General features: G+C 41.5%; 1 protein-coding gene across 2 annotated transcripts; it reads left to right on the top strand.

Moving 5' to 3' along the window:
• Positions 1-16,530: 16,530 nt before the first annotated feature.
• tinagl1 (tubulointerstitial nephritis antigen-like 1) lies at positions 16,531-52,474 on the top strand. Of its 2 annotated transcripts, XM_054764059.1 has the most exons (12): positions 16,531-16,642; positions 21,834-22,144; positions 27,139-27,205; positions 29,035-29,127; positions 29,200-29,314; positions 36,906-37,032; positions 37,110-37,260; positions 37,349-37,535; positions 42,024-42,069; positions 44,601-44,724; positions 47,903-47,948; positions 49,326-52,474. In XM_054764059.1, the coding sequence occupies exons 2-12, from the start codon at positions 21,841-21,843 to the stop codon at positions 49,485-49,487; spliced, it is 1,422 nt and encodes a 473-aa protein (XP_054620034.1). In that variant the 5' UTR covers positions 16,531-16,642; positions 21,834-21,840; the 3' UTR covers positions 49,488-52,474. The 2 variants fall into 2 exon arrangements, with proteins under 2 accessions (XP_054620034.1, XP_054620035.1); XM_054764060.1 differs by lacking the exon at positions 47,903-47,948.
• Positions 52,475-53,743: the final 1,269 nt, after the last annotated feature.

The following is a 53,743-nucleotide window of genomic DNA, read 5'->3' as shown; positions in this document are numbered from 1 at the left end:
GCCAATCAGGACGCAGAACACAATGCATGTTCATTCCCCCCCAAAAAAGAATGCAAAATTGCAGTTAAAAAAATCAGCGGAAGCCACAAAAGGTGAACTGCGATGTAGAGAGGGACGACTGTGCTTTTATCGCAACCTGCGTCTCCGCTAAAGTTGAATTTCCGAGCCCGCTGGCGGTGGTCTCTCAGATGTCGCTCAAAACAATCGGGAAGGGTGGGGTGACACGAGCCTTTATTTACAGTCTTGTGTTGAAGACCCTGAAGCATTCACGCTAATGCTAACTCTAGACACGTGATTGACACGTGATGATGTAAACGCCCTGAAAAGGGGAATTATTGACAAACGGACACAATCTTTCCTCAAGCCACGTTTGTAATGACTCAAAACTCACTATTTTCTCACTGAACTGCAGTGGTGCCTTGGTTAACATCATTAATCTGTTCCAGAAGGTCCGACTCAAACCAAATCAGACTCTAACCAAAGCAAATTTTCCAATAGAAAATAATGTTCTTTCACCTCATATTTTGTCCCAAATGCTGATACTATGTGAAAATGTATGAAGGTAAGATTTGATGAGTGCTAATGTGTATATTTGGTGGATGGTGGCTCTGTTTTCATTTAGTGCTTTTAATTTGATGTTGCTCCTGTCTTAGTTTTACATACATAAGAAATAAGATCAACTAAATGGCTATAATGTACGTATGTTTCGCTAATGTGTTGAAAATCTTTCCCGGTGACTAGCTAGCATGCTGCTATTGCTATTTACGTCCATTCTTGTCTTCAGCAGTGGTCACATTGACGCAAGGCCCCAAATAGCTGTCCTCGTGTCTGCCTGCCAGTAAATAGCAGCTCCTAACCCATATTTTTTTTTTAAATCAGCGGAGGGACGGCTCACATCTAAAAAACACTCGTTAGTTGAGACACTCGTATGCCAAGGTACCACTGTATAAATGACAATAAGAAATACCGGTTGTTCTCCGGTAACTTCTCACTTCTCTCTGGCAGGCGACGTACTCTGTGACAACTCAGCTCACAGCGACAGTAGATACAGAACTTTGGTGAGAGAGCCATCTGCCAGGGCTTTGAAGCTAAATTTACCACTTAAAATACCCTTTTCATTCTCAATTTCTGCTCAATATTTGTACATACGTATTTATATACACTTTTTGACATGTCGAGTGCTTGAAAATCTTTGAAAATTTGCCTTAACTTATTCAGTCCCAGCCATTTTTCAAAAGGCAACCCCTTCAGTATCGGCCATTTTAGCCGATTTTGACTGATCTTTCCAGGCACACAGAATATTGTGTTCTATGGCGATATAAACACGGAACCTACCGAAAGAAAGATTAGACTCCCGCCTTGCATCAGAAAAAAACAGCTTCTTTCTACCTTTTTCCGTTCTTTAGTAATCAGCAGTAGAACGTAGGTAAGTTTCAGGAAAATATCAGTTCCCAACTAGAAAAGGGGGAAAACCAGCTTTTTGTGAAAAGATACATTTCAAGCATAACTTTCACTTTGACACAAATATTTTTTGCTTTTGTGACAGCTCAAATATCCAAACATACATACAGCATACATAAACACCACAAAAAGGAGTTGTTTTACATCGAAATAACAACTTATTTACAAATATAACACCATGAAATTTTCACATTTGGAACTGAACTGTGTGTGTGCATGTGTGTGTGCACGCTACACTCCTCCACGCTCTCCCACTTCCTCCTTCCTGTCATGTGTGTTTTTCCCATCTACACGATCCCTGCCGAGCTCGTCTGCCACCTTGTGGTCGTTTTTATGGCTTAAAATTGCTCTGACGTGAAATGCATTGGTGGAGAGTCGTGCCATCGCCTCCTTTTGCCTCTCGCGCAAAAAAAACGTAAAAGACGTATGAATAGGGTGTTGGCGTTTGCGTTTATAACAGGTTTGTTCGTTCTCTTGGAGGCAAAGACAAGCTGCAGGTACTTGCTATTTACGCTGTGACGGCGCTGCTGAGGGTTCCCGTCCAGTCCAGGTGTGCATAACAACACACAGGAAACAGCTTTGCCAGATGTGAGTGGATTACATTCAGCAATTGGAGAAACAGAAGCTATTTAAACATCTGAAGAATGCGCTTGCTTTTGTTGTGTCTGCTTCCCAGCGCTACAATCTTTGTTTATTTTGCGGTGTCCACAGATAGCGATAGTCTATCTGAAGTATGCCGGGAATCCTGCAGGAGCCGTGCGGGGACACGCCGAGGACGGTGAAGACGACACCCAGAAAGCGCAGGTGGAGTGTACGGCCGGAGATTAGGGGGCCGCTTGTTTGGTTGTGGTAGCGGCGAGTGGGAGCTGCTGGCTCATTTTTGGGCGGAAAACATGCCAGACAAACGCGTTTTATTGACATTCGGGATTGGACTGTTTGTCCTCGGTCTCCGTGGCGACGCTCTGGGTCACATGACACGGTTGCATGACGCCGGATGTTCCGCTGCCTGTCCAAGAATGCAATGAAATTCTTCCAAACTGGCAAACATGCTCTCAGAGCGCAGCCTGCGTGTTTTTATACTGAAAGCAAATTAAACAGATGATAAAGGACACAAATGGAGTATAAAAACGCTTCCTTTCCTGGAAAATTCCAAAAATATCTCATAAAAAATGAGTCGTGCAGCTGCTTGTTGCGTTCACAGGCACACCAAAAACAAGTTTTAAAGACATTTTACCCCTCCCCCTTTTGTTGATTGCTTGTTTTCGATGACAGATGACCAAGCTTTTAGCCTGGAAGCCTCGAGCTCACCAAATATTTCTCCTTTAAATGTTACATTTCTTGCTCTTTCTTTGCTTTTTGTTCTTTGTCAACCCGTGAGTCACTGAAACTCTAGTCTGTATCGTGTTCACACGAGTCAGTGAAACTTAAGTCTCTGTCATGTACCTGTGAGTCACTGAAACTCTAGTCTTTATAGCATACCCGTGAGTTAGTGAAACTTGAGTCTGTGTCATGTACCTGTGAGTCACTGAAACTCTAGTCTTTATCGTGTACCCGTGAGTCAGGGAAACTCGAGTCTGTGTCATGTACCTGTGAGTCACTGAAACTCTAGTCTGTGTTGTGTTCTCATAAGTCAGTGAAACTTGAGTCTGTGTCATGTACCTGTGAGTCACTGAAACTCTAGTCTTCATAGCGTACCCGTGAAGTGGTGAAACTCGAGTCTCTGTCATGTACCTGTGAGTCACTGAAACTCTAGTCTGTATTGTGTTCCCATGAGTCAGTGAAACTTGAGTCTGTGTTGTGTACCTGTGAATCACTGGAACGCTCGTCTTTATAGTGTACTCGTGAGTCGGTGAAACTTGAGTCTGTGTCATGTACCTGTGAGTCATTGAAACTCTAGTCTGTATTGTGTACCCATGAGTCAGTGAAACTCTAGTCTGTATCGTGTAGCTGTGAGTCAGTGAAACTCTAGTCTGTATCGTGTAGCTGTGAGTCAGTGAAACTTGAGTCTATGTTGTGTAGCTGTGAGTCAGTGAGACTCGAGTCTTTGCCCAGTACCCGTGAGTCAGTGAAACTTGGGTCTTTGTTGAGCACCGTGAGTCAGTGAAACTGAAGTTGTCATCAACTCGTGAGTCAGTAAAACACAAGTGTTCGTTGAGCACCCGTGAGTCAGTGAAACTCGAGTTTTTGTCATGCACCCATGGGTCAGTGCAATTGAAGTCATTGTCACCCCGTGAGTCAGTGAATCTTGAGTCTTCAACAAGCACACGTGAGTCGACAAAACTTGAGTCTTTGTCAAATACTCGTGATTCAATGAAACTTGTGTATTTGCCAAGCACCCATGGTTCAGTGAAACTCGAGCCTTTGTCGAGTACTAGTGAGTCAGTGCAACTCGAGTCTTTGTCGAGTACTCGTGAACAGGTGAAACCTGAGTCCTGGACAAGTACTCGTCAGTTGGTGAAACTGAAGTATTTGCCAAGCATCCGTGAGTCAGTGAAACAGGAGTCATCATCGAGCACCCATGAGTCAGTGGAATTGAAGTAGGCCTGGGCAATAAACCAAAAATATACCGTTACCGAAATTTAATGCGATAACCAACGTCATTTTGCCTATGTCGATAAATTTAGTGTTTTAATAAAAAAGAAAAGACCTTTTTTTTTTGTCTGTTTTGACCGTGCCCCTTTAAAAGGAGGTACAGCGTGTGTAGTCACGTGACTCCACCCATCCAGCCTGAACAAGAAGGGAAACAGACGACGAGGGAAGATGGGCTGATGGGTCAAAAGAAGAAGCGGCTGTACAGTGCCAGCATTTCACTCGCTTATGCGCCTAGAAATAGACTACGAGTAGAAAAAATAAAAAGGGAGCACACGTGCGACTACGTTTTTCAACCCTTTCATTCTGTATAAAAATCTACAAGGCTCCAACAACTTTTCTTGGTTCACATCGGCAACTCCCGCTGACGCGCGATGACATCTCAGCCGTACAAGCTGCACTCGCTGACGTAGCTAACTAGCTAACTAGCTAACTAGCTAACGAGCTATGTTGTCAGTTGGAGACTGGAGCGCTGTGGGAAAGATGACTGCTCTCTGTGACGTACTATCGGGATTTCCCACTCATGCGCTAAAAATGCTTTTTTTTTGTTTGTACGCATCGTAATGCTGCTCCGAATGATACTAAAAACTAATAACATAAATACTTGACTTGAAATATAAGCATTTTAAAGCCTTTAAAAAATAAAAACATGTACATCATGGCCAATTATGCTCTCTATAGGAAACCATGATTAGTTTGCTGTTGGTAGCAGTTTGTAAGGATTCCATGCTTTATTTGATGTCACTAATAGACGGCACGAACATGTGAAATTCTCTTTTCGTTGTGTAAATGATCATTTTGATGATGGTTATCCATCCAGTTTCACACATACAGGCCCAGAACATGACAATGGAATGTCTGGGATTGAATAGAATTGTTAGAAAAATGATAAAGTCAGTCTTTTTATAAATGGTATTATTATTAGCACACGTGTGTACAGGATGTCGTATGCCAGGGTGGGTACCGTACGTTCATAGTTGTGGGCCACAGTCCCAGGGGGATTTATTTGGGGTTCCACAAAGATGATGTTGAGCAAAAGAACACAAAATGCAAAGTGAGTATGAAAACTGTCGTGAGCACCCAAAGCACATTATGTCAATGGAGCGTTGTTGACGCTTTTTGGAGGTTTTTTCAGAAGGCTTTTCGGCGGAATGGGTGCGTCCCATTACGTGCATGTGTGCCAGTTGGTCAATAAATCAACGAAACACAGTTCATTTGCATTTCCTGCAATTATTTTCAGACGGCAAAGATGTTCGTAGAGTTATCGTGCATTTATCGTTATCGAGGTAAAACTGCCCAATTTATTGTGATATTGATCTGAGGTCATATCGCCCAGCCGTAAATTGAAGCCATTGTCAGCGAAACTTGAGTCTCCTTCGAGCAGACGTGAGTCTGTGAAACTCGAGTCTTCGTCAAGCATCCCTGAGTCAGCAAAACTCAAGTCTTTGTCAAATACTCACGAGTCAGTAAAACCCGTGCATTTGCTGAGCACCCGTGGGTCAGTGAAACTTGAGCAAGTGAAACCTGAGCCTTCGACGAGTACTCGTCAGTCAGTGAAACTCCAGCTTTTTTCGATTTTTGTGACGTTGATATTTGTGAGCCAGTAAAACTTGAGTCTGGCTGAAATTCTGCTAAAGAATGACCGGTCGGCGCCGTGCAGCAACAACATCTGGACTCCACACTACAAATGGTGGAGTCCTGTCGGTCTGTTTTTGATCAGGAAGTAGAAAAAGAAGTAGCTAGAAAAACGGAAGGACACAAGCTTTATATGTTTTTTAATTGAGCAAATGGGGCGGGGGTGGCCTATCCAGAATGAAAAATTGTACAATCTTGTTGTCTTATTCATCTTCCATGAACCAGGAAGACAGAGAACTTGCTTGGATCAAACTTTCACTTATTTTTGAATACGGTAATTTATTTTCTCCTTTTGACATTTGAGTCACGATAGAAGTGCCCCCCCCCAACCTCCCAGAATCCAAATGGTCCAGTCCTTTAGCATCCTCCATGAACCAGGAAGTAGCCTGCTGGCGAACAAGCGATGGACTAAACCCAAAAATGGCTCTCCGCATTGTTTTTAGAGGCATTTATTTTCTCTTTTTGACATTTGAGTGACAGTAGAAGTGTTCCTGCCTGGTTGATTGCAAACAAGGAAGTAGCTTTTAGAGTTTTTTAGAACCAGGAAGTAGCTGGCTAACAACCAACCCCAAAGAGCTTTAGCAAACGTTAACAGCGTTCAGGTTTAATATGTCATCTTTTGCAACATCAAGCTGTGACCTCTGTTTGTCATTCATAACGGGACGTAACTTTGCTGAGCGGAGCGGAATTTAGACATGTCTTTTCCTTTTTTTAAGAATTAAAATTTTGATGACGAGACTGTGGCGTCTTAATGTCAGCAGGGACGATTGGGAAAGTTTGCGCTTTCCCAATCGTTCTGAATCAAACGTGACAGAAAGGAACCAAAGGTGAAATTAAATAGCACTCTTTTTGTCTTACTCCGTGCTGCTTAAATACATTTGGCCACAAATCAACCAACTTCGAAGAACAACTTGCATTTTTGGGGGTTGAAACGTGTATGAAAATAATGGCCGACAAGGAGGAAATGAGTTTTTTTCTTAATCAATATGAGGCCAACCAGATGATTATGAAGAGAATAGTTAGCGCTTACACCGACGTGACAGCTTGAATTCATCCTCATCTGGGTCTCTGTGGAGGCTGGAGCCTATCCCAGAGACGCTGTATTTGTCCCGGGACAATCCCGGTCTCTACACCAACAAATTTACCACTTTCCTTCCACGGTACTGGACTTGTACTCGCACAAATCTCATACGCCAATTTCTACACCAAAGTCGTGTTATTGAATTAACGTTGTACTATTTTTTTACCTATTGAAAAATACATTAAAATCATAGTACTAAAATGCATAATTATTTTCAAAAATCTACTTTTTTTTTAAAAGTAGAGAATGATTTGATGAATTCACTGAATAAGTAATATCAAAAAACTTAATAATGACTTGGTTGACAAAATATCGCATATGTATCGTAAAAAAAATGGATTCCTTGTCAACCGCTTCCACACAGTTGTATTATTTTAGATCAGACTCGTGTTTTTGCATTAAATTAACATTATTTTATTAGAACAGACCACTTCAAATATTCATCAAGTACATTTCCAGCATGTAATACTTAAGTGTGTATATTTTTGCAACTATGTATGGCAAAATCCTGTCAAAATATGATGTGTGATATCCTTCATTGTTCAGGTGAAACAGATAATGAAGTAACTGTAACCCTACTTTGGCCCACCCCGCATATCATAAAATACTACATGAAAAGTGGAATAATCACTTATGGAAAATCATTTAATCTGTACACAAAGAATGTTTATTGTAATTAATATTTCGTTGTCATTCAATAATATTATCTTAGGTTGCAATTTCTACAGCAAATCTGATTTATTTTGTTGTTTTTTTATTGTACAAAAATAGTAGCAAAATCCCATTTGTGAGGAATTATATAATACGAATAAGAGTATGATATGCTAATAATTAGCTTAAATAAATATATTTCTTGCAGATGATATTTAAACAGGAATAGTCTTGTAGCTACGTAAATACTGTACTATCAGTATATGACGTGTGATGTCGAGGGTTGGGCAGCGTCCAATGATTCTTGGTTCCCATTCTTTTCAGAGGTGGGGTCATAAAGGTTTGCGTGGTTTAAATGAGGGTGCTAGCCAAAGTTCTTGGATCAATGTCTCCATGATTTTTTAAAATTGATTTTATGAGTTACTTTACTGTCAATTTCTGACGGGGCTACTTTTAAACAGTATATAGATGACAAATTAGAAGTCCCTTTACATAGGAGTACACGGTCACAAATGATTTTAATTTTGGAAAACCTCATGAAAAAGCAATGACACATACAGTATCCTGTTGCTCATGTGTCTTATGATGCAGAATAGACAAAGTGTAACTTAACTACGAGTTCCTACTAACCTGCGTGCAGAGAGTTGATGGTTTGATTTAGAATATATTGCTTTTTTTTTTAATAAACTCTCTTCAACGAAATAGTAATGTATTGAAGGTCCCTAGTATAAACAACCAGCGATTAGAGCGACACTTCCCGTGTGAGCTCCCCGCACCATTACAGAGCAGTCCGGGCACAGTGAGGGGGAACTACCGCTGTTGCTACGGAGACAGATATCCAACTGCCAACATGAACCTAACTTCACCACGGTAAACAACCACAGTGAATGGGGGGCCTGGTAAACTTCCTGGCTAAAGCTAGCGTTAACGTCAGTTCCGTCAGTGAAAAAGTACACAGCCTTACGTTAGCTGGATATTTGAGTTGGCCGCCGTATTGGCAGTAAAAAAATATGATTTGTTTGCTGCTTCAATGTTGGCATAAGATTGACGTAATTTATTGTTTTACTTACCGGACTGGTTAGAAGACGTCCAGCGTAGCGCATCAAAGACAGGGCACTCCGCTTCTTCTTTGTTGGCGTTATGTTGCCATTTTTGCCTGGTCAGCGGGCTGGTCGATCACCGAACATAGGTGTCGAATTTTTTTTTTAAATAACGATTCCGGGAGAATCGGAATGTCAGTCCCGGTTCCCTCGATCCTCGATGCCCAACCCTTGGACGTATCAAAAATATGACATTCAAATGAAATACACTAATTACTTAATAATAGTATCATAATAATAGATTTTATTTGTTGTGCGCTTTTGGAGTCTCAAAGTACTACAGTAAAAAAAAAACAAGATTTTAAAAACAATCAAAGACTTAGTGATCAAATACTACAAATGAAAAGAATGTTGAAAATACTGGCAAAATATTACCTGTGATATATATAAAAAATACTCTATTAAAAATGGAGCAATTACATAGTAAACACAAAAAAATGTTCATTGTAATTAATATTTCCTTCAACCGGTTCCACGCAATTATAGTAGATTCAAATCAGATTATAGTAGTAGGCAGAAGGTCGCTAGAAGGCCTCGGGGAAGACCCAGGACATGTTGGAGAGACTATGTTTCCCAACTGGCTTGGGAACGCCCCGGGATCCGCCGGGAGGAGCTGGACAAAGTGGCCGGGGAGAGGAAAATCTGGGCCTCCCCGCTTAGGCTGCTGCCCCCGCGACCCCATCTTGGATAAGCGGTAGAAGATGGATGGATAAAATCAGATATTATTTTTTCATTGCTCAGATGTACAAAAACATGATGAAAGCGATGCATGTGAGGAATTATAACAACAAACTTCATAATTATCTTTAAAAAAATTTAACCAATTAGTTAAAATATGAATGAAAAAATTGTCATTTTCAAGCCTGGATAGTTTTGTAATCATGCATAGCAAAATAATAATAGAAAAATACGATCCAAATCATGTGTGTGAGGAATTCAAATAATAAAGTTCATCAATGTTTTTAAAAATCTACAACAAATCAACTACATTTCCAACATGTAATATTTCAGAGTGTATATTTTTGTGATTATGTATAGCAAAATACTATCAACATATTATGTGTGATATTATTTAAAAAAATATATATGATAGCTGTACTAGCTATACTATACTACCATAAAAAAAGCATTTATTGAATTGATATGTCAAGTGGTGGCGCACTATTGGATTATGTTCAATGAGACTCATATTTTTGCATCTAACCAACATTATTTTATTATTTGTGTGTGTCTGAAATAGTTTCGGACAATTAAAAGGGACTTTTGGGGTGTCCCATGCTGGAAAAGCTGAGTGTAAAAAAAAAAAAAAAAAAGGTGCAGGCATGTGAAAGGTCTGCAATTCCCATCAACACCAGGAACACGTGGGAGTTTGTTTACCATCACAATGTCCTTGGAATAAACAGCGACTGCACTGAAAATGGGAGGAGAACTCTTTGGAAGTGTGCGCTGAAGCTGCTGGGACGTCCCAAAGCATGATGGGAGGACAGAGAGAAAGACACGATTGTTCCACAGTGAGCTGGTGTGCTGGTGCTGCCCACGCAGCGCCGCTGCAGGGCCTCATAGATACACAAGTACATAAGTACATATAAGTACATACCGTAGATACTTTTACAGGTACAGTATTTGTCTTCCTTTGTAAGTTAGCACGCTACTTCCTGCTTGTGGGTGGGGAAAATATGTCTAATGAATATGAATAAAAGATAGTATTGGGATGCACGTTTAGATTTGAAGGTGGACAAAAAAACACAAATGACTTCCTTGAAATGAGGGATGCCCGATAATATCGGCCACCGATAATTATTGGCCCGATATTGGCATGAAAATGTGATATGGGCCAACATCGGGATCGGGTTGTTCCTTACTACGAAAGCCAATATAGAGCTTTTAGCGCCAACGTCGCAAAATTGCAACATTGCTGACTGGCATAGTTAACACAGTTAGGCACTAAAAACAATGTATGTGATCTTCTCAGATGGCTAAGATAACAACTTTATGGATCCAACACAAATCTTTCCAAAAATAACAAGAAACACAAATGTTTTCTTATATAAAAGACGTAATACATGAATGATCTACAGCACACGTGTCAAACTCGTGCCCTGGAGGGCCGAGACGCTGCAGGTTTTCTCACCAACCAGTTTCTCCAGCAGGTGGTTTAATTGTTGATCATTAAAATCACCTGCTTTAGTGACTGGCTGGAAAGAAAACCTGCAGCGTCTCGGCCCTCCATGGCACCAGTTTGCCACCCCTGCTCTACACGGAGATGGGTGGAGTAGCCAACAAAACAACTGGACTCATTTAACAGTATTGTTACTTTACAACAATTTGACTCGAGAAAAAGATATACTGATGTTAGACATATCGGTATCGGCTCATATCAGAGTCGGAAATTGAGAGTTGGACAATATCGGCGTGTCGGTTATGGGCAAAAAAGCCAATATCGAGCATCCCTACTTGAAATGCTTCTTTATCCAGATCTGCGCCAAAATGTGAACACACAGTACGCGCGATTTCAATTCAGTTGGTGTCATCCGACAAAACAAACTAACAAACCCAGCTCATGCATGTTGCCTTGGTGGAGGTAACACAAACAAATCCACCTAAAGAGTGAAATGGAGACGCTTTTTCACACTTTATAGGAATATGAAGCAAAAGTATTGCAGTACATTACCACATTTTTATATACTCTTTTTTTACTTTACCAACTTAGCAATTTTAGTACATTTTTTGGTTGTTTTATTGATGAATGTATTTGCGAGAATATGATTTCTTTCTCTTTTTTTCCTCAAAATGATGTACTTCCTGGCAAGTTGCCCATTTTAGTCTTTATACCAAAACATTTTTAAAAACTTATACAAACCTTTTTTTATGAAGTGCTTCCTGGCAAATTAGCCATCTTATGTGTTATACAAAAATAGAAAATACAAATAGAAAAAACAATGAACTTCCTGAGAAATTGCCCACTTAATTTTTTTATGCCAAAAATAGAAAATAAAAAGTTGGAAAAAATGTCTATAAAAAATGTATACAATAAATAAATATAAAAAATAAAATATACTGTATATTCCCCCTCAAAAAAATATATATGCGCAAATGCATTCAATAAATACGCATACAATAGTGCAATAATCTTAATTTAATTTTAGTACATTTTTTTCATTCATTCATTCATTTTATTTATGAATGTATTTGCGAGAATATGACTTCTTTCTTTTTATTTTTTTTCTCAAAAATAATGTACTTTTTATATAAAAAATGAAATATACATTACATATATATTATATAATATAAAATATGTATTTTATTCTTATACAGAAAATAGAAAATATATATATATATATACATATATATGTATGTATATATATACAGTATATATATATATATACTGTACATATATATATGTATATATACACACACACATACATATATACAGTGTGTGTGGTTTGTGTGTATAGAGATACATATGTGTGTATGTTTGTATATATATATATATATATATATATATATATACACTGTATATATATTAGGGATGTCCGAAAAATTTGAGAGTTGGACAATATCGGTTTTCGGCAAAAAGGCCAATATCAGCATTGTCCAGCTCTCCAAATTTCAGATTCCAATTGCGCAAGTCTCCATCAAATGTGGGATATCCCAAGGAGATGCTCTGTCCCCGCTGCTGTTCTACATAGGCCTGAACCCCCTCAGCCAATTCATCAACAAGACGGGCAATGGATACCGACTCAAGAATGGGGCCACCGTCAGTCACCTCCTCTACATGGATGACATCAAGCTGTACGCTAAGAGCGAGCGAGATAATGACTCACTGATCCACACCACCAGGATCTGCAGCGGGGACATCGGAATGTCATACGGACTGGAGAAATGTGGCCGAATGGTAACAAAGAGAGGGAAGGTAGTCTATACAGAGGGCGTTGCACTCCCAGAGGCCAGAATAGTAGATGTTGAGGAGAGCTACAAGTACCTTGGAATACCACAGGCAAATGGTAACCATGAAGAGGCCACAAGCAAAGCTGCAACGGTCAAGTATCTGCAACGTGTGAGGCAAGTCCTGAGAAGTCAGCTCAATGGCAAGAACAAGATCCAGGCAATTAACAGCTATGCCCTGCGAGTGATCAGATACCCTGCTGGGATAATAAGCTGGCCAAAGGAGGAAGTTCAGACCACAGATGTTGAAAGCATGCACGGAGGGTTCCACCCCAAAATCCAGTATCCAGAGGCTATATGCTCAGCGCAAAGAGGGAGGCCGAGGATTAGTGAGCGTCAGGACCACTATCCAAGATGAAACATCCAAGCTCCACGAATACATCAGGAAGATGGCCCCAAGAGATGAAGTACTTAGTGAATGTCAGGCAGTGGAAACTGGAAAAGAAGGAGTTGGAGGAACCATCATGGGAGGAAAAACCCCTGCATGGGATGTACCACCGACAGATAACTGAAGTGGCGGATATGAACAAGTCCTACCAATGGCTAGAGAGGACTGGACTGAAGGACAGCACAGAGGCGCTAATCATGGCAGCACAGGAGCAGGCCTTGAGCACCAGAGCAATAGAGGCCCAGATCTACCACACCAGGCAGGATCCCAGGTGCAGGCTGTGCAAAGAGGCCCCTGAAACAGTCCAGCACCTAATAGCAGGGTGTAAGATACTGGCAGGAAAAGAATACATGGAACGCCATAACCAAGTACCCGCGATAGTGTACAGAATATGGACTGGAGACCCCTAGATCGCAATGGGAAACACCTCCCAAGGTGGTGGGAAATGAGAGGGCTAAGATCCTGTGGGACCTCCGAATACAGACCGATAAGATGGTTGTGGCTGAAATGAGTTTTCTTCGTAGGGTAGCTGGACTCACCCTAAGAGACAGGGTGAGGATCTCGGTCATCCGGGAGGAGCTCAGAGTAGAGCCGCTGCTCCTTCACATTGAGAGCCAGCTAAGGTGGCTCGGGCATCTAGTTTGGATGCCTCCCGGACGCCTCCCAGGTGAGGTGTTTCAGGCATGCCCAGCCGGGAGAAGGCCCCGGGGAAGACCTAGGACACACTGGAGGGATTATGTCTCACAGCTGGCCTGGGAACGCCTTGGTGTCCTCCCGGTGGAGCTGGAGGAGGTGGTCGGGTACCGGGAAGTCTGGGCTTCCCTACTAAGACTGCTGCCCCCGCAACCCGGACCCGGTAAGCGGAGGAAAATGGATGGATGGATGGAAGATGGTTGTGGCCAACCAACCGGACATCATGATCATGGATGAGCAGCAGAGGACAGCCATTGTGATGGATGTAGCCATCCCTAATGATGGCAATATCAGGAAAAAGGAACACGAGAAACTGGAGGAAGAGCTGGAGCGAGCCTGGAAGGTGAACGCAACAGTGGTGCCCGTGGCCATAGGGAAGTGGGGAAATGATAAAGAGTCATTGCAGTGTGATGTTTCGTGTTGTGCGTGTGCATGTGTGTGTGCGTGTGTGTGTGTGTGAGTCAGCGTGCCTTGCCAACGCGTGCGTATGGAATGTACACCATACGCTTACGACACTCCTACACTTCCCGTCGAACTGTCTGATGATTCACTTGCAATTGCTGGATGAGTCAAGCTGTCATTAGACACAGAAGGGGCGACAAAGGGCGAGGGTGGAGGTCTCACCCGAGGCTCCTTTGTCACCCCCGTCGTCACAGACGCTTGCGCAATCACCCGTCAGTCAAGACTCGCCACATGCGTCCTAAACAGTGACGGTCATTATCCTCAACGAAATCCAAACCCGAGACCCCGAAGGCCATTTTTACAAAGCGTCCTTAAAGTGGACACGCCTACACCTTCTAACCTCCTCCATAGCTAACCTTGTTACCTTTTTCTTTGTGCTTCTTCTAGACGTTAATGCTTTCTTTTGTCCCAAGCAACACATTTGGAAGCCCTTGTCCAGCCCCCCCCCAAATGACTCCCTGCTGTGCCCCAATTATTGATCGGTGGCGACACAACAGCTGCTGCTTTTTCCCTGCTGTCACTCAAGCGGCGCAATGTACGACTTAAGCTACAGTTTGTTAAGTTACATTTGGAAACGATCGCTGGTGCAACGGGGCCCATTTTTGCACGTCGTTCAACATAACTTTATTGACACAACCCCCTCTGATCACTGAAACATATTAGAAGTTTACAATATATGAAGATACACTTTTTAAAAACTCACGTGAAGGTGGCCATTTGTGTCATTCATTGTAACTTTATTGAAAAAAAAACGCCCCGTTGACGTCAGCTGACGATGCATGCTAACCTGCTAGCCAGACAGCTAACGTTGCTAACGTTTTCTCGTGACAACGTTCATCGTCAAAAACAGTCTTGCTATGATAAAAATGACACATGAATGTTGTTGTGATGGCCTTATAGATAATTCAACACAACTTTATTGACTAAAACAACAAGAGTACAAATGGAAAAATCAGCATGATTTTTACAAGCATAAAGTTAAAATATTAAGAGAAAAAAAGTTGTAATCTAACAAAAAAACGTCTAAATTTTCCTAGAATAAACTTTTAATATTATGGTAAAAATTATATCGTTTTAGTCACATAAAATACACAATTTTTTTAAGTCGTAATATGAGAAATAAACAAAACAAAAATAATGTTGTCATTTTTGGAAAATTAGGTTGGGGAAAAAGTTTGAATATTATAGGAACAAAGTCATAATTACAAGAAGAAAATGTACAGAAAGAAAGTTTAAATAGTTGCCAAAAAACAGCAGAAATGGAAAACATTTTACAAGAGTAAAGTCAAAATATTAAGAGAATGAAGTTGCAATTTTAAGAGAGTAAACTCTAATTATTATGAGGAAAAATAATGTCATTTTAGTTGCATAGTGTAAATATTAAAGGAAAAATGTATTATGTATGATAATACATGTGTATTTAATGTATAATATAAATGTATTTAATGTCATAACATTCTGAAAAACAAACAAAAAACTATTATTTAAAATTTAAATAATATAATTTTTTTTAAGTTATATTGTGGAAAAATTATAATATTAGGGAAATAAAGTCAAAATATTATGGGAATAAAGTCATAAAATTACGTCAAGAACGTGTACGAAGATTATTTAAGAAGTATAAGAAATATTTGGAAAAATATATTTTTTTTTAAACAGGAAAAATGGTGGAAAAAAAACAGCAAAAAGCAGAGTTGATACTAATAATAGGCTTTTTTTTTAAACATATGTAACTTCTTAGCATATTTACATGTGTTGCTTTACAAAATATCAAGATGGCAAAGTTGCACATTTCATTTTTCACTTTAAGGCCCTCGCTGAAAAAGCCTTTAGACACCCCTGTTTTACATGTTGACTCTTTTTATTTCTCTCTAAAGCTAACCTGCTAGCCACACAGCTAACACTCCTAAAGGTATGTTTTCTAGTGACAACGTTCATCTTTAAGGGTGGAAAAACAGACTTACTGAGACTGAAATGACTGTAATGCCCTTACAAATAATTCACCATGACTTTATTATGTAATAAATATGGCTACCCCTGTGAGCTAACATGGCATTAGCATAGCGTGATAGTGGCTAGCCATGTAGCTTCGCACATCAGCTTGAATTTAACCACACAACTTAACAAAATCTATTGCTTTTAGATAGTATGTTGTTAAGATAGATGCTCACTCTTTTTTTTTCGTTTTTCTTGAAGCATTTGGACAATATTAGCATTTTCTGGAAGCTTCCTTGTGGCGTCATACGTTAGACGGCCACTAGATGGAGCTGTGTAGCGCGTGTCACTATTTCCAGTCAGTGACATCACCAGACTGTAGAAGAGACCGTTTCTTTTTATTCCTGGTGTTTGTGTACGTGTGCGTTGTAGGAAGATGAGAGTAAAGTTTGTGGGATTTCAGAGAAAGAGGAAGGGGTTGATGTCAGCAGATTAGAGGAGAGCAGGGCCGCGGCGGTGGTGGTGGGTGCTGGGGGGGGGTCAAGGGGGCGTGGTTATCCCGCCTGTATAAAAAGACGGCTCAAGTCAGACGGAGCAGATCCTTTTACACACACAAAGACCAAAAGACCTTTTTGCACACTCGCTGCTGTAAAGGACAACTTTCACTTTTGGATTACGCTCAAAGGTGGATTCTCTCACCAGGTAAACTTGACCTGACTTGACTTGACTACACATGACTTGGCGACATATGACTTGACTACGCAGGCAGGTGCAGGATGAACGTCGCATCCTTGCATGCTTGTGCTCGTGTTACACTCTTGTATGGCTTGTGGAAGGTTAGACTCACGTCCGCACTTGTGGACGTGGAATTTCATGTTCCATGTTGACGATGAAGTGCTTACAAGTAAGATGTCCTTACTCAGTGCTGTGCTGTACTCAGTACTTAGTACTGTAGTCAGTACTGTACTGTACTCAGTCCTGCACCTGAGCACATCAGTAGAAATACAGTAATAGAAAATATGTGCATTATAAGCCCGGATGTCAAATTGGAATCATTTAATGTGTACTTAATAATAGAAATAAAAAGTAAGTTTATGTTAAATGAATAAATGATACATTTAATTGAATATTAAGTATATTATGAATTAAAAACAAAGTCTGTCTTTATTTGCACAAATAAAAAATAAAAAGTTGTATATTTTTGTAATTACGTGCGGCAAAAATCCTCATAATATGTGTCATACATTCAAAATAAAACTTAACACGCTTTTTGAAATTAATTCAAGCACAAATAAATATAGAATTGTCATTTTAAGCGTGTCATGTTTAAGTGTATATTTCTAGAGTTATTCATGGCAAAAATCGAAATATGGTGGATTACAAAATAAAGCACACAATATTATACACTATTTAAAGCACATTAAGTAACATTTAGAATTACATAAATAAAAAATAAGTTTGCGTTAAATGACTCAATTATACATTTAACTTAATCTAAATTAATATTGCAAGCATGTCATGATTCAGTGTGTATTTTTGTAACTATTTGTGGCAAAAATCCAAACAATACGCGTCATACATTCAAAATAAAACACAAAATTGAAGACGCCATTTAAAATTCATGAAAGCACATTGCCATGTTGAAGTGTATGTTTTTGTAATTAAAAATAATAATAATAAAATTAAAAAACGTGTTTTTGTATGGCAAAATGGTGGATTAAAAATAAAACACAAAATTTGTTATATTATTTAAGTGCATTAAATTAAATGTATTATTATATAAATAAAAAATTGGTTTATGTTAAAAGCACCAATTAGGTGTAATTGGGTGTGGCAAAAATCTAAATAATATGTGGTGGATTAAATATAAAACACAAAATTGTATATATTATTTAAAGTACATTCAATTAAATGTATAATTATATCAATAAAAATAGGTTTATGCTAAATGAATCAATTGTACATTTAATTCAATACAAATTCAATACATTATCAATTAAAAACAAAATAAAAAATCTGTTAAAATATGTATTTACTTGCAAAAATAAAACTCATTTCAAGCATTTTTCAGTGCGTATTTTTGTAACAGTGTGTGGCCCAAGTCCAAATAATATGTGTCGTACGTTAAAAGTAACACACGAGCTTGGACACGCCATTTAAAATGAATTCAAGCACATTGTCAGAGAAATATAGTTGTGTATTTAAGTGTATTTTATTTAATTGTTTTTGTAATTATGTGTGCCAGAAATCTAAATATGTGGTAAAAAAAAATAAAATAAAATAAAACACCACATTTTATATAAAATGGAAAGTACATTAAATTAAATTTAGAATTATTTAAATTGGAAAAATAATTGATGTTAAATGAATGAATTCTACATGTCATTTTGTATAAATTAAGTATTATAAATACAATTATTTATCTCCAGAAAAAAACACATTTTAAGCATCTCATGTTTCACTCTGTATATTTTTTAATGCATTTGGTGGATTAAAAGTAAACCAAACATGTACTACATTATTTAAAGGTGTCATTGTAAGCACGTAATGTGTAAATACGTGCACAAATAAAACCCTTTATTTGATTTAGTATTTGCTTGCCGCACACTTCCAACCCTCTTTGGATTTTTTCATTTAACCAACATTTTGTTTTATTATTTATTTACTTTGCTTTGTGTGTGCGTGTGTGTGTGCGTGTGTAAGTTGCCACAAGTGTCAGGTGCCGGAGAAGCGCGACTTCACCTTGACAGTGCTTGAATCTTGCGACCGTCCGTCATTTTGTGTTGGAACATGTTTGCTTTGCAGGCGTGGGGGTGGCATGGAACCATGATTTTTAATAATGCGGGTGCTTTTTTCCCAAGAGGTTACTGAGTGCACTGAGTGAGTGTGTGTGTGTGTGTGTGTGTGTGTGTGTGTGTGTGTGTGCGTGAGAGCGGCTGCTCTTTGTGCCTGATAACAATACAGTATAAAGCACCTGTGCTGTTATAAAGTCCTGGCGAGTGTGACCTTTATTAGAAATAATATACCTAGCGAGCATGTGTGTGATAGTAAATGATTATCAATGTGTCAGATGACGCACGTAAGCTGTAGCTGCTATAAAATGTGCTCTTTACTCCAGCGTAGCGTCCAGCTAAATACACCGGAGGGTTAAAGTCATGCAATATGTGCTATCATATTTAATATTCCATCTGGCTGTAGCGTAGCGCTTTATTTCTTATGATGATGTGACGTGAAGGGATCGCTCTGTGTTTTATTGCACCGCAGCTCGCAGCAACAAAACATTTGTGTAAAAAAACAAGACAAAACAAAACAAAAAAAGCGATCAGCAGCAGCGGCGGCCCTGCCCATCCCATAAAGCCATATGCTAGCTAACAAAAGGCACAGTCATGCAGAAAACGGAGCAGCAAAGATCTTTTCCGGAGCTTCACTTCATGTGCCGGAGGTCCCATTGTGTTGCGGGATCTGATTGGATAATTAATGATGCTATTTATGTTAGCCACCCGCACACAGTGCCCAAATTGAAGGGGCAGAGGATGCACGGGAAAGGAACACTTAGCTCAGGCTGCACAATGCCGTCTTCCCTCAAAGGGCTGCAATCTATCTGCGGCGATGGCATTGTCTCATTTGCATAATTAGCACTGCACCCTTGGGTGCTAATGCAGGGCCTGATCGGTTTTAAACCATAAACATTTTTGTTAAATGAACATTTGGGAGACAATGAGCATGACTACGATATCCAAAGTGCGGGGGCCATTTGCGTCTCATGGTTGTATTTTTTAAATTTTAATTTAACAAGAAAACTATCAAATAAAATAAAAAAACAGCAAAAATTGAAAAATAAGACATTTACAGTTGGAATAATAAAATTGAGAAAGAAATGTAAACAAATAAATAAAGTCACAATATTAAGAGAAAAAACTCAGAACAAAGTTTACGGGGAATAAAATATTGTCATTTTAGAATCATACAGTTAAAGTATTAAAGAAAAAATGATGTTGTTTTTTTAAGTTGTAATATCACAAATAAATTTGTCATTTCTGGAAAATTAGGTTGCGGAAAAACTTCATGGGAGTAAAGTCATGATTACAAGATTTTTTCAAATTATTATTTAAAAAAAACAGCAGAAATGGAAAAAGCAGCCACAATTTTATGAGAATAAAGTCCAAATATTACAAGAAAAAAAGTCACAATTTTCCAAGAACAAACTTGTAATATTCTGAGAAAAATAATGTATATTTAGGAGCATGAAGCTGAAATAAATATGAAAAAAATGTCAGTTGTAGTAAATAAAACAATAAATAACAGTGTACATTTTTACATGTAATAAATAAACAAACAAAGTCATGTTGTAATTCCTGGAAAATGAGGTTGGGGAGAAAAGTTACGTATATTATGGGACTAAAATTTAAATATTATGGGAATAAAAAAGTCATAATTACGAGAAGAACGTTTACAAGAAGAAAGTTGAAATAGTTGGAAAATTAAAAAAGAACAAGAGCAGAAATGAGAAAAAAAACAGCGATAATTTTCAAGAATAACTCAAAATATTACAAGAAAAAGTCCAATTTTAATGAGAAATAAAGGCACAATTTTACAAAAATAAACTCACAATCCATCCATCCATCCATCCATTTTTGCGGGGGCATGCTGGCGCCTATCCCAGCTGACTTCGGGCGACAGGGGGGGTACACCCTGGACTGGTGGCCAGCCAATCATAATATTATGAGGAAAAGTAATGTCATTTTAGTAGCACAGAGTTGAAATATTAAATAAAATGTAGCTTATATTTTAAAAGTTGTAATGTTATGAGAAACAAACAAAACAAAATGAAATTGTAATTTTTGGAAAATTAGATTTTGGGTAAAGTTACATAATGATGGGAATAAAGTCCAAATATTACGTGAATAAAGTCGCGATTACGGGAAGACAATTTACAAGAAGAAAACTGAAATAGATGGAAAGTTGAATAAAACAAAAAGAGCAGAAATGGAAATAAAACCAGCTGTCATTTTAAGAAAATAAAATCAAACTATTACAAAAAAAGTCCTATCCCAACGGAAAAAAGTCACAATTTTACGAAAATAAACTCATAATGTCATTTTAGTAGAGTTGCAACATCAAATAAAAAATATGTCATTTTTTTAAGTTGTCGTACTCCGAGAAACAAACTAAATAAAATTGTCATTTTGGGAAAAAAAATTGGTTGGGGAAAAAATGATAATACTACAGGAATAAAGTCAAAATATTATGGGAATAAAGTCATGGTATTCCGAAAAGAAAAATATTTTTTAAGAAGAAAGTTGAAATATTGGAAATTGAAAAAAAAAAAACACTAGCAAAAATGGGAAAAAGAAAATGAAAAGAAAAGAAGAGTGAAGTTGATATTAGTGATAGTCTTTTTCTCCCACGTGACGAAGCTGAGATGCAGTTTTGTCTTGAAATATATGAAACATCTTCGCATAATTTACAAAATATCAAAATGGCAAAGTTGCATCCTTTTTGTTTTCACTATGTGGCCCTCGCCGGTAAAACCTTTGGACACCTCTGCTCCACACCAATAGGGGGCAACAGAGAGCGTTTCAAGTTATTGTCCATCAGTGCTTCCATGCAGTGTTTAGCAATGAATGCAAAACAAAAAATGGCAATTTAGGACATTTGTAAGGTTGAAAAAAATGCATGTTTCCCTGGGAACTAGCCTCCCATCACGCATCACTCCTCCTTCTATCGTCTCCATGTTGAATGGAGCTTCACATTTGGATGCTGTTTGTCTTGAAAACCTGGAATGACAAGGCAGATGATCCCATGATGGGCATCACGCGGTGCTCCTGTTGGATGACCTCTGTCATGTTTGTGTATTAGGCCACATCATCTAACTCCATCCTGTCCCTCCCAGTCGCACCATGAAGCTCCTCCTGTGCAGCACCGTCGTCCTGCTCCTAGTGGCAGCAGAGGGAAGTGCGGACAGAACCTCATTGAGAAGGACCAAGAGGGAGCTGGCCGGGCCGCTTCACACGGGCGGCATCCGCGACCCGTTTGGGTCGTACTGCCAGAGGAGAGGAGGCTGCTGCCCGGGAAGGGACGACCTTTGCACCGTGCCTTACTTGGACACCATCTGCTACTGCGACCTCTTCTGCAACCGCACCGTGTCCGACTGCTGCCCTGACTTCTGGGGTCACTGCCTGGGTGTGGCGCCTCCTTTCATTGGTCAGTATGCACTGTCTGTGTGTGTCTGTGTGTGTTTGTGTCAGCTCAGTCACGATTACTCAGCACATAATGCACCGCAGCATGACACCAGACTGTTGGCGTGATGATAATATCATATTTAGCACACCTGACTACGATATCATAACGCTTCATGTAAGGGACCATCTGAAAATTACTCAGGTGTAGAATTTGTTGACCTTTCAACTATAGGATACCCCACATTGTTCTTAAACCTTTGACTTATGCCTCAGCCCCCTGGAACATTATATTCTCATACCCCCATGAAAGTCATTTCTCATTCCCAAGACGAAGAAGGAACATTCAGTGGTAAATGAGAGGGGAAAATATTTTTATTATTATTATTATTCAGTTTTTGTATTAAAATATATACAAATAAAATTGTGTTAAATATACCTATTTATTTTAAATTCTTGTACATATTTTTGGGATTTGTATTAATTTATACAACATTGGAAAATAAATGAAAATGGAAGCCCTTGTTTAGTGTTTTGGTAAAAGATTTTTTTCCTCTTTTTTAATTTAATTAAATTTTCTCTTTCTACATTTCTTGTACATAAACTAGGGCAGTGGTCCCCAACCTTTTTTGACCCATGAACATAAAACAACGAAAATAAATGGAAATGGAAGCCCTTTAGTGCCTCTGTAAAAAAAAATAAAAAAAAATCCCTTTTTTAAATTTAATTAAAATTTCTTTTTTTTAATTCTTGCTGCAACAAATAGGTTGCCCCACATTTTTTTTAAACATCAACTTATGCCTCAACCCCCTAAAAAAATATATTCTCACACCCCCTATGAAAGTCATTTCATATTTTAAGACAAAGAAGGAACATTCAGTCATAAATTACAGGAAAAAATATTGGATTATTATTTAGTTAGTTAGTTTTTTTATTATAATATATACAAATAAAATTGTATTAAATATTCTTGTGTATTTGAAATTCTTGTACATATTTTTGGGATTTGTATGAATTTATACAACATTGGAAAATAAATGAAAATGGGAGCCCTTGTTTAGTGCTTCTGTAAAGAATTGTAAAGAATTTTCTTTTTCTACATTTCTTGCTACATAAACGAAGGCGCTCCACATTTTACTTACTGTATGCCTCACCTGCCTATGAAAATATATTCTCCCACCCACTTTTAAAGTCATTTCTCATTTTAAAACAAAGAAGGAACATTCAGTCGTAAATTAGAGAAAAAAATATTGTATTATTTATTTTGGTCTTTTTTGTATTAAAATATTGATATTTATTTTAAATTATTGTACCCATTTTGAGGATTTTAATTCACTTGCATAATGTTAGATACTTATATAATATTGGAAAATGAATGAAAACGGGAAGCCTTGTTTTAGTGCTTTTGTAAAACCAATTTTCCCTTTTAAATAAAATTTGTCAAAATTCCTATTTTTGTTAGAATTTAAGATTTGTATATGCCTTATGATAAATGCTAAGAAAAAGTGATGTGAAAGGCAAAACAAATATGTTTAGAAATACAAATGAGCTTTGCTTATGTCACGGGTTACCCAGCATGCCTTGCGGTGTCATTTTGCATGTGTGTTCGTGCGTAGGTGCTTTGACCGTTGCATCATGTGTTCACTTTTTGTCGTTGTTGTTGTTGGGCAATGATAAAATTGGCGGTCCAAATGTATTTGTGGCGGGCCACCACACAGAACACTGACCTACGGTGGACTGCAAAGGCTTTTAAAGCGGAGCAGGGCCGTGTTCCGTCTCGCCAACAGGTTTTTGGCTTTGACTTTTTTTGTCACATCTTTACAGCGTTGTGTAAAAATGTGCCCTGAACAGCAAGAAGCCCACCTGAGAACAGAAGGCTTCTTATGACGCCAGACAGGGGGCTGCATGGAGGAGTGGGGGGCGGGGGTCAGGACAAGGAATGTTGGCTATGTGGGGAGCAGAGACAGGAGGGGACATCAACTCCGCTTTCATGCCTTCACAGCCAATCATTGTCTAATATTGACCAAAAGAATCAGTGTCGGACGCGCTAAACATGACATCATCGCTTACCTTCGCTTATGTAACCTGACACAAAGCGTGGCGGCCCGCAGCGAAGAGGTACCTTGTTAACTCGGCGGGGCCTCGCACCTGAGGAAAACCCGCACGCGTTGTAAATTCTCCGTCAGCTCATTCCACAAATTCCACGCAGGAGTCGCAACTCGCGGCAGGTGGAATCTGCTCGCTGTGACGTCATCGCACGTCTGAAGGTTCAAACGTCATGTGTAACCTGCTGCATTCCTCCACCACCACGCCAGCGCCACAAAATACTTTGTCGCCACGGCTTTCGTCCAGCGAGGGCCACATAGTGACAAATGAAAGGACGCAACTTTGCCACTTTGATATTTTGTAAAGATATGCTGGAAAAAATGATTCGACCGCCCTTGTTTCTTCAGTTTATTGATACATTTTACAACTAAAGGTACATTTGTTTGGACAAATATAATGATGATAACAAATATAGCTGATAAGAGTTTCATTTAAAGGGATAGTGTGGATTTTTTGACATGAAGTTGTGTGGCCTCCCCATCAGCAGTGTAGTCCAATAACAGCGACTTACCCCCCACCTCGTCTCCAAGTCCAGTTCTGATGAAGAATGTAGTTCTGCTTCGTTGCTGGGGACAATTAAGTAAAGAGTTTGGCTTCTAAGGTACCAAAGGTACCTTTAGTTGTGTCAGGCATTGAAATGGATCAATAAACTGAAGAAACAAGGGTGCTCTCATCATTCCTTCCATGACTGTCGGTGAAAAAGACTATTATTAATATCAAAGTCAATCTTTGCTCTTTTTTCCCCATTTGTGCTGTTAGGTTTTTTCTACTTTTCCAAATATTTCAACTTTCTTGTAAAATTGTCTTTGTACATTTTCTTGTCATAATATTATGACTTTATTCCCACAATGTTTGACTTTATTCTTGTAACATTATAACTTTTTCCGCAACCTTATTTCCCAAACTTTGTTTGTGGTTTTATTTGTTTGTCATAACACGATAATAGTTCAACTTTATGCTACTAAAATTATTTTATTTTTTCTCATAAAATTACAACCTTTTTCCTAAAATAACGATTTTTCTTGTTAGATCACAAATTTTTGCTCTTAATATTTGTACTTTATTCTTGTAAAATTGCTGCTGATGTTTCCACCTTTGCTGTTGTTTTTTGTTTTTTTTGTTAATTATACTGTTAGAATGTCCCGCAGGCCAATAAAAAAAAGCAGCTGCGTGCTGTAAATGGCCCCCAGGCCACACACTGGACACCCCTGATTGAGTCATAGTTGTCGCTTTTCCATGCATAGGAGCAAGTCCTACAAGGTACTACATCTCCTTGCTACGTTCCAAGCTGGCTATCACGCCTCAGTCTCCTCTTGGATAAAACTGCTCTCCTAAGTAATAAATAATGAAAAAGTACATTCATTAATAAGTGATGCTGTTTCCTGGTTAAATACGGCCAATTATGAGTCCATATTTAAGCAAATTGTATGTGTTATTTTGTCTAAATGAAGCATTTTCAGGCATAAACATGGCTAAATGAAGTAAAATACAAATATAAGGCATTTAGAAGACACGTTCAAAGATGCTGTGATGTTATGTAGTATTCCACACTGGTCACGAGGTGTCAGTAATGTTAATGTTACTGTAATGTTGGGTGAGACACACAAGCACCAGCCTTGATTGCCGGAAGAACAGGCTTTTATTGCAGCATTGAATGATCTCACAAGAGGCGCAATAATCCCTAACAAGGGCTACTGTTGCGGCCGTAACCCACGCCAAGATCAAACTCACTTCCTGTCTGTCCCCCCACTCGGCGCCCCTGAGCACTGGAACACATTTCCAGTAACACACGCAAGCACAAGTCTTATTTATGTCTTCTGTGTCCTTTTTTCTCTTATTATGTCTACTCTACTATTGGGTACTTGGAGTGTAACGGTGATTATACGAGTGTTATTTCATGTGGAGAGGGCTCTAATAATGTTAAAAGCGTGTTTAGACGGTGGTAAATAGGTTTTCTATGTTGTTGCTAAAAAAAAAACAACAACAAGGAACTCTTTCAATGCTAACATGTGTGAGTCCAAATTGTGTCTTATTGATGTCTTATACTTTGTCCTTTTTTCTCTTATTATACATTATCTACTACATTGGATAATAGGAGTGTAAAGGTGACTATAGGGGTGTTATTTCATGTCTACAAGGCTCTAATAATGTTCAATTCTGTATTTAGATGGTGGAAAACAGGTTTTCTATGTCTTATATGACTATTTTCTCTTATTATGTCTACTATATTGGATAATAGGAGTGTAAAGGTGACTGACTATAAATGTGTTATTTCATGTCTAGAGGGCTCTAATAACGTTAAAAACTATTAGAAAAAGAACAACAACAAGGAATTTCAATGCTAACATGTGTGAGTCTATATTAGAGGGGCTCTGATAATGTTAAAAAGCATATTTAGAAGGTGGTAAACAGGTTTTCTGTGTTGTAACTATGAAAATATTCCATGGATAAATAATTTAGATTCACTAATAAAGGTCGGGTCCGGAACTGGTTAACCGCCATAAATGAGGGATTACTGTCTTTAAAAACAGCAAGTAGTCATTTTTGGATTCACTACATAGTTTGAGCTGGCTAGCAAGCGCAAATGCTCAGATCCTTCGCATGGTCACTTGTTGCTAGGCAGAATTTATGGCCCCCAAACCCAACGTGTGAAAACACTGCAGACGCCCCTGCCTCACACTGCAGAGAAAGGACAAGGCGGGTCGGCAGGAACCAGCCTCAAGATGACTTGTATACAGTGCTTTTGCTCCTGAAAGAGTACTCTGTAAGACAAAGTATGGAGAGGCCTGGGAAGCGGAGGAGAGGCAGCACATTCCTGCAGTGGATTACTGGAGCTCAGCCCTCCTCAGCCCCCACCTCGAAGAAACAACATTGTGTTATTATTTAGCTACATCTGTTCTCTTCTCCTTTTAGGCTCCTGTGAAAGAAACGGCAACAGGTTCTTCTCGGGGCAAACTTACAAGGAGAACTGCAATTTGTGGTATGTAAACTTGGTTTCATCTTGAGGAACATCTTGAGGAACACGTTCACATTGCTGGCATCCTGGCTTCACCTCCCTGTGTTTTCTATCCTGACGAGCAGTCTGACCTTCCCTTGTCTTATCAGCCTCAAACCTGGCAGCTGCCCGCCTTCGGAAGCTGTCGACCTGATTGGCCGCACCGCTTTGACTCTTATCATTAGCCCTGATACGGCACATAAGAATAGACGATGATGGACGCCGGGTAAAAATAGCTAGAAAACATCATTTGCGAGCGAGCCCCTCCTTTCTCCGTCTTTCAACAAAAGGGCCTTGTGCGCGTATGCGTGTTCTCCTCCTCCCACTCCCATGCTGCTCATTTCCCAAAAGCGCATCCTATCCTCCCATCCCGGATCAAGACAGCGGGGTGGAAGACTTCCGCTTTTTCCCGCTCCTCCGGGTCCTCGTTAGCGTCTGTCCAGCCCACGCGGACACTGCTTATCACTGCCTTCCTGCGTGTTCTTGATGACCTTTAACCGCTGCGGAATGTTGGAGAAGCATGCTCCTAATCGTCACAGATTGCTTCCAATATGTCGTCAGTGTTTCCCAGAGAGGACTGCAATCTATTTGTGGCAGTGGGTTGGAGGTGGGGGTTGATGACTGCAAAAAGCACCAAAAAAACCCCTAAATAACCTTAATTTATAGCTTTTTGGGGGAAGGGGGTTAATATCACAAGCAAGACGGGGCCCCCTGTGAGTGCTTTCACACGGGCAGGACCTGCTGTTCGTCGAGAAGAGCAATGCGTGCTTTCATGTTAGTCTCCGAAAGTAACCAGAGAAGGTCATTTTTTCGAAAAACAGAATCTAAAGGGGTCTGAATACTCGCTAAATTGTGGTTCATTTGGCAACACTGATCCCTCCTGCTACGTCTTCTTCTTCTCTGGCACACCAGGTGTGTATGAGGTGTGTTAACAAGTTACACACACACACACACACAGTCCCGTGAGAATGTGTTGATGAGTGAGGGTGAACAGCTAGCGTGTGGCAAATGTATGGGAAACACAGTACAGAACAGTGATTCACTTCAAAGAGCAAAACGGAGTACTAGTCGTAGTACTCTGGCTGCAATCTATTTGTGACGCTGGGTTGTGGGCGAGGGAAGATTTTTGAGTTGCAAAAACACAAAAAAATTACAAAATATCTTTCTCCTGTCACTTTTTTGTGTGTTTTTTAAATGTCACAAGCAAGAAGCAGCGCCCCGTTGGTGCTTTTAGGTGAGTGGGGCAGCAGGACCCAAAGCTCGTTGAGAAGAGCCAAACCTGTTTTCATGTTAGATTCTCCAAAAGTGTCCTTTAAGACCAGAAAAAGTGGATTTGTCGCTAGTCATCTTTAAAAAAAAAAAAAAGAGTACGCGCAGGTTACCCAGCATGCCTTGCGGGAACTAGAAGTGTAATTTTGCATGTACGTTTGTGCATAGATGTTTGTTTTGATGAGTGCAGTTGCATGCATTTTTGCAAAAGCAGTATCCAGAGGAGTAAATATAGTGACAAAGTTGTGCGCATGAGGTGTGTTAAGATGCCATCTACTGTACCACGAGCCCCATTCACATACAGTCCCATTAGAATGTGTTTGTGCGCACAAACAGGTAGCGTCAAATGTATTCGTTGCCACAAATAAATGAATGTATGGGAAACGCTTGTCTTTTATATGAAATACAAAGCAGCGGTTGTACATCCTAGTGGGTGTGGCCTGTGTAGGGTTTTTTTTTTCAATTGTCAGTGTGAACTCTCCCTAGCAACAAGTGGAAGAAGCATCCCAGCAGTTGTGTTGATCACATGACTGTCTGCCTTGCAGCACATGCGGCACCACGGGACGCTGGGAATGCGAGCAAAACGCCTGCCTGATGGACAAGGACATGATCCAGGCGGTCAACAGAGGGAATTATGGGTAAGAAGTGACCAAAACAGCAAAGTGGGTCACTATTCCGTGTCTCATATGTGGTTTTGTGGTTCTAACAAGGTGGAGGGCTGCTAACTACACCCAAATGTACGGCATGACCCTGGACGAGGGCATCCGATACCGACTGGGCACGCAGAGACCCTCCAGGAACATCATGAACATGAATGAGATCCAGGTAAGGGTCGCTAGAACATCATGTGGTGGCGGTCAAAACATGTTTTCCACCCTCGGAGGTCCGTTTAAACAGCTTAAAAGTTCAAGGATCATCACAAACATGCGATATGGCGAACCAGCCAACACAAAGTGTACCAGGGGACTGACTGACCTTGGCTTTGCTCATGGAAATGGTTGACGTTTTGGGCATGTTTATGTGGCACTTTAGCATAGCTGCTAGTCATGTAAGTGTAAAAAGAAGTGATGCAATGATGATGATAGTAAAATGTGAAAAACCCTTCAAAAACACAAAGCAAACACAACGACATCCTTTCGTTTCGTCTCGTACAGTTTTGCTTTTGGTTCTGGATTCCTGTTTGGCTTTGGGACAAAGACGTTTTCACCGCGGGCCACATCACCATTGCGTGTGCCCTCAGAGGGCCGCAGCGTTGCCCGAAATGTGTGCAGAACTGGACTGTTAGGAGACGTTTGGCCTCTTGTCCAAGCTCCATGCTTAAAGACTAGATAGGACAGCTCTAAACTGAGTGGATGGTGGAGTGGCGTGAGAGCCCTGGCAGTCAATTGGGTGGAATGAGGACAATTCCCACCCAAAGCATCCAAAACAACAACAAAAAAACTTGGGCCACAAAAAACGACATGGAGAGCCAAATCTGACCCCCCTTGAGTTTGACATCTGAGATATAAGCTCTTCTTCTTCCTGCTCATTGTTGGATTGTGCAGTGGTAATTTTGCTTCAAGCTTGAGTGTTAATCATGCAGGTGAAGATAACCGGTGTTTTTCTTCTCCTTCAAGAAGCCTCGTTGCCTTCAAGCTTTTCCTTTTTAAAAGGCAAACATTTTCCCAAAAAGCAAACCAGGGTATATTCCTCCGTGCGTCATGTTGGAGCTTGCCGTTTTGTTCGGTGTTGCTTTCTAACAAAGATGAAAACGTCCCTTCCTAATTACGGGGGTGGCAGCTTGGAATGCCACGCCGTCTGGAAGCCCAGCCCATTGTTAGCATGCTAAGCCAGACGCATTACATAAGACACAACGCATCACACATGGGGGCGGTGGGGGTGATGGTGGTGGTGGTCCGCCTACACCAGGTAGGTTTTTCCAGCAAGGGCCACACAGTGAAAAATGAAAACATGAAGAAGTTACTATACATCACTATCAGTTACTATCAGTTCAAGAATAAACTGCATCTCAGCTTTGTTATTTAGGTGAAAAAGACTATCATTAATATCAGCTTCACTCTTTGCTCTTTTTTTTCCCCATTTTTGCTATTGTTTTTTTAAATGTACCAAATATTTAAACTTTCTTCTGAAATATTTTTCCCCTAATATTATGACTTCATTCCCATAACATTAGGACTTTCTTCCTGTGATATTTTGACTTTATTCCCACAATATTATCACTTTTTCCTCAACCTAAAAACTTTATTTTGTTTTTTTTGTTTCTCATAATATTATTATGCCATTTTTTTAACCTATTTTTTTGTTTAATATTTCAACTCTAACTTATTTCTCTTAAAGGGATAGTTGTGATTTTTAACATGTAGTTGTATGACATCCCCGTCAGCAGTGAACTATATCAACAGTGACTTACCCACCCCCATTTGGTCTGGTTCTGGTAGTACCGATTAGTTGCTGGGTCGTTTCAGTAAAGCGTTTGGCTTCTCAAAACAATATGCATTTAAAAGAGTAGTCGATGCGAGTGTCTTCATAACATCCACACGAAAGGAGAGGCGACAGTGCGCAGGGACACACTGAATGTTTTGTGAGGTCAGATTTTTGGGAGGAGGCATTTTTGTGATGCAAATATATTATTCTTTTGAACGCATATTGTTTTGAGAAGCCAAATTCTCTACTTAAATGACCCAGCAACTAAGCAGACCTACGTTCCTCGTCACAGAAATCGGACCAGAATTGGACTCACGAGACCAAATGGGGGGGTAAGTCACTGTTGATGTAGTCCACTGCTGGTGGGGACGTCATACAACTTCATGTCAAAAAATCCTGTGTTTTCTTTTTCATTTCAGCCGTTGTTGTTTTTTAAATTTTGTAACTATTTCAACTTTCTTGTCATTTTTTTCATAATATTATGATTTTATTCCCATAACAGTTTGACTTTATTCCCATAATATTATAACTTTTTCCACAACCACATTTTTCAAAAATTACAACTTTTATTTGTTGTTAATTTATTTTCCATAATATTATGACTTTTAAAAAAAGGCTTTAATATTTCAACTTTCTGCTACTAAAATGATGTTATTTTGCCTCATGATATCACAACATTTTCTCATTAGATTGCAACTCTTAATATTTTTTCCTATTTTTCCATTTTTACTGTTGTTGGTTGTTTGTTTTTTTTAATTTTCCAACTGTTTTACAACTTTCTTATTTTTCTTCTCATAACAAAATGATTTTATTCCCATAACATTTGGACTTTATTCTCATAATGTTATAACTTTTTTCCAAACCTAATTTTCCCAAAATTACAACTTTATTCATTTTAGTTTTTTTTCATCATATCAAAATTTTTTTAAAAAAGCATCTTTCTTTAATATTTCAACTTTCTGCTGCTAAAATGAGGTTATTTCTCCTTATAATATTACAACTCGTAATTACAATTTTTTTTTGTTAGATTACAACTTTTTTCGCTTAATAATTTTTTTCTATTTTTCCCATTTTTGCCGTTGTTGCTTTTGTTGTTTTTTTTGTTTTATTGTTAAATGATGCTTTTAAAATGTGCTGTGGGCCACACTTTTCACACCCCCGGCCTCCACCGACGCCCACCACCACCATCCATCACTTCCCCCAGCATCCCTCCCGACATTCCTCAGCTTCTTCCGGCCAGAACATTACAACGCCTCCTCCCTCTTCCGTGGTCTGCGTGTTGCTACCTGCGCCCGAACACATCAGAGGCGATGCATTCAAAGACCACACTCAACTCAGCCTTTCAAATACTTTTTGGACTTTGACCGTCCAGCGCTACAAATATGTGAGCAAGAGTGCATTCCTTGGTTAGGCATCAAGTGCTAAGGACGGGAATGTAGGACACGGAGGAAGGAAAGAAGTGTTGGAAGGTCACATGACCTTCTACCTAGGTGACAAAGTCCTCGCTGAGTTTCTTACAAGGCCAAAGGGAACCTTAGGGTGCATCCACACAGTCCATGCAGTCTTTCCCATACATTCATTCTAAAAATAGCATTTAACAAGTAAACAACAACAGCAAAAATTGAAAAATCAGCAGCAATTTTGCAAGAATAGAGCCGAATATTAGGAGAAAAAAATTTTAATCTAACGAGAAAAAGTACTAATTTTACAAGAACATCGTAATATTATGAGGAAAAAATAACCTCATTTTAGTAGCATAAAACTCATAATTTCATTCCATTTTCCTCCGCTTATCCTGGGTCCGGGTCGCGGGGGCAGCAGTCTCAGTAGGGGACCCCAGACTTCCCAGTCCCCGACCACCTCCTCCAGCTCCACCGGGAGGACACCAAGGCGTTCCCAGGCCAGCTGTGAGACATAATCCCTCCAGCGTGTCCTAAGTCTGCCCCGGGGCCTTCTCCCAGCTGGGCATGCTCGAAACACCTCACCAGGGAGGTGTCCGAGAGGCATCCAGACTAGATGATCGAGCCACTTCAACTGGCTCCTCTCCATGTGAAGGAGCAGCAGCTCTACTCTGAGCTCCTCCCGGATGACTGAGCTGCTCACCTTATCTCTTAGTGTGAGTCCAGCCACCCTACGGAGGAAACTCATTTCAGCCGCTTGTATCAGCGATCTCGTTCTTTTGGTCACAACCCAAAGCTCATGACCATAGGTGAGGGTGGGAACATAGATCGATTGGTAAATTGAGAGCTTTGCCTTCCGGCTCAGCTCTCTCTTCTACACGACGGTCCAGTACAGCAACCACATTACTGCAGACGCTGCGCCGATCCGCCTATCGACCTCACGCTCCAACCTTCCCTCACTTGTGAACAAGACCCCGAGATACTTGAACTCCTCCACCTGGGACAGGACCTCATTTCCAACCCGGAGGGAGCAATCCACCCTTTTCCACTGAGAACCATGGCCTCGGATTTGGAGGTGCTGAGTCCCATCCCAGAAGCTTCAGACTCAGATGCAAACCGTCCCAGTAAACGCTGAAGGTCACAGCTCAATGAGGCCATCAGGACCACATCGTCTGCAAATAGCAGAGATGAGATCCTAAGGCCACTGAACTGGACTCCCTAGACACCTTGGCTGTGCCTCAAAATTCTGTCCATGAAAATTATGAACAGAATCGGTGACAAAGGGCAGCCTTGGCGTAGGCCAACATTCACCAGAAACAGGCTTGACTTACTGCTGGCAATGCGAACCAGGCTCCTGCTCCGGTTGTACAAGGACTGAATGGCACGTAGTAGTTCGCCACCAATCCCATACTCTCAGAGCACCCCCCACAGGACACCAAGAGGGACATGGTTGAATGCCTTTTCCAAGTCCACAAAGCACATGTAGACCGGTTGGGCAAACTCACAAGTACCCTCCAGTACCCTTGCAAGGGTGTAGAGCTGGTCCAGTGTTCCGCGACCAGGACGAAAACCACATTGCACCTCCTGTAGCCGAGATTCGACTAACGGTCGTACCCTTCTCTCCAGCACCCTGGAATAGACTTTCCCAGCGAGGCTGAGGAGTGTGACCCCCCCTATAGTTGGAACACACCCTCCGGTCACCCTTCTTGAAAAGGGGGACCACCACCCCAGTCTGCCAATCCAGAGGTACTGCTCCTGACTTCGACACAGTGTTGAAGATACATGTCAGCCAAGACAGTCCCTCAACATCCAGAGCCTTGAGGAATTCATGGCGAAACTCATCCACTCCCGGAGCTTTGCCACTGGGGAGCGTTTTGGCTACCCCAGATACCTCAGCCACAATAATGGAACTGTCCGCGTTTGTGTCCTCAGACTCTGCTTCCTCTATGGAAGGTATGTCAGTGGGATTGAGAAGGGCCTCAAAGTATTCCTTCCACCGTCCGACTATATCCTCAGTCGAGGTCAGCAGTCCCCGTCCCCACTGTAAACAGTGTGGGCCAGGCACTGCTTCCCCTTTCTGAGGCACCGGACGGTTTGCCAGAACCTCTTCGAGGCCGACCGAAAATCATGCTCCATGGCTTGCTGGTACCTATCAGCTGCTTCAGGAGTCCCACAAGCCATTCATGCTCAATAGGACTCCTTCAGCTTGACGGCAGCCCTAACCTCTGGTGTCCACCATCGGGTTCGGGGCTTTCAGCCACGACTGGCACCGACCACCTTGTGGCTGCAGCTCCAATCCGCTTCCTCAGCAATGGAGGCACTGAATAGAGCCCACTCAGACTCAGTATCCTCGTCCTCCCCCGGGATGCAGGCGAAGCTCTGGTGGAGGTGAGAGTTGAACACTCGACGAACAGGAGACTCTGCCAAACGTTCCCAGCACACCCTCACTACACGTTTGGGTCTCCCGGGTCTGTCTGTCTGTCTCCCCCGCCATCTAATCCAACTCATCACCAGGTGGTGATCAATTGACAGCTCAGCTCCTCTCTGCAGCTGCGGGTCCAGAACATGCGGACGCAGGTCTGATGATACGACTACAAAGTAGATCATAGACCTGCGGCCTAGGGTGTGCTGGTGCCATGTGCACTTGTGAACATCCTTATGTTGGAACATGGTGTTTGTGATGGACAACCTGAGGTTCGCACACTATAAATATAGAAAAAAAAAAACGCACTTTTCACCACGTAAGTTACAAGTCAAAATGAGCTACCTCTTTCTAGAAAACATATATAAACATATGTAAACAACAACAACATATATAAGGTCTAACCAGTCAACTTTAAAATACTATCGTAAATATTATTGTTTAGTATTTCAATTCACATTTTCAAAATTTACAGTTAAAATTAACGTAGGTGATATCATAATTATATTCAATATGGCAATAGAGATAATGACACATAATTCCTCAGTAGTTGTGTACATAACCAGAATGCCCGTAACATGTCAGTCAAAATAGCTACGTAGCATTCATTATAGGACACACAGTTCATGTATTACTGTACATCCAGTTAGCATTTGCTGTCAAACATTATCAATATACAAGAAATTAAAATGATTACACAAAACACAATGCAGCCGAAGTCAAGGCAACATATTAAAAAGGTTTGAGCAATGGGCACATTTTGCATTTCATCATGAAATAATAGTTTAAGAAGTGGACGTGTAGAAAACACTGATTTCTGTAGTGGAGTTCAGGACGCAAAGCAAAGCCATCAAACAACTGACTTTTTTTCTACATAACTAGCCGCTACAAGTGAATGGATAACTTTTGTTATCCTGTCGATATAAGCATCTTGCCGCTCAGTTAGTTTATCCCTAATCAGAGTCATAAAGATGAAAGTTGCATCTCCACGTGGGGCTTGATGTCATATGATATCTACAAAGAGACGTTTACACCATCGATCCAAACTACCTCGGCGATCTAGCAGTAGCTCGCGATTGACGTCATGGGCACCCCTGATTATGAGAAACATTCATCCTCATTTGGGTCGCAGGGGTATGCTGGAGCCTATCCCAGCTGACGTTTGGGCGGGAGGCGGGGTACACCCTGGACTGGTTGCCAGCCAATGGCAGAGCACATATAGACAACCAACCATCCACACTCACATTCATACAGACGGTAGGTATTCAAGAGTTGCCAATTAACCTAACATGCAGGACGCTGGAGTACCCGGAGAAACCCCACCCATGCACGGGGTGAACATGCAAACTCACACAGAGATTAGATCTTCCAGATTTTCTGACTATGCTAACCACCAGGCCACTTAGATCATTTTTGTGAATATTCTTTTCCTAATATTATGACTTTATTCCCCTAATATTTTGACTTTATTGCTATAATATTATAACTTTTCCCACAACCTACATTTTCCATAAATTACAACTTTATTTTGTTTTGCTTGTTTCTCATAATATTTTTCTCATGATACTTTTAAAAAAGAAAGAATTTTTGGTTTAATATTTCAAGTGTCTGCTACTAATGGCATTATTTTTCGTCATAATATTTCCTCATAATATACGTTTATTCTCGTAAAATTGTGACTTTTCTCGTTACAATACAACTTTTTTCTCTTAAGAGTTTGACTTCACCCTCGTAAAATCTCAGCTGTTTTTTTAATTTCATTGTTTTTAATTTCCCAACCATTTCAACTTTCGTCTTGTAAATTTCCTTCTCTTAATGATGACTTTATTCTTGCAAATGTGTAAGTGTAATGTGGAGTTTAATTCCTAACTTTTTCTCCAACCTAATTTTCCAAAAACCACAACCACAACTAATACATGTGTTTTTTTCTTTAATATTTCAACCTTATGCTACTAAATGACATTATTTTTTGGCATAATATAAAAAAAAATTCTCTTAATATTTAGACTTTATGTTTGTCAAATGGCTGCTGATTTTTCCATCTTTTTGGGATGATTGATTGATTAAGGTGTGTTATTCAGGTGTGTGTAATGCACGATGCGAGGACACATGAGGACGTGTTAGTCCATGAAGTCTTCCTAACGTTGTGTGACTTGTGTCCCTGGCTTAGATGAACATGGATTCCGAGGGCGACGTCCTGCCCCTCTCTTTCAACTCAGCGGACAAGTGGCCAGGAAAGATCCATGAGCCGCTGGACCAGGGCAACTGTGCCGCCTCCTGGGCTTTCTCTACAGCTGGTAGGACACATGAAGTCTGCTATCAGAAAGAAGGCAGAGGATTTAAAGATAATCTTTTTTTCCATTTAAAAAAACAGCCGTGGCGTCTGACAGAATCTCCATCCAGTCCATGGGTCACATGACTCCTCAGCTGTCGCCGCAGAACCTCATTTCCTGCGACACGAGGAACCAGGGCGGCTGCGCTGGGGGGCGTGTCGACGGAGCCTGGTGGTATCTCCGCCGCCGAGGGTAAAAAAAAACAAAAAAACTCTCAAAACGTGCATGCCGGCGACCCTAAACAGCACTCCTCTAACGTGCTGACAACTTCCTGTTCCAGGGTGGTGACAGAGAACTGCTATCCATACCAGCCGCCGCAGCACACGCCGGCAGAGGTGGGCCGCTGCATGATGCAGAGCCGCTCGGTGGGCCGGGGCAAGAGGCAGGCCACGCAGCACTGCCCCAACGCGCACAACTACCACAACGACATCTACCAGTCCACGCCGCCGTACAGGCTCTCGTCCAATGTGAGTAGACCGCCACCTGCAGGAACCGGATCCATAGCCCGCCACAAACGCATTTGGAGCTAAAACGTGGCAGTTTGTCGTCTGTTTGGTGGATTTATGAAGCCAAGTTACAGCATGTACGGCTTTCACTTTTGTTTTGTGTCTATGATGCAATAACATTGCATCATAGACACTATCACACCTTATCACATACACGGGTGGGGCGGGCTGGATTGGGGTGCCTCGTGCACCTCGGCGTCTGCCCGCCAGGGTCGGCGGTGTGGCCGGGGGCCTGGCCGTCGCGGTGGCTCGCCCGGGGCGGCCTGGCCTGTGGGGTGCCCTTGTCTGGTTCGCCTGCCCTTCCCTGGGGTGGCCCTCTGGGGCCTGTTGATGCCGGGGCTTGCGCCGGGGGGGGCGGCTTGCGGTGCCCCCCCTGGACTGACACGTGCCGCGGGCGCCTCTGCGCTCTTGGGGCGGGTTCGGCGGTCTCCGGGGGGCGGTGCTGGTGCTTCGGGTGGCCCGTGTGCTGTCGCGGCGGCCGGTGGTTGCTGCGCTGTGGCGGCTGCTGGGGCGCCGGGCCAGCTGGTGGGTTGGGGCTTGGTCATGCTTGCGGGTACTGTGGGCCTGGGTGGCGGGGTGGGGGTGGGGGGGCGGGTGCCCTGGGGCCGGGCTCGCTGGGGGGGGTCGTGCTCTGCCGGGCGCTTGGGCGTCTGTCGCCGTTGCGCTTTGTGCGCTGCCGGGCCGCTGTCTGTGTCCTCGCCTCCCCCGGTCTGTCTGTGGGCTTGTCGGGGGTGGGGCTCCGGTGCGCGGGTGGTGCGCTGTCGGCTCTGGTGGCATGTGGCTGGTCTGGCTTCTGGTGGTATGTGGGGGCCGTCGGCTGGTCGGCTGCTGGTCTCGCCTTCTCGGCGCTGGTGCTTGGCCTCCCTGCGGCTTGGGGTGTGGTGCTCCCGCTCTCTCTTCGGGGTTTGCTGGCCCGCGGGTCTCGGTTGGCGCTGTGTGGTGGTTCGCCTGGCTGCTCGCCCGTTTTCCCGCCTGCCTGCTCGGTTTCCCGCTCTCCTCCTCGCTGACTCCCCTGTCTGCCTCGCTGGCGGCGTCCTACCGCTGGGGGGGTGTGGCCGGGTGTCTTCCTGCTCCCCGGCGGTCTGCGCTCTCCGCTCCTGGGTTCTGAATCGTATGTCTGGGACCCCGGGGTCCCCGGCTCCGCTGCTCCTTGGGTTACCAACGGGGGATAGGGTGGGGCTTCCGGGTGTCGGGCAGTCGACCACTGTGTGTGTGTGTGTGTGTGTGTGTGTGTGTGTGTGTGTGTGTGTGTGTGTGTGTGTGCGCGCTTGAGTAAGTAAGAGTGTGTATGAGCGTGCGCATAGGGGTGTGTTTGTGCGTAGGAGCGTTTATGTGCGTGTGTGTGGGTGCGTAGGAGTGTGTATGTGCGTGCGTGTGTGTATTTTTATTTATTTATTTATTTTAGTTATTTATTTGGGGGGGGGCATACAGGGGTTTGCTCCGTGGGGTCAGGTGCTGGGCGATACATCTCTGCCGCCCGTGCCTCCGCCGGGTGGGTGGAGGGTGTGCCTCCTGCATCCCTTGGCGGGGCGGCCCTGTGTCGGGGGTCGGGCGGGGGTTGGCCCGGGGCGGGCCGGGCTCCGCTCCCTGGGGGTGGGGGTGGCGGTGGGGGAGAATTGGCGCTTCCGGCGCGGGCGGGCTTCTTTCCGGCTGTGGAGGCGTCTCTGGGCCTGCCGGTTTGTGGCCCCCGGTACCCGTCTGCCTTTGTGGGGTGTGATCTCTCGCTGGTCTCGGGGGTTGGCAGTCCTCCGGCCCGCTGGCGCCCTGTCCTTGGCTGGGATTACCTCTCTTCGGCCCCTTACTGGTCTTCCCGGGGGGGGGGGGGCTCTCTGGGCTGGCTCTTGGGGCACTGTTCTTTGTGCTGCCTGCCCCTATGGGCCTGGTGGCCTTCTGGCGGCCGGGGCCCGGCCTTGCTATTTGGGGCGGGGCTCTCTGGGAGGTGGAAGGCGGCCCCTTTCCTTTCATGCACTCTCAGTGACAATCACACGCCCACACATTCCTGCACCTTTATATATATATGAAGTCTTCCTTACATACAGAGATACCTGTACATATGCACACTCACAGTACATACGTACTTCCCCACATTACTCACTGAGTTATCCAGGGTGTTATTATGTTGTTGGTTTTATTACAGCGACGGTGATTTCAGCAGTATGACTATATATATATATGTGTGTATGTGCGGTATATATGTGTATATATATATATATATATATATATATATATATATATATATGTATATATGTATTTATGTATGTGTATGTATGTATATATGTGTGTATATGTATTTTTTTTTTTTTTACAATGATGTGCATTACAGTAACTTTGATTCTATTCACTATCATGGATAATCATTTCATTACTACAGTTATGTGTGACTGTTTCAATGCGGTATTATCATGGTGATCACTATCATAATTCATCATTTCATGACTGCTATTGTGTGCGACTGTTTCAATGCAGTATTGTCATTGTGATCACTGTCATAGGTCATCATTTCATGACTGCTATTATGTCTGATTGTCATTGACAGCTTTGTCATTGTGGTTGTTGATATTGATTTGTCCTTTATCCTTGTTCGTCTTTATAGTTGTCACGGACATTTATTTGCTGATGTCGTTCGGTATGTTTCTGTTGTTCTGTCACAATTGTTGTTGTTGCTGCTGTTGTCCTTGTCTCTTGTCTCTCTTTTTTTTGTTTTTGTCCCCTCTCGCCCCCCCCCCCGTTTCCTTTTCTCTTCTTCTCTGTCCCCTCCTGCTCCGGTCCGGGCGCTCCAAATTTGCTTTATAACAAGCATCAAGGTCGAATAAATTTTGTATGACAGGGGAAGTGTATATCACACTTCTCTCTGGCAGAGTAAATCTGTTGAGCACTTGACGGCATTTAGGTATACAATTCTATCTGCTTTAAAGGCTGGACAGGACAGGGGGAAAAAAAAAAAAAAAAAAAAAAAAAATAACATTTAATATTTTTGGTTTAATATTTCAACTCTACGCTACTAAAATGAGTTTCTTCTTGTAAAATTATTTATTTATTTCTTGTTCGAATACGACTTTTTTCTCTAAATATTTTGACTTTATTCTTATAAAATTGTTTTTTGAATTTAATTAATTTGACATTTCAACTCTATGCTACTAAAATGACATTATTTTTCATCATAATATTATGAGTTTATTCACATAAAATTGTGACTGACTTTTTTCTCATAATACTTGACTTTATTTTTGAAAGATTACAGCTTTTTACATTACATTTAATTTTTTAATTTTCCAACTGTTTCAACTTTGTCCTTTTAATTCTCTTCTCATAATTATGACTTTATTCCCATAATATTATAACTTTTTCTCCCACCTAATTTTTCAAAAATGACAACTTTGTTTTGTTTTGTGTGTTTCTCATAATATTCCGACTTTTAATAAAATACCACATTTTTGGTTTAATATTTCAACTCTATGCTACTAAAATGACATTATTTTTCCTCATAATATTAATATATTGCTTTATTCTTGTAAAGTGTAAATAATAATTTTTCCTCACCCCAATTTTTCAAAAATCATAACTTTATTTGTTTTTTTGTTTCTCATAATATTACGACTTAAAAACAACATTTTTTTTCTTTAATATTTGAACTTTATGCTACTGAAAGGACATTATTTTTTTTCATAATATGAGGCCGCTATTGTCATGATATTACGACTTTTTTCTCGTAGTATTTTTCCTTTATTCTTGTGAAATTGCTACTGATTTTTCCAACTTTGCTGTGGTTGTTTTGTTTTTATTGTTAAATTATATTTTTAGTGGGCCAATAAAAAAACAGTCGCAGGCCTCAAAAGGCCCCCGAGGCACACGTTGGACAACCCTGCACTACATGCTGATACCATCCATTGTGAGAGTTGCCGTTGCTTTGCTTGGCGTTATGATAGTAGATACACAGTAGTGTAGACCTGCACTGCGTCATGCATCCTGAGGGCTGTTTTTAAAATTTTGCCCCTCTTGTGTAGCTGAACAGCTCTCTTTATGATGCACCTCAGTTCCACATCACCGCAATGTTCAGACGCAGTAAATATACTGTAAAAGTACAACCTCTTCATCAAAAAGGGTGAATTTCTGATGGCGGTCTTGTGCGGTGTATATATATCAAATCCCCCCACGTGACAACAGTGTGCTTGACATAAAGCTATGATGTCAAACCATCCATTCATGCAGAAACGTCCCACTCGGCTTCCTTTTTAGGGAAAACATCACCCCCTTAACTCACACTGTCTGCTGCATCAGCGCTAAACGTCAGCCAGTGCTCCCTCTAGTCATCCGAGACGGTCATCTTGGCCTCCCGATGGCCTGTGAAGTCAATAAACCAGGCATTACTAGTCAATCTCGTTATCCCACGGATGTCCATCCAGTCTGTCATGACCTCCTGAATGTGTCCATCTCTGTTGTCTCTCTCAGGAAAAGGAGATCATGAAGGAGATTATGGATAACGGCCCCGTGCAAGGTAAGACGAGGCCTCTAAGTGCATCTTCGTGTCATTTACCGCTCGTCCAAGCGCACAAATGAGTACAAATGTGCACTTGGAGGGCTCCATTGACCCCGTGATGTCATGTTTGGCCCTGGTGGTGAGTTTGAGGGGTTGAGACTTGTCAACTTTGACCTCAGTCTGCACCCGCCTCACAGTCTGGTGCCCATCTGGACCCCTGTCAAGTGCCGAGGCACGTGTGTGTGTGTCTGTGTGTGTGTGCTTTATTGTTTAGAACTCCAGGAAGACATGTTGGCTTCATGACAACTTTCCTTTTTAGACTTTGAATTGCTAACACAAAGGCATGTGAGGTGTGTGTGTGTGTGTGTGTGTGTGTGTGTGTGTGTGTGTGTGTGTGTGTGTGTGTGTGTGTGTGTGTGTGTGTGTGTGTGTGTGAGTTTTATGACCTATTGTGTGTGTTATGTGAGGTGGTGGGGTCCTAAGAGGGTATTTCTTTGTTGGGCATGTGGAAGGTGGTGGGATATGAAACACACACACACACACACACACACACACACACACACACACACACCCCACGCACACACAGAGAATTAATGTGACTCAGAGGGAAACTGGAATTTGTGTCTGGTGGAATGAGGAAATCACCTATTTTAATGCTAAAGCCTCATGGTACACGTGAGTGTGCGTGCGTGTGCGTGCATGTGCGAGTGTGTGTGTGTACAGTGGTGTGATTAAGTGTTTGCCCCTTCCTGATTTTTTATTTTTGTATTTTTATGTTTGTCACACTTAAATGTTTCAGATCATCAAACATTCCCCTTCAGGATTTTATAGTAGACAACAGAATTCATGCTTCCATTTATCACAGCAAGCGGCAAAACAGCCCCAGGCCATCACACTACCACCACCATATTTTACTGTTGGTATGATGTTCTTTTTCTGAAATGCGGCGTTACTTTGACACCAGATGTAATGGGACACACACCTTCCAAAAAGTTAAACGTCTGTCTTGTCAGACCGCAGAGTATTTTCCCAAAGGTCTTGGAGATCATTAAGATGTTTTCTGCCTTTCTTATGGTGGAGTCATGAACACTGACCTTAACTGAGGCAAGTGAGGCCTGCAGTTCTTTGGATGTTGTTGTGGGGTCTTTTGTGACCTCTTGGATGAGTCGTTGCTGCGCTCTTGGGGTCATTTTGGTTGGTCGGCCCCTCCTGGGAAGTTTCATCACTGTTCCATGCTTTTGTCATTTGTGGATAATGGCTCTCACTGTGGTTCGCTGGAGTCCCAACGTTTTAGAAATGGCTTTATAACCTTTTCCAGACTGATAGATCTCAATTAATTTATGTTTTAACGGGGGGGAATCACTTTTACACAAAGGGCCATTTTAGGTTTGGATTTTTTTTCTCCCATAATACTAAAAAGTTTCATTTAAAAACTGTAGTTTGCATTCAAGTAATCAACATTGCTGCAATATGAAAGCCACATAATGTTGGGTCACCCACACACACACACACACACGCACACACAGGTGGGACGAGGAGGTGGGGTGGGGGGGGGGGGTGTTTGGTGTTATGGGTGTTAGAGACTGATGACATTAGGAAATTAAATAACTCAATGCTAATAAATGCCGTATTATATTGGCCGCACGGTGGCCTAGTGGTTAGCATGTTGGAGATCTATGTTATGGAGATCAGGAGATCTGGAAGATCTGGGTTCCAATCTCCATTGGGCATCTCTGTGTGGAGTTTGCATGTTGTCATTGCAAAAACATGCATGTTAGGTGACTGGAGGTGATTGGAGACTCTAAATTGTCCATAGGTATGAATGTGAGTGTGAATGCTTGTTTGTCTATTTGTGCCCTGCCATTGGCTGGACACCAGTCCAGGGTGTACCCCGCCTCTCACCTATAGTCAGCTGGGATAGGCTCCAGCACACACCCGCGACCCTAGTAGGACAAGCGGCATAGAAAATGAATGAATCAATATTTTTATTTTTATAGTCATAATTTCATTATAATTATATTTTATAATATATTTACTGCATGGTATACATTATTACACATTACTTGAATGTATTCCTTTATATATTTTACATTTATATTTAATATGTTGTATTAGAATTATATTTACTGCATTTTATTGCATAGTATACATTATTACAAAGTGTTTTATTGTATTTTACTTATTATATTTATATTTTGTATATTTTATATTTATATTTTATTATAATTATGTTTATTGTATTTTATTTAATATATTTGTATTTTCCTAATGAGGATTAAGCAGCTTTGAAAATAAATGAATTAATTTTTTTAATTTATTATCTTTATATTTATTTTATTCCAACATATACATTGTTACATAGTGTTTTTTTAAATTATATTTATACATGATTTAATTTATATTTGATTTGATTACATAGTATACATTATTGCATGATTACAAGTGTAATATGATGTGTTATGTCAGCTTTGACTCCCAACACCTTGTTGCACTTGAACTATACGTTAGTTGGATGTACTTGTCTAAAAACTGCTTTTTGGTTGTTCCAGCCATCATGGAGGTCCACGAGGATTTCTTCATCTACAAGAGCGGCATCTACAAGCACACGGACGTCAGCTTCACCAAGCCGCCGCAGTACCGCAAACACGGCACGCACTCTGTCAGGATAATGGGGTACACATGACACTTTTTTTTTTTTTTTTTTTTTTTACTGATAGATACTTGACAGGCATCAAGTACCTTTGGATATGGATATGCTTTAGAATACACAGACTACTCTAAAAGCAAAGTATAGCTGTGTACATGCATGAGATGCTAGCTGCTCCATCAAAGCAGGAGCCACTTTCAAGTTTTTTTTAACCTGAAGACACACCTTGGCTCCACTCCACCCATCTGTCTGCCCCCCCCTTATTTCTATCTAGTAAGCTAGCAGACCACAAATATGCAGACGGCCGACACACCTGGCCTACCTGACACCTGACTCGCGTCTCCGTCATCGGCCCGACGTCTGCATGCTTTTCTTCACCGCATCCAAGAAGACAAAACACCTCATGCTTTTTTTAATCTCCAGACAATCAGTGGGCTTTTTTGTAAACGGTATGTGAGGAGCGAGAGAGAGAGCCATAACCAGCACTCTTGCACTCCTCCTCGTAACTCTCATCCGTCTGGTCTGAGAGTGCCAATGACATGTTTCTGTGCGGAGGGTTAAATCTCTCCCATATGAGGGCGAGACGTCTAAGTCGGGGGCGAGGGGAATTCACCCAGGTTTTCACAGCCTGCCGTGTAGAGACGACCCTGCTACATGCAGATCGGGCACAAGAGAGTAACCGATTTATATTGCACTCAATGTACCTCTACTTTAAAGCTGCTCCCCCTCGGCTTTGGTTTGTTGCTCTTGGTGGGGACCTGGGATAATTGACTGTTTTTTGGGGTAACCGGAATAACCTGAAAGGAAATCTCAGCAAAAATATAAATCGGATAATAACTTGCATAACTTTGCCTTAAAGATGATAAATGAGCTCCACTCACATAGATCTAACTAAAAAGGCCGATACTGTTCCAAACATTCCTCGCAGCCTTACCCTGATCGATATCCTGGAGGTTGAGGTGGAAAGTACCACAAGTAAAAATTCATCCTTGGGCAAGATTGAACCCCCAGTTGCTCCTGATGCTGCGCCATCAGTAAGTAAATGTGCTAACAGTGTCAAAGCGCTTTGAGTGCTTTGGAGGTGGAAAAGCGCTATACAAGTGAAAGACCATTTACCGTATATAAATTAATAAATCATACTCTTTTCTGGTTGAATATGGCCTTTTATTAGTCAAAACATTTGCATATTTAAGCAAGTTTTACGTCTATTTTTTTTGCCTGACTTAAGAATTTTCAAACTTAAAAATGGCAAAATGAAGTAACATCCATAAAAAGACATTCAAATACATAGTGATGATATGTAGTATTCTAGACTGGTCACTAGGTGTCAGTAATGTTACATTGATGAGACAATAGCCACCGCAGGAAGTACTGTACAGAACAGGAAGTTAAAAAAGGTCCTATTTATGTCTTATACAGTATGTCTTAATTTCTTTTATGTCTATTATATTAGGGTAGCAGGTGTGTAACAGTCACTATTGGGGTGTTATTTCATGTTTAGAGGGCTCTGATAATGTTAAAAACAGTAAAAAAATAAAAAAAGAACAACAACAAGAAACTCTCCCAACGCTAATATGCAAGTCTAGTGTATATTATGTCTTATATGTCCTATTTTCTTTTGTTATGTCTACTATATTGTTTAGTAGGCCTATAAAGGTGACTATAGGGGGGGTTATTTCATGGATAGAGGACTCTAAGCGTAAAAAAAAGAAACAACTAGGAACTCTCCCAATACTAACGTGTGAGTCTGTATAATATGTATTATTGATGTCTTATATGTCCTATTTTCTATTATTGTGTCCACTATATTGGGTAATAGGAGTGTAAAGGTGACTATAGGGTTGTTATTTTGTGTCTAGAGGGCTCTATTAATGTTAAAAATCGTATTTAGAAGGGGTAGTAAACAGGTTTGTACGCTCTAACCATGAAAATATTCTATGTCTAAATAATCAATCCTACTTGATTCATTAATCACGGGCGGGTCTGGGACCATTTACCCGCCATAAATGAGGGATTACGGTATTGCCTATATCGAGGGCTTTTAGATGCGGGGGCGGAGCCAATTGCAGGACCCACTGCTTGTTGAGAAGAGCGGCTTTCATGCTACGAGTTTCCAAAAGTCCCCACTAGGACCAGAAAAACTTGCTAGATTTGCTACAGTGCATTCACAGACAGTCCCATTATACTGTGCTTATTATTATTATTATTTAACACTGCATGCGCCCAGCATCCCCCAAACGCCCGTCTCCCACGTGATGATGTGGATTTAGCAGAGACGGAGAGCCGGTGTGAAGGGGAGGCGCACGACGTTAGGCGCACCGGGCCGCCATCCCAGGGGCGATGGCCGTGTTTACATTGAGTAAATCCCGCAGCGGTGCGTCCCTTTAAGCCCGCAGCCTGGGAAAGTTTGTGGAGGCATCATTGAGGTCCAGCGTGGTGGAAAGGGCATTGTCTGGGCGGCTGATCCACACAGAGCGCGGGATCAATCGCCCTCCTAAACCCACCAGGAGAAAAGGTCGGGGCCGGAGGGGTTGGAGTAAAGTAAGGCGGTATGTCCGACTTTGTCCCCCGGCGAGCGATCTGATTGGAGGTCAGATTAGATTTTGGCTGTGTCCCTACGGGGCAGGTGTGTATGTGCCACGCACACACACACACACACACACACACACACATATAGAGGCAGTGTTGTTTGTGCAGCTGTGTCTGCTCGTGGTCAGTACTCTTCTCCTCCAACTCCCAGTGTTCCTGTCTTAAGTGGTAAAACAGCGTTGGCTCGCAGGAGTCTCTGGAGGGAAAGTTCCCGTGCTCAAAAACAGGATGGGAATTGGCTGCAGGAGCAAAAACGTTGAAGTTGGCAGAGGGCTGTGTCGCAAAGCATGCTGGGAATCCTGATGGATGCCTGCCAGCACCTCCTGAGAACACAAACACTGGCAAGGATGGGGTGACTTTTTTTAAAATATATATTTGTGTTCACTACCTCCTAACCTGCCCTCTATTTCCTGTTTTGGAGAGGAAAAAGGGAATTCCGTGCTTTTTTAGACGGGAATAATGACGTAGGAATGTCGCTCGGCGGTGTCCAGCCTTTTTGCAGGATGTTGTTGACCAGCACCTCCATCACTCGTGCCCAGTGTGGCGTAGGTGGACGTGTTTGCTCACACTGCAACACCGCATGATGCATCACACTGTCTCCTCTGCTGTGTGCAGGTGGGGGGAGGAGAGGAACTTTGATGGAACTCCCAGGAAGTACTGGGTAAGACACGGCCATGATATTGTGTTGGATGTGTGTTAGTTAGCCTTGATGCTGGAATTTAGACCACGTCAGAGTACTTCCAGTAACACTCCGTTTTGTGTGTCTGTAGCTTTAATGCAAACGACCTGTTTGTTCACGCCCCTCTCCGATTTAGCACTTTAGCATTCTAATTATTTGTGCACCCTATCCACTTTTGACATATGCACTGTAAGGCTCCACTTGCCCACTGCAATATACAGGCCGTAATATGCAATATAAAATAATATACATGTATTTATTTATTATTTTCTTTTTATTATATTTTAGTAAAATTGATAATAATGTATATAAATAATCATTTATTAAATGAATTAAATATAATAAGTCATATAATATATCGTTTACAATATAATAATATAGAATGATTTATATATATTATTTATATATATTTATATAAGAAATATTTTACAAACAGTATTTTATTTATAATATTTCCTTTATATTTGTATTTTATTCTATTTTTAAATAAAAAATAACTAAAATATATGTACATACAACAATGTGACATTAAGGCAGTGGTTGTAGGCAGTGGCATACTAGCCCCCCCCAGGGGAACCCCACTATTTGAGAAGCGCTGCATTAGGGAGTGGGACAGGAGGACATAAATGTAAACATGCATTAATATACATTTTTATTCATATATATTATTTAATTTACATTATATTAGAATATCATTTATATATATAATTATACTTACAAATCATATAATAAATCCTAACTTATATAATAAATCATTTATAATATTATACTCTATAATTCATGTTATTTATATATAGTTTAATATTTTATGTTACATATAAGTTTTTATTTTATATTTTTGGTAAATATAGTTTTACATACAGTATTTTATTTATAATATTTATTTTATTTTAAATTTGTATTTTTTAATTTTACATATACTTCTTATATATTTTAATTAAACAGAAGTAAAATAAATATACAACAACATCACATTCAGGAGCGGGACAGGAGGACACAAACGTTAGCAACACTAGCAATAGCTATGTGTGCTAAAGTGCTAACATTACACTCACATTTTAACAGCAACATCCTGCTAGCCATGTTAGCCTATTTGCTGAAGAAAAACAACACGTTCAGACTTACAGCTCCCAGGTCTGTGGCCGACTGGCTGTTAGTTGGCGTCATTTGAAGATACGTAGCGATGCCTTTTCCTTCAAGGTGCAATGCGGGGGTTTGAGTGCTTCTTCTCTCAAACGTTGAGCAAGGCAGTGAGGGAGATGATAGATTTTTATCACAATGTGTGTTCATAAACATGTATTACTGTTGTGCTGCTAACATTGCTATGTTATCATGTCAATACCTGTCTGGCCCACTCAGATTGCCGCCAACTCCTGGGGGAAGAACTGGGGCGAGGACGGTTACTTCCGCATCGCCCGCGGGGACAACGAGTGCGAGATTGAGGCGTTTGTGATTGGCGTGTGGGGCCGCATCACCATGGAGGACATGCACCACCACCACCATCGCCGCCGCCACATTTAGACACCAGGACAGGAACAACCTCCTCCTCCTCGTCCTCATCCTCATTAATCCCACAAGGGAACCACACCAGGAGCCTCAGAACTTTGAAACAACCTCAATAAACAGCAGGTGAGCGGCGAGGGAGGGGGGGGCGCTAAAATCCAACCCGCTTCCCGTCTCCTCACGCCAAAAGAAAGCAAGAGAACCATTTAAGCTCAAGCCACGTGAGGCACCTCAGGTACCAAACTGTTCCAAAGATTCCCCACAAGTCCTCAGCTTCACCATAAAAGGACCAAAACCCCCGTTTGATGTTTTTCATCCTTCCTTTTCTTTCTAAACCACAAAGAGACGTTCTCAACGGAGCAGTTTGGGGAAAAGAGGAAATCTGACACAGGGACACACCCGGTCCTTCCCTGTAACACGGCCGTGACGTCCTTGTATTGACTTTAGGACAAAAGTGTAGAAGAAGAAGCTGCAGGCAGTACACACTCATTACTTCTGCCCTCTTTGTATCCAACCTCTTATATACAGGACAGTGGAACCCACTTATGTCCACAACCCCTCTACATTGAAAACCCCTCTATGCTGACAACCCGCTATGTCTGCATCCCCTGTAAACAACCACTCTATGTCGACAACCCCCTGTGTTGACAACCCGCAATGTAGACAACCCCCATGTCAACGCCCCTCAATATTGACAACCCGCTGTCGGGAACCCCTCAATGTTGACAACCCCTCTATATCGACAACCCCCTGTTGACAACACCTCGATGTTGACAACCCCTCTGTGTTGAAAACTTTTCTGTCGCCATCTGTATTTACAAGGGCATATGTTGACAACCACTCTGTATCGACAACCCCCTGTCGACAACCCCTCTATGTTGAACACTTTTCTGTCTGCAACCCCTCTACGTTGACAACCCCCTATGTCGGCAACCCCTCAATGTCAGAAACCTTCTCTGTCGACAACCCTGTGTTGACAACCCCTCTGTGTCGACAACCCCCTATGTCAACAATCCCTCTGTATTGACAACCCCCTGTTGACAACCCCTCAATTTGACAACTCCTCTATGTTGAAATTTTTTCTCTATCAACAACCCCCTATGTCAACAGCCGCTCTATATTGACAACCCCTCTATGTTGGAAAGCCCTCTTTATTGACAATTGAAAACTTTTCTGCGTCAGCAACCCCTCTATGTCGACAACCCCCTATGTATTGACAACCCCCTGTCGACAAACCCTCTACAGTATATTGAAAACTTTTCTGTCGGCAACCCCTTCATGTCGACAACCCCTCTATGTTGACAACCCCAATGTCGGCAACCCCTCAATGTCAGAAACCCCTCTGTCGGCAACCCCTCAATGTCAGAAACCCCTCTGTCGACAACCCCGTGCTGAAAACCCCTGTATGTCAACAACCCGCTGTGTCGACAATCCCTCTGTATTGACAACCCCCTGTCGACAACCCCTTAATTTGACAACCCCTCTATGTTGACATTTTTTCTATATCAACAACCCCCTATGTCAACAGCCCCTCTATATTGACAACCCCTCTATGTTGGAAAGCCCTCTATATCGACAATTGAAAACTTTTCTACGTCAACAACCCCTCTATGTCGACAACCCCCTATGTTGACGACCCCTCTATGTGAAACTCTCCATGTCAACAACCCCTCTATTTCAACAACAAACAAAAATGCTTTATCATGTCTCATTCTGCTTATGTCTCCGGACAAAGTCACAAGTAAACGTAGCATTGGCTCGTTTCCGTTTCCATCGTGTCAACAACCGCTTATGTGGAGACAAATAGGGGCGTCGACATAAGCGGGTTTCACTGTGATATCATTGTTAGCATATGTAATCTCGCTACACTCAAGAGTTTTTGCAAAAAGTCTTAATGCTCCATGAGAGCAGAAGATGCTCTTTTTGTTTTGCTGTCATGTTTTATTTTGCTACTTGTTGGCGCATGTACTGTATATACTGTATGTCAAACTCATCACTGCAAGGCTTCTTTCCTATTTTTCTATGTTTTGGGGGCGGTGCTGCTGCTGCCAAACACAACCGTGTCTACTTGTAAACAATATGTGGCCACCATAGTCATGATTTGGCTGTCTTCTGCTCCTCAACCACTGCACACTTCACGGAGAAAATGTGTGCAAACACGCACCCCTACTGTGTGGCCCGTGCTATTTCTTCCCTGGCAAATACACCACATGGCGGCGCTGTTATAAGTCGGCTCGACTTGAAATTTCTCACACAGCTCTACAAAAGCTCCCACTGTAACTTGAGGGCGTTTAGTCTAATCAGTGGCAAATGTGGTACACACCTTGGGGACCTAGCTGGGACCTAGCTTTTACATGCACGCTAGCTTGTCTTGCTAAGGATTTTCAACACAACCCATAGGGGGCACCACAACTGCCATTTTTGTTACAACACTCCTTATAAACAGGTTATGAACACGCTATAGCGCCTTGATGAAGTGTTAGACGTAAACTGTGAACCACAGTCACCTACTGAGCAGCGTCTTCATCTTGTCTTTTCTTTATGTTGCAGGTTGCGGGGGGGTGGGGTTCTGTAGGTGGGGGTGTGGGGGGGGGCCCTCAAGCAGGGATTTCCAACCTGTCACTTGAAAGTGAAGCTTACACTGTTATTACCACTTTCCTTCAATTACACTTGTCTGCACACTCCCACCTCATCTTCTTCAGACATAAAAGAGAAACGTGCAGTGGATGCACAGGTGTGGGATGAACACAGTGAAATGCTGCGTTTAGTGACCTTCGTCAGCAAACGCAACAAACATCATGGCTGGCAGCTGCAGCACAAACCCACTCTCAAGTTGTGTATTTTTTTGTGTGTGTTCATTCACGCCACTTTTATTTATATCAAAGATGAGTAAATTAAACTGTGCGTCGCTTCCGTGCAATGTTGCGTTACCTCTCGTCTGTCGTACTGTGCACACGCAGCGTTTCTGGCACTTTTAGTGCAGCGCAATAAAAGCTTTACACAAACCTCTCAGTGTCTGCGTCGTGTCGGGGTGACATTTTTCGAAGGGGCGTGGCCAAGGAAATTTTTTCTAATTGGCTCATTGGTTGAGCGGATGATATGTCATATTTGCATAACGTTGAGCATCTTAGATTTCAGAAAATATACTTTTAAAGAGCATTTGTAACAATTTATGTGACCTGACTTATATGCCCAACCAAAATGCCATCTGCTGGGTTAAACACATGGGTTATTTTCCTAATCTTACATTTTTACCAGTTGAGATTTCCCTTTTTTCCCCTTGCCGACTGGAAAGGATGTGGCAACAGCCCTGCCGCTGATGCTAGAAATATGAACAATTGTGGTGCTTTCCTGACTACACTTCACAAGAACGAGATCAGAGCTGCTTGCCGACTCCCTCAACTTTGACACGGATAGGCGACAGGTAATCAACTCAGTCAGTTACAAGTGCTGCCAGCAAGCCAAGCTAACTGGCTAACTGCTGGGGTTCCACAACAACAATGCCAAACACAAAGCAAAATGATACCGGCCCTGGAAATCCGGATTTAAAATAAAAAACAGGGCCAGTTCCAGAATTGGACAATATTCTTGGGAGCAAAAGTTAGATGTTAGCATAAGCCTGAAGCAGGAGGCGAGTGAGCTAGTGGAGCACACTACTAGGGGTGTAACAGTACGTGAATCTGTATCGAACTGTGCAACACACATGCGTACTGAACCCTGACCCCTCCCTGTATGGAACAATACGCAGTTTCACATTTATGTTATCAACTTCTGATGGCGCTGTGTGCTGAAAGCTCAGTGTATCTGCGATCAACTACTCTGGCTTAGGTAGCATTGTCAAGCACAGAGCCACTACCATGCCAAAAATGTTGAAAAATTAGAAAAATCCTGGCAACTGAAATAAAATTCTAATTAAAAAAGGCAAAGTCATTTATTTTTTGTATTAAAAAAAATTGAACCGTGACACAAACGTATCGAACTGAGCCAAATCGTGAATTTTGTACATCGTTGCACCCCTACATACTACTGCAAAAATAAAGTACGATTTTAAGTATCAGCTACCTGTACTATCGCACAGCGACACCATCTACGGAATAATCATGGGGATCCATAAACCTTGAGGAGGAAAAGGAAGCACTGAGTAAGGATACCAAAGCATTACGAGACGATATCAAGGTACTACAAGATGAGAATGCTGCCTTGTACGCTGCTCTTAAGGAGGCTAAAAACCCTTTGGGAGAAAAGAGAGCATTATGCAATGACATGAAGGTTCT

This window comes from Dunckerocampus dactyliophorus, chromosome 20 (genome assembly GCF_027744805.1).
Source record: "Dunckerocampus dactyliophorus isolate RoL2022-P2 chromosome 20, RoL_Ddac_1.1, whole genome shotgun sequence".
Lineage (NCBI taxonomy): Eukaryota > Metazoa > Chordata > Actinopteri > Syngnathiformes > Syngnathidae > Dunckerocampus > Dunckerocampus dactyliophorus.
The sequence above is the reverse complement of the archived record's forward strand: the minus strand, read 5'-3'. Positions and strand labels throughout refer to the sequence as shown.

Bases quoted from the DNA above. Each gene is read 5' to 3' on its own strand.
- tinagl1 (XM_054764059.1), top strand. From the start codon at position 21,841: ATGAAGCTCCTCCTGTGCAGCACCGTCGTCCTGCTCCTAGTGGCAGCA. The intron at 27,206-29,034 runs GTATGTAAACTT...TCTGCCTTGCAG, and splicing joins AAGGAGAACTGCAATTTGTG to CACATGCGGCACCACGGGAC. The intron at 29,128-29,199 runs GTAAGAAGTGAC...GGTTCTAACAAG, and splicing joins GTCAACAGAGGGAATTATGG to GTGGAGGGCTGCTAACTACA.